We start from the raw sequence: 72,089 nt of genomic DNA, 5'->3' as shown, positions 1-72,089 counted from the left end.
GTGAAAAGTGACATTAACAAATAGGAATGCAAACCATGTCACACTTGTTAACTGCAATCAAGCATTTCAGAGCAATTAAATTAAACAATGCTTCCAGTTTCCAGTGTAACTTAGAAGAGGTTATCTGCTTTATGACAGTGAGGAACCAAAGACAAAGGAAAACAAGAAAAAAAAAGAAGATTAATTTCAGGTTTTGCAAGACTCAAAATGTAACAGAAAATAAATAGCATTGTTAAAAATAATTTATGAATTTTGCAGCTAAAATCCCACTACAAAAATTCTAAGGGTGAGAATAAATACAAAAATTCAGAACTGTTGCTTATAAAACAAATCTGAAAGCCAATGTTTTCAAATAGGAATGTTATTTCTGCATTAAATATAATATTTGCAATTAAATATAGATTTCTGGCATGTGATCTCTATTCAACATTTACATCTCCTTATCTATCTATCTATCTATCTATCTATCTGCTAAAAGACTCACCAGGAAAGGACTCACCAGAAAAGCTGCAAGCCTTCTGATTTTGCAGTCACAAACCCGTTCTAGTAGCTAATGCAACATGACACATCTTTAGCTTACCTCTTAAATTCTGGAAGTGAAAAGGAACATAGAAACTGAACTCAGCACCAATGTGGATGCCTCGCACACATCTGACATGTTCTGCAGTGATAAACTTTTCAAGGATTATTGGTGCTACGCACAAAAGGAATAGTAATTATTGCTAATACAGATTATAGGATTTTCATTTGAAAATATTTATTTTTAAATATCTGGTTTGCAGCAGATAAGGGTTGAGAAGGAATAGCAATTGTCACAGCTAAAATTAAGGAACTTGCAAAAATTTAGTGCTGGTAGCTACCTGTCGAAACTAGGTAGCTGAGTGCTGCATAGGCCAAGTGATTTAAACTCTCATGTAGGAATATTTCAGCTGAAAGATGTATTATTTAAACATACCTTTTAATTTCGATAAACCTGAGAATAAAAAATAATTTGGAATTTTGAATGGTTTCTGAAATCTGATCAAACTGTTGCTGACCTTGCTAACAGAGATGCAAAGATTAGCTCATGTGGCTGATATGCAAATTCACAAAATCAATGTCAGCATTTCTGTACAGAATCACAGACTTAATCACAACTGCCAAGTGTCATGGAAGTCCACATTTTGGCTCCAAACTTTAGGAGAGAACAAGTTATATAGAATACAATAAACAAAATGTTATTAAGGCCAAGAAGAGAATTTCTTCTTGGTACACGGGTGGTTGGGTCTGTCTTAATTTTAACAAAATTTCTCACCTGCACAGAAAAAGTTATCCAGTTTTCAGCATGGTAGCAGTGTGGAGCTCATAGCTGAGCAGCCCAAAACACACTCATTTGCAGTAAGGTACTGTTTTGTAATACTATAGTCCTGTATTGCTCTACACTGTGAAGAACAAAATGGATCTTTTCTTTCATCCACAATATACCTGTGAATCTGCATTAGCAGAAGCGTGGCTATTTTGCCAAAGCCAGCAAACTTGACATGAGACTGTGTCCCACTGGAGTCCTCTATTCTAAGAGTTATTTTCTCCTGCAGTCAGTAATGAGTCAAACATATATTCAAAGCACGTTTATTTATTCTGTCTCAGAACTAAAACACCACAAAACAATGCACGCTAACCAATGAATTGGTTGTTAGACAGATGAAGGTTGCCGCTGCCAGTGCCAGCTGTTTGGAGTTCCTGTAATTCACCAAATTTAAATATCCATGTACAGTTTGTATATTCATGCTTACAAATATAATTTTTTAAAAATAATATGTCATCAACTCCAGTCTCCAGAAAATCAAGGGTTTGGAAGTGCATGGGATACATCAAGAAATGAAAGTCATGGTTTAAGGCATAATAACAGGCTCTTCTTAAGCGTAATGGAAAACACCACTGCCTCCTTCAAGATGTATCTGACTGCTAGTAAACTGAAATTAACCCAGACCATACGTATATATGCATATATATATATATATATATATATATATATATATAAAATCCAACCTCTATATAGACAATGGGGTGATTCCACTCATGGGAAATACAGTTCAGAGCCATTTGTGCTAGCTTTGCTTGGAGTCAGCATGTATTAGTGCCAGTGTCTCCCAGTAAAAAACCAGCTGGACCACTGAAGTTATTGCTGTCTTGGAGGTACCAAGCATAGCATCGCCTCCAAGCTTCTGCTCTTTGGCCAGAGAACTGCCTCTGCACCCACATCATTTTCCTTTACTTAGGAAAATTGACCATGGATAGATGAAAGTTGACTGTAATATTTGACCCTGGATACTGTAGGTGACAGTAAACGTGGATACTTTGAATTTGGGAAATATCTATATTTGCTTCACAGCTTAGGTACATTTTGAGTTTTGAACGGATGATTATTCTATTTTGTGACTCACTGTACTGTGGCTTAACACAGCAAAAGCCAGTGTAGGATGTTATCATCAAACTTTGCATAACACATTAAGGGTGTGCAATAATATAGCAATGTTCTAGTGGAAAAAGAATGAGATTGCTCACAGTGCAACATTCTGCTCTCCAAGTAGTTTCTATTCTGGATGAATTTACTCACCGAGCAGTAGGTATCTGCTACCACTTTAGCAAAGTGTTTTAACAAGTGAAAAAGAAAAGCCAATATGGGCTAGGCCTTTTTATCCTTTGCCTGGTCTGATACAATATGCCTGAAATGCTATTGTCTCTTCAGAGTAGTACCTGCAGCACAAGCTCCTTCCATTTTTGCAAAGAATAAGAAAGGAATAATTTTCTGGCTCTTTTGACTATGCTTCTCAACTTGCTTCACCTAACTATCTTCTTGCATGTGAGCAAATTTCTCCTGGCACCAGTAAATGCAGCTAGACCTTTCAAAAGTCTACACTGCCATGAAGACGGATTCCATATTATGCACAAAAGAAGGGGGAAGAACTGTATCATCACAAAACTGTGCAGAAGAGGCATTCTTTTTTATTTTTTTTTTTTTTCACGTTAGAGGATGTCAAACAAGAAAAACAGCAGCAGCAGCTTCTCAAAAATCTAAATGAACTATGAGTTACTTGTTTATGATGACACAGCCCTTACCATGAGAGAGATTTCAGCAGGGTAAAAGCTGAAGACATCCAAGCAACTGATATTTCCAAGGTTTTGGGTGTATTGAAAACCATAGCTAGTCCCCTGCCCCTGCTTTCGCTACAAAGGTATAGAGGATACTTAATGGAGTTCTTATTCTGATGAAAAACAAACAATAAATAAATACTAAATAATACTTACAAAGCAACCACAGTTGGATAGAAAATAATCTAATTCCTTTCCTTAGTAGAAATGAAGTCAGCTTTCATTGTCTTAAGGATCACAGGAAAATATGTTTATGGATGGTATATCTCACCTGAGGAAGAAGCCATAATGATGTTAAAGTTCTCTTAGCTCCTCTGTAAGATTTAATTGCTGCATGAACCCGTCTGTTTCCTCTTCACTAAAGGATTCAAACAACATTTTGTATCATGGAACTCAACGCAAAATAGGATTTCTGTAACTGCCTTAGTTAAACAACAATTAACTCTTTACCTGAGCAAAAAAACCTCTTCTGTTTTCTGGGAAAAAGTGTACATGGAAGACAAAAAAAGGTCTTTTTGAGGAGTTCTATTAGGCTTGCAAAATATTTTTGTCACACTATACAACTGATGATTCCTGTATGGAAGCTACATTTTATTAAACATACCCATCAGACAATGTTTTTCAGTTATATTTCCTTCCATTTTGCTATCCTGCCTTCCCATACAGAGATCAGATATTTTCAATATTTCTTACTTCAGGGAAATTTTTCTTAATCCTCACACTGTGTTCTGTCCAGTTCTGAGATCTAACCTAACCTAATTATATCTTTAATTTGCCTGCTTCACGGAAACAGATTGCTAGGTTTGAATGCAATAAGAAAAAAGCCAAAATCAACAGCATTCTTATTCTTTCACCTTTAAAATCAAACCACATTAATCACTAGATCAATCAAACAAACAGAAAGGCAGACATTATTGATTTACAAGAGTGTCTATTAGAATGAGAGTCCAGGGCATAATATGAAATCAAGAAAACTATGACTCATGCTAAACAGAGGCAATTCTTAAAGAATCCTGATGTATGTGGTCAAATGAATAGATTATTTAAGGCATAAAGAACGGCAGAATTTTTTTGTGACAGACTGTACTGTAGATTTAAGGAGAAGATTTGGAAAGCAAATATAGAAGACTTATTTGCTTCCAGTTTGTCTTTGCAGTTTCTGAATATTTCCACACAAGAACTCTTTCCAAGAATATTTTATGAATCATACTTATAAGGAATAGAGGCACTTGGTATATATATATTGAAACAATGAATAAAATTTAAATGAAAAAAAAAATCCCACAACCATAAAAGAACCCCATAGATGTATTAAAGGAGTCCAGCAAACATGGAATCTTAATGATTGTAAACAACTGATATCTTCCACACAGCATGGAAGCAAGGACTTGTAGCTTGGGAGGAATAAACAGAAATTGTCTGAGCAGCCAAAGATCAGGTTAAGAAATCTAAAGCCCTAGCAGAACTCAATCTGAGTGGGGACATTAGGGGCAAAAAAAAAGGCTTTTAGAGGTACATCAGGGATAAAAGGAAGATGAGAGAAAACGTGGGCCCCCTCCAGAAGAAAACAGGAGACCTGATTACTTAGGATATGGAGAAGGATAAGGTTCTCCACAAATTTTTCACCCCAGTGTTCACTGGCAAGAACTCCAGCCAGTGACTCTGCTCAAGTCACAGAAGGCAAAGGCAGGGGCTGAGAGAATGAAGAGCTATCCACTGTAGGAGGAGGTCAGGCTCAAGACCATATAAGGAACCTGAAGGTCCACAAGCCCCTGAGACCTAATGAAATTAATCCAAAAGTTCTGAGGGAACTGGCAGATGTTGTTGTCAAGCCATTACTCATCATATTTGAGAAGTCATGGCAGACAGGTGAAGTTCCTACTGACTGTAAACACATTTCAGAAAGGAAAACATAAAGAGGAACACATTGAAGACAAACATAATTCAAAAGGTTTCTAAGCGTGAGTTGCAATAAACTGAAAAAAAAAGAGAACTGCTTTAGAAATCACCAGACAATATCATAATGAATTCAGCTTCATTCTCCAAGATTAAGTATTAAATAGTAATTGAATAAACCATTATAACTTCAATAGTTCAGTAATATTTTTATGCACTACTCATATTATTAGCAGTATTTTAGTGCATTATTAAATCATGTTCCCATTTTGTTGTGCTTATTCTCAGAAATACTGATGTCCGTGGCTGACCAAATGAAGAGGCAGAAATCCCATGTTTAGTATACATCATTCCTTAAGGTGTGTTACAGTAAGGCAACTCTTCACTCTACTTTGTATCCTGCATGGTTTTGCACAGAGCCTTAATTGATACAGGTCCAGTGAGGGAAATAACTGAAGGATCAACGTACTAAGGCTTTAGTACTGACTTGTAGAAGTTATTAGATCAGACTTCAGCAAAAGCAATTTAATATTATTTCTTTTCTCTTGTAAGGGAAAAAAAAAAAACAACAGTCCCACAGACACATGTGCTGAACAATTACAGACCAAGACAAATATGCTTGTTCAAGTTAATTAGTACACTTATGTTTGATGTAAGTATAAATGCAAGTATAATATACTACCCTCACCCAAACTCTTCAACAGGTTGTCAGTTTGCCTTCTCAATGCTAACACTGCTGTTTCTTGCCTTGGAGAATTCCTCTCCCCTGCCTTGGAGAATGCTACTGAAAATTCCAGGAAGTTTTGAGAATAAGGTGGTTTGTTTTTTTTTGTTGTTGTTGTTTTTTTTTTTACCGAACAAACTCTAAGGCATGTCTTTTATGTCTTTTAAATGTTAATTTTTATTAAGGCTTTTTTAAGTGTCCACAAATGTTATGTCCACTATGGGTTGGCTCATCTGAAAAATGAATTAATTTCCTGATACAAATTGGAAACCGCCAGTTTTTCAAGTTCTGCCTAGCCTTCTTGGCAACAGCTTTCTGCCACTGACAAATATGAAATTTGTTTAATGCAACCCATACATTCTTAGAAACTTTTTTTTTTCTCATTTTAATACTTTCTTTTATTCCCCAAGCAAATACTGTCCACTATTCATAGAAAATCAGACCTAGTAAGAATGCTTTTTTTCATGTTTGGGATGTGAAATAAACAACTGCTTCTGTAGCACTGGAGGAATGTCTAAAAGAAAGTTGTTAGTTCCTGCCACCATATGCCTAAAACCAGCTTTCAGAATATCTAGGTTTTCTGTATTAAGTATTCCATTTTCTGGCTGAAGTGTGAAACCAAAACGTTCCTTCCTTTGCACAGTTTTGGGTTTAGTGTCAAGGTTAAGCTACATACATTCTTCTGTGATTCAATATCTAATCCAAGTACCTTTCCTTGCAGGACTGCCCTTCCTCAAGTTGATCAGTAAAAGCTTTGTTTTGCTTTTTGGCCCATGTATACAGAACTGATGACATGGTAATTTCCTTTCACAAACTGCTTTGAGAACTGAGACTTTTATAAAAGGGTATATGTAAAGGAGAGGGCGTTACAGGCAGCTGGTTACTTAGACCAGTAGCTAGAGTCAAATAATTAAGTGGGCATTAGAATCTCATTACCATTCCTAATTAAACAGAGAAAAATTGGAAAACATAAGATGCACAAGGCAAAATGGACTGTAATAATATTTCTAAAAGTTTTTTTTGGGAATTAATTTTAAAATAAATGATGAACATTTCTTTCCTGATCATTAAAATGAAGTATGTTTTATTAAAGACCAACAAATATGGTGTTTGTTTCATCCAGCACAAATGCTGACTATGTGAAAAGGTAAATATTTTACTAAAAAAAAAAAAAAAAAAGAACATTGTAACTATAATCTGTAATGCCTAAAAATAAGAATTACAAAATATTTATATTTATATAAACAAGTTTGTTTGTAGAAGTGCAGAGTACTAGAAAAGGAAAGCTTTTTAAGGCCTCATGAATGAATATTCAGAAATAATTAGGTCAGTATGAGAATATATCTATTTTGATTATGATCACAAAACTCCAGAACCATATATAAGATGTTATTAATAAAAGTAATAGAATCACAGAGTGATCTGGGTTAGAAGGGACCTTAAACCTTGTCCAGTTCCAACCACCTGCCATGGGCAGGGACACCTTTTAGCAGATCAGGTTGCTCCAAGCCCTTTCCAACACTGCCAGGGATGGGGTAGCCACAGCTTCTCTGGGCAGCCTGAGCCAGTGTCTCACCACCCTCACAAGGGAAGAACTTTTGCCTAAGAGCTCATCTCAATCTCCCCTTGTTCTGAGTTCAGCAGTAGCAGTCATTTTTCTCCTTCTTAGTAGCTCGTGCAATGCTGTGGTTTTGACTTTCAGCCTGGGAACAGCGCTGATAACACCGATGTTTTTAGTTGCTGCTCAGTAATGTTTAGTCTGACCAAGGACTTTCTGAGTCTCATGCTCTGCCAGGGAGGAGGGGAAGCCGGCAGGAAGCAGAGACAGGACATCTGACCCAGACTAACCAAAGAGGTATTCCATACCACAGCACGTCATGCCCAGGATGTAGCACTGGGGGCAGTTACCCGGAATGGCTAGATCACTGCTTGGGTTGGGCTGGGTACTGATCGGCAGGTGGTGAGCGGTTGTATTCTCTCCTCTTGTTATTTCCCTTATCTTTCTTATTATTGGTGGTAGCAGTAGTGGTTTTGTGTTATACCTTAGTTACTGGGCTGTTCTTATATCAACCCATGGGAGTTACATTCTTTCGATTCTCCCTCCCATCCCTTCAGCAGCAGTCGAAGGAAGAAGAGGGGGGAGTGAGCAAGTGGCTGCATTGTTCTGAGTTACTGGCTGGGCTTAAACCATGACAGGCCCCATCATAGAAGGTCACCAAATTTATCAGGTACGATTTGTCCTTAGTGAAGCCATTTTGGCTGTCACCAATCAACCCCTTATTGTCCTTGTGCTTCAGCATAGTTTCCAGAAGGATCTACTCCATGACCTTGCCAGGCATTGAGATGAGACTGAGTCGTCTGTAGTTCCCTAGGTCTTCCTTTTTTCCCTTTTCAAAAAAATGGGGGTTATATTTCCCCTTTTCCAGTCAGCAGGAACTTCACTGTTCTGCCACCACTTGTCAAATGTGATGGATAATGGCTTGGCTGTTTCATCCACGAGAGTCTTGTATGATGTCGTGGTTTAAAGCTTCAAAAAGTCTATATATTTCTTGCAATTATGTCTTGCAAAACATTCTTGAGAAGAGAGTAAAAATTTATACAGGTATGTATTCTGCTGCTATCTTACCGATGTTCTTGCTTGTTTGGCTATCCATTATTTCTTATGCAGCTGTGGTGAAGGCAAAAATATCTGATGGAGATTAAAGCTGCCTAATTTTTATTTGGAAAAAAGGAGTGAAAGACATTGCTTTCAGATTCATAAAACTCTCATCCATTCATTCATTTTTAGATACTCTGAAAGATTTCATTGTTTAAACTATATGCTTTTCTTCAATCTTTTATAATTTCAGCAACTGTTCTTGATTGCATCAACTTCTGTTGGGTTGATACTGTATACCTGATATCATATGGATCCATCTACAACATAAAACAGTTTGCATTTTTGATGAAAAAACAGCAAAGATTTTCTTTTTAGTATATTTAGTCACCCTCAGAATCCATAACTGCTCCTTCTGAAGTTAAAACACCCAGGCTTGCAGATCCATGTCTCAATCTGAACAGATTGCTTAATTTTCAAGTGAGATTTGAGTGGTGTGGGGGAACAATGCTTAAATCCAATTATGTGGAAGCCTTAGTCTTTCTGTAGTCTCAATGACTCTTGTATTCTCCTGTGAGCTTATTATGAAAAATTTTCAAAATATGAGTGATTGCCTTTAATGATTTCCAGTAACTGAATAATAAGAAAATCACATCAGTATTGTGTTGGCATTCTACTTTATTATAGTATCTCATAGATATAACCAGGCTGTATATATTCATCTGACACCATTTTTTTTTTCAATATTTCAGTTAATTCCATCTGAAATTAAATTATTCAAATGAGTAAAGCGAGACCCTTTTAAGGGATTCTCATTCTCTGTCTCGTGTGAAAATATATAGGATTACTTCAGCAGAGGTTTAAATTACAGCAAACTTTGGATCTTATCAAGATTGTGTTGCAGTAATTAGCTTGCCAATGACAGGCAAAATGAATTCTACCCCTGGGGACAAGTGAGATAGGCTATAAAAATTGGTGAATGAATAAAATCAAAGAATCAACAATTCTTGAAAAGATTTATGGATAACAATGGACAAACAACTGTCACTACTATTCCATAGTGAGGCTGGCTAAAGCATTGTCCAGCTTTATAAACAGTGCACGTTTTACCTCTGTATATCACCATGATGAAGCATACACTGGAAAACTGATATATGCTGAAAAATTGCAAAGGGTATAGAAAAGAGTTACATTAATGATCTGTGGGTTGGGAAAAGCCTTATAGCAAAAACCTCTAAGGGCTTAATATATTAAGCTTACCAAACATATTAAGCAAACAGAAGATTGAGAGATGATAATAACTTGTAGTGTCTTCAAAGATGGAAAATTTCAGATGCTTAACGATATTCTTAACAAGAGCTACTGGCTGGATATCAGAACAAGACACATCCATATCAGCAAAAAATGTAACTGCTTTCCACAGACTAGAATCATTAAACTATGGAAGACTCTAGCAAAAAAAGCAAGTAGATTTTTGTTTCTAGACTTTAGTTCTCCAGCTACGGTGGGCCTATTCTGAAAACACTTTTAGTCTTCCAATATGTTTAATAATGCTACAGTCCCCTTTCTCACAACCTTTAATTCTGGATATTTTTTGCCCGACTTTTCTCTTTCCCTCTACATTTTTTTCACACTTCAGTTTTATATGAATTACTAGCCCCTTTCTTCTTATTACCATTCATTCCTTTTATATTCTTAATTGTTCACTTCAGAATACATATTTGGTCAAACTCATCCTCTTTTTGACTGCAACATTGAGAACCTTATCATATTTTCCTTTCTGCCCCTCTCCCCTCTCCATTTACACATTGACAAATTATTCCTTTCCCTGATTGACTGATCAAGGAAGACCATTCAGACTTCCTTCTTACACAGCTCCCTTGGAAACTCTAAATGTTTCACCCAATTTCCACATATTGCCATATATTCACATTTTCACGTAGTCAGCAATAAAGTCTTATCAGATGACCTCAGTTTCATCAGCTGGCAGTAGGAAATGTGACCTAGGGCAGGAAGGGTCCCTATGCAATGCTGTATATTTTCTCATGTTTTCACATTCCTATTTTATTTGCTATGCTTCTTTCCTCACTGGCAGAAATTAATCTCTGGTTTTCCTGTGAGTAACTTGCCCTAGTAGCTGGAGAAAGCAGATTAAACTTTGGCCAGATGAGAGATCAGCAGGATCTCTCAGTGTAAAAAAGTGTAAGGACCAGTTCTCCTTGCAACAGACTAAAGCAGTAGGTCACTGAATTTGTGCCAGACGGTTTGATATACCTAAGAAGTATGGCTGATACAGAAACATAGTTAAAATCATGTTTTAATATTGATCTTGGCAAATGGATGTGTTTCCACCAGCAAGGAACAACAGGTTTCTTCCTCATGGCTCTGAGCCATTGCAAATGATTTCTTATGGTCTGAGATTTTTCTCTGCACTGAACTATGGTTTATATCACAAGCATATCAGCGACCAGATGGGAAGTGGGACTTACCACAGAAGAGATAGCTGAGACATACCCAGGGAAACTGTGGATCCGTCTATTTTCCAGCACTTCTTCAGGTTTTTGTGAGCATCCTCATGTTTTTGACTACTATTTAGAGGAAATAGCTGGGGTTTTTTCTTTTTTGGTTTGTTTTTTTGTTTGTTTGTTTGTTTGTTTGTTTGTTTGTTTTTTTTGATTCATGTCTGTAGTGGGGCTCTTTGAGTGCTGTAGACAATTCCCGAAGGAGAAGGGGAAAGGCATGATACATATTCAAATCTATATACTTTCATGTTTCATACCCCGAGTTTTGGTAAAGCATGAGCATGAGGGTTACTATAGCTGGCAGATATTATACCCCTGCTATGTTTCTTTTGCAGTGCAGATACTGACCATGGTTGTGGTCATTATGTGCTATCTCCAGTGCTTTCAAAATAACCTCTAGCTCGTTCATACCTACTCAACAGCTCTTTTCCGTGATCTCTTTTGGCCAGTCTTTCACAAGGATTTGGAAGCTGTAGAAAACGTAAAGTCACGTTTTAGAATTCTAAATCTCTTGTTTTGGTGAAAATTACAGCAAATAATACTGCCTGAATTTCTGCATGAAACTTCTCCAGCTCCCACATAGTAGGAAACATCATTATTTACTACCACTGAACTTAATTACTTTAGCAGATCTTCAGTTATCCTGTTTTCTGGTCTTTCCCTGGGACACTGTACAATAATGCAGTACTTCACACAACTAATGGGTCTAGTTCATCAGAATGCATGTAATGGAAAACTAAATAAGATATATTCCTCAAACTCTTCTTTTTCAAACCACAGTTACTTTCACAGTCCAGCAAATTTAAACAGAGATGAAAGTTGAGTTTGCCTCAAAACCTCTTGGAACTGCTGCACTGCTGAATTAGAAACCAGAGAACTGCATTTACATTTACAGAAAATGCCAGATAACATTAGGAAAAAACAAGGAAATGGTGTTTTGGCTGGGTATTATTAAGTAAAGTGAAGACAAGTGTACAAAAAGTGAAGGTTGTTCTTTCTAAGCAATATAATGAAAATATTTTTTTCTATAGGGTACAACCAAACCACTTCTCTTCACCCCTGTGCACACAACACTTTTCAAATGATTCAGTCAGTATCACTAGTTAAATGGTTACACTGATACATTTGCTGTAGAATTTCAAAATTTGGGTCCTTCTATTATGTTCCATAATTAAAGAATTATCAAAACATATCCAGAAAACATATGCTGATGAGGCATTAGAACTTGAAAGTGATTGTACAAGGAGCTATGAAACATTAGGATAAAATATTCTGTATCTATTTCAGCTGCAAAAATATTTGGCTATATTGTATCTGTTATGTCCAGTATCCTTCTGGTGGTTTTGATTTGCCCTCTCAATGCAAGAGAACTAAGCAGCATTTAAAGAGGGTCAGCAATGTTAGCATTTATCAAAACCACAGGTTAATAATCTCAAAAATTTCATGCACAACATAACTTTTATTACATTATTTAATAGACTGATGTATATTTAAAATCTCATGGTGGATGTTACTGAAAATGTCAGGCTAAATGATATATTACTGCCTTCTGGCCTTAGATGTTATAAATGATGTATTGAGATGTGCTTAATACTTATGAAGAATCACCAATTATTTCAATAATTTTAATACTTTACAGAGACTTCTAGCAGTGAAAATTAAATGCTGAAAACACAGTGATCAAAAAAAAAAAATTAAATTAACATCTCTCTGGGTTTGAAAGGTTTGACACATTTTCCTTCTAAAAAAGAGGAAACTTCTGTAATGATAGAATCACAGAATGGTTTAAGTACGAAAGGACCTTAAGATCATCTACTTCTAATCCCTCTGCATGGGCAGGGACACCTCCCACTAGATGAGGTTGCTCAGGGCCCTGTCCAAACTGAATGGATATAGTATAAGGCATGCCTATGCCACACTCAGAATAAAATCTTTCACAGTGGAAAACAGTGTTTCCTGAGAAATGTGATGGAAAGAGACAACATCTGGAGAGATTATATTAAGCATTAGCTAGCAATAGTAAAAATTTCAGCTACAGTATTGAGAGGAAAAGAAACATTGCAATGGCAATGGAAATGCAGTTTTCCATACATCTTTACCAAAAAAAAAACCCCAAAAAAACCCCACATTTTCTCTGCATGCCTTTGTAACAAGATCTTTTGGTATTTTTAGCTTTGCTCAATTCTTGCTGTAAAAAATATCTCTCTGAAACATTAGTCATTTTTTTTCATCTTTTCAGATGCTGTTTACCAACATACGGAATGTCATCTGGTGGCACAACAGTGAATATGCACTTCAGAACAAATTCCTGCTCTGACAAATGCTGAACTAATCACATTGTCATATCTCAATAGCTTTTCTTTTAAATACTGCCTTCACATCCTAGAAATGGTTTCCAGGATATGTTGCTCTATCACCTGCCAAGGGATCAAAGTAAGGCTAGCCAGCTTACAGTTTCCTGAGTCTTCCTTGCCATTTTTGAAGACAGAAATGATATTTGCTTTATTTTTGTCCTTGAGCATTTCTCCCAGTCACCATTCAAAAGTTATTGGGAGTGGCCTTGCTATATCATTGGCTGATGCTTACGGGTGCAACCCATTCAGGGCATCTGATTTGTTTAAATTTTCCCTGACCTGATCTTTTTCACCAAGAGTAGGTCTGCCTTGCTCCAGCCGTTATCTACTTTCTTTCTCTGAGACCTGAGAGCCTGAAGACTGGTCTTTCTAATAAAGACACGGGTAAAGAAGGAATTGAGTACTTCAGTCTTTTCCATGTCCTGGGTTACCACATCTCCTGTTTCATTCAGAAGTGTGCCCACATTTTCCCTTTTGCCATCTGTGTACTTACAGAAGCCCTTCTTGTTACCTTCATTTCACTCATCAGATTAAATTCAAATTTTGGCACATGTAATGGAGCCTCTGTGTACTCAGACAACGTTTCTGCATTTCTCCCAGGTTACACACCCTCTGTATGCTATGCTGCGCTGTCTCTTCAGCATGTATTGGTGGTTGAATTTCCCCATTAGAACTAGGGCCTGTGAACATGACACTACTTTTGCTGTTTGTGGAAGATCCAACCCCCTAGTTGACTGCCCTGCCGACAAGCAGGCTGGGGTGCACAAGAAGCCTGGTTGGCTCATCACAACTCTTCAGCTCATCATATTTCATAATCTTACATAATTTATCCAGAAGCAGACAATTTGATAAACATGAACTGAAGTAAGCAGGTTTAATAAAGATTTCACCCAGATTTAGATTGGTTTTTGTTTGTTTGCTTCTTTGAACACTGTCATTTATGCATTTCCTAGTGAATTCTGAGTTAACTATGGTATAATTATCATCTACTTTAGAGCTAATGACTTCATTAATGCAGTGAATAATCTGGTCTTTTAGAAAAAAAAACAAAACCAAACCAAAACAAGAAAACAAACAAACAAACGAACAAAACAAAAGCAAACAAACAAAACCCCAAAAGCTAAACTAACACTAAAAAAAAAAAAAAACAAAACCAAAAAAACCCAAACAAACCAACAACTGGCAAACTTGCATTTTAAGTCTGAATATGAAAACATTTTTTGGATTTTTTTGGGGAGAGCTATTGCAAGCTCTCCAAGTCACAACCAACACACAGGGTATGCAATTTAAGTTCAAGTCAAAAGAAAAGATGATAACATGAATACCCATAGGCTGAAATTTTTACTGAATTGCTGTTTTGAGATTACGGTTCTGAGTTTTTCTCTTACCTCCATTCTAATTCTCAGATGTTTTATGTTCTACATAAGTTAAAATAGTAGTGCAGTGAATAACTTGAGAAAAAGGAGAAAATTAATACTTTTATGTTCAAGTATTTAATACCACAGGAAATAGTAATTGTGAAATAATACTGAAACTTGGAGAAGAATTTGACCAAATGTAATTTCTAAGTTAAAAGATACTGAGGAATTTCTATTAAAAATAAAAAATAAAAAAATCCCCAAAACATAGTGAGTAAATACACTGCAGACAATTAGAAATCACAAAGAAAGAAATTAAGAAATATTAATGGGAACAGCACACTAGCTCACTAGATTAATTTTTTTAAAGATTAAAAATATTTTTATAATAGCAAAATTAACGTATTTGTTTAGTCCACAATATGAAACCTCAAGGGAACAAAGAGAATAATAATAATAAAAATAATAATAATAAAAATAATAAATAATAATAATAATAAAAAAGGAGTCTATCTACAGTAAAATAAGAAAAGGACTTATTTCATAGATCCAGGTGTTTAATAGTTCTTGATTTATGAGGTGTATGAATATCAGATATTTTTGTTAGGCATAAATTTCTTGTCATAGTAAGATACTGGCTGTTTGCCTTTTGTTCAGAAAAATTAAAATCTTGAAATAGCCATATAAGAACACTATAAAAAAGAATCACAGATAATTAGCAAAGAGGATGAGTGTCAGTTTAAATAAAAGGAGCACATAGAATAAGATAAAACAATATCAGTCTCATCTCAAATATTTGTGATAGTAAGAATAAACATGCTGGTAGAAACTTTATGTGGTAACTTTATAGTTTCACATATAAGTTAAATATGTTAACTTATAAGGCACATAATAGGGGCATCCTAACTTGCATTAATGGCAAGTGCAATACCAATACAATGATATTTGCTTAACTAAAATATTGTTTCCTATTAACTCCTTATATTCTAGAAAATAGGTGTTCTTAAACCAGTTCTTCCTGCATAGGAAATCCTTCTTTAAAATCTCTGCTGAAGGCACTAAAGGATGAAAAACATTTTTTACGTGTCCATATGAGGAAGTTTATATTCTTTTTTTAGTGAGCTGAACTCAAGAAAATACCGTAATACATTCTTAAATGGCATTCATTCAAAAGTGCCATCAAATCTGAGCAGACTTTTCTACTAAGACAAAGACAGAGCTATGCTGGATTCTTAAACCTGGCTTTTCATGACAGTGTAAATATTCACAGACTGAGAAAAAAACTCTTGACAGTGAAATGAACAAAATGAATGATCAGTGGAAAAGATCATCAGGAAGGAAGTTATCAAATGGTTTTTGTTTTGTTTATAATTAGATATGCATAGCTCTGATTAGTAAAATACATCTATAGAAATGTAGATTTACAGAAACCTAACTGGTAACTGCCACTAGCCAAAACTCAGGGCTTATATTGAGACTTTTCTCTCTAAAACTTTCAAAACTATGTAAACAATAATAAACTTGGAAGTGCTCATCTCCTCACTTAAAATAAGGTTAATCATACTTGCAGACATAAGCCCACCACAGAGATTACCTGCTTAGGAAAAAAACTCACAATGCAACGCAAGATTGTTTAAAAATGAACCTGATAAAAAATAAAAAGCTAAAGGAATATTTAGGAAAAGCTACAGAAGTTTAAAATTTCTTGTTATAACTGGGTTCAGAGGTCAGTCAGCACAGTCAGATATCAGATATGTGACTCAGCACAAATTGTCTGATGTTAGCTATTTATCAAAAGGAAAACATTTTGCTCTGATATGAGCAATCTGTGATAGATAGCTAGCAGCTAGCATCACTCATAGTCTAAGAAGAAAGAAATTTGCGGACTCTGATTTCATAAGATATCTGAATAGTTGTGTCATGCGTGAATGAGAAATAAAGATTTCTTTCAGAAAAAAACAGATTAATGTAAAGAAAATGTAAAATAGAATTAAATTGTAGGCCTTCTATTATTATTCAGGTGGATTAAAAGCTGTTAGGCTCTGGCTGATGACTTCACGCTGCCTGGTTCTGATGTTGAAAAAACAGATGTCAGGCACTGAGAACTATTTTGGTTACCTAAATCAAGGCTGCCATCAGGTTTAAAATTCAGCTGTTGGATCTTGGTCTTTTGTACACTCCCAGCACAAGCCGTTAAAAGTCATAGTTAAGCACCAAGGTTCCACCTAAATCCGTGCTTATCTAAAGACATCTAATAATCTCAGATAACAGATTTCAGGTCAAACCATGGATGAAAGAAGCTATAGCAAAAGCAGATTTATAAAAACAAGAAAAGCTGCCACCTCAAGTGTAATAATTTGATTTCTACATTCAGTTGGACATGAAGTAAGCTCAATCCATCCATTTCCAGTTGCAGAGAAGTCCCCTAACACACACTCTCTAACTTTTTGTTTGAAACTGAACCATATTGCAGAAAAGCATGTATAATCCTAGAGCTAAAGGAGAATGAGCTAGAATGAGAGTAAGCCCCTATTCAGTCATTTGCTCACTCTCAATCAGCATGATATGTAAGGGAACCAGAAAGACAAAAGCAAGAGAACTCACGGGTCAAGATACAGCTTAATAAATAAAAAAAAAAACAACCAACCTCCACATGGTGCAGAAGCCGTCACTCACCATCAGCAGACTGATGCCCAGCCAGTCCCCAAGTAACAGTTATTTTGCAAAAACTCCCTGTCCTAGTTTTATCGCTGAGCAAGGTCGTACATGGTAAGGAATATTTCTATGGACAGCTTGGGAAGATGACACAACTGCCTCAGCTGTGTCCCCTTCCAGGCTCTTGTTTACACCCAGCCTACTCACTGGAAAGGCCATAGTGAGAAACAGAGAAGTCCTTGATACTGTTCAAGCACTGTTCAGGAATATCTGGAACATCAATGTGTTAGCAACACTGTTTTGGTTACAAATCCAAACCACACAGCACCCTATGGGCTGCTATGAAGAAAAATATGTCCATCGCAGTACACCTGCTCTCATTGAATAACTTTCTACAAACATCACCCAGGCTCTTCACCCACCCTTCCAGTGCTATTCATCAATTTCTGTAATACACAGGCTGAGAACACAGGTGGTAAAATCCCCAGTTCTGCAAAAGTATTCCTATGGACAGGCTTTTGACTTAGGAACAGCTCTATAAACTTGGGGAAAAAAAGACTAGTTCTTAATATTAGGGCATTGATGCATTAAAAAAAAAAAAAGAAGGTGCTCTGAAATATGAGTGTTTATTGAAAAGTTCAGTGTGACAGGTGTAAAGTTAATGAGCTTCATACTGTTCATCCCATGCAGTGCTGAAACTCATTCTGATAGCACACTTTATTCCTTAATGTGATAAGCAGTATAACTGGCAAGGCAAAAAGCCCAATTTAAAGGTCTTATTTTCACTTATGAAAGTGAACAATAACAGGAGTATTCTACATTGTGCTAATAGTGCTGTCTTACAGGCATGAAGAGTATTTCAGTGGAGACGCAACGGGTGTTCATTTCAGAGTACATTTTCACAAATATTGAAGATGCAAAGTGAAAAGCTGAGCTTGTTTTTTCTAAGCTAGTAATTCACCTTCCCAAAAACCAACTATTGATTTCCTTGCTGCATGTCATCATTATTTAAAGGAAACATTTTCAAAAAATATCTTTGATCATCTTTGCACATGAAGGGAAATATTCATATACAATACAAACATTTCTGGTTTGCCCTACTTAATAAACAGTGATAGACATCTTCTAATGGATATGCCAAAGTCTTGATTCAGTGGGAAAAACTGCTTTGTTAACAGACATGTAGATAAAAGAAAAGTTGCATTATTTTCTAACAGCTTGCTATTTGCCCACTCATAGAGCTCCTCACAGTATGCTTTAAGCCTTCTACTTTTTACTATCACATAAAGACTCTTTATTGATAAAGTATTTTCCAGTAATACATAAGGACTACATAGTGAAGTTGAAATGTGGAATATAAATTATTTTGTTAGTCTTCTACCGAAAATAGTAATCATCTCATTGATTTTACTGTGAAAAACAATGCAAAGTGTAAGGGAACAGATTTGGTTCTAGTCTAAGAACTTACAGCTTTCAAAAGGTGTTAATTCTTCTGGTACTTGCCAGACTCCAGTGCTAAAAGAAGATTTGATATCTCTGATTTCTAGAAAAACAATGCAGTTAACAGAACACTTATTTTCACAGTGCCAGAATGAAGATGGGAATAGAACTGATTGGTTGGGAATTCAGTTTACTGGAATAAAACTCACTTATTCTTCAGTATCTGCTAATATCATAATTGCTGTATGTGACAACTTGCCATCTCTCTGAACACATCCCCAACACCACACACACACCCCCCCCCAAGAAAAAAAAACAAAGAAACAAAAAACCAGCAAAACCACGGTACAAAGTGCTTAACTTAGCTCACTTCTTCTGGGAAGTTGCTGCAGTAGCCATGATCGAATGGTCAGATAAGAACTAGCATTCACATAGAAGACTGCAAGCCTATCTTATAGCCATTATGGATGCACCTCAGAGCCACAGGTAATTTCTCTCTGGACATTCTTTTTGCCTTTTAAACAGAATTTGGAATTGGCACAATAATAATCTGATGTTATATTCCTCTTTATGAAATACTGTGTCATTCTTACAAAGGCCAGATCCATCTACCCGTAAAAAACCCCCTAGAACCCACCACAACATCAAAATCCACTATTAGCTTAATTACACAGGAGCTTCACGCTAGTAAAAATAGTTAGAAAAGTAAAGATCTTCCTGGTGGAAGATTGGGTAAAACTGAAATAAATGAGAATATTTTACATTTTCTTCAGGATCAGAATTTACTTAATATTTGTTTAGTACTAAAGTTTTGAATATGTACTAGATGCTTATCTGAATTATTCAGTTATGAAACCTACTGCTAGGCATTGTGCATCATAATGCATTCTTCCAGGTTCCTTCATAGTAGAAGCTAATCAAAAACCCCAAAGTCTCATTTATCTCACTGGATGGCAGGGTATGTGAGTTCCTAAAGAAGTAGGCAGATCATGTAATTTCTTTATTTTCTTTATTCAGTTAACAATAACTTAGAGGAAAATGTATTAAAAAGCACATTCTTCTCTGTTACTCTCATTTCAAATATGTGATTTGCAGCAAAACACATCCCATGAGACATAGTTGCTAAATTAGCCACAGAACTACAAAGTAAAACCACTTTGACCTGTGTTAACAGTCAGTAATATCTTGGGATTGGATGTGCAAGAATACTGTAGTTTTCTTTAATGAGAATGATGTTAGGATTTTTGTTGACAGTTCTTACCATAAACTCTGGATTTTTTTTAAAACAAACACCACAAGAAACAACAGCACTCTGCAGCAGAGTCACATCGATGAAGAGGCAAACCGCCATACAAAATAGGTTGGTCAAAATTTTCTTATTCTAAATACTACTACTTCTTGTTCTAAATGACTAATCTAATGAACCTAAACACATATATGGATACGCTCGTGAGAGTGGGAAGAATTTTTCCCTTTCACTTTCCTCTGACTTTCATAAGCATTTTAGGCTTACAGGCTTTTTTAAAATTTTCCTACTCATTTAAACAGGCTCCTAAATATAAGTACTTGAAGTAATTCTACTGAACCTGCGCGTGAGTTTAGGATCATACAGACACATAAACACATGCCTTCATATGAGCTGGGAGAAGTCCTGCTAAGCATGAGCTGAGTAAATATTTTACATTCTTCATCAAATATTTTCTGTAGATCTTTTAAATTTTTTTTTTTTTTTTATGTAGCCAGACAATAAAAACTACCATAAAATTGTGAAGAATAAATATCCAGTCTTGACTCATAAGAAGGTATAAGCCCTCATTAGCATTTATAACTATAATGGTATAATATAGACAAAAAAGATTACCTAATGGCATTTTATACCTGGAAGAATTAGAATACAAATGCCTTCTACATTTAATGAATAAGCTGAAGTTACTCCTCTTGGTTAGCTACACTTACACAGTGATTTATCAATATAATATTCCACAATGAAGAGTTCAACAGATCAGTTTCAGCTTGACAAAGGGTTACTATTTTTCCTCAATTTTTAATTTATTTGCTCTTAATTTCATTTATGAATACAGAAGAATTGGTTTTCTTATGCATCTCTCAGGTCTCTTTACTTCTTTCTAGAATCAAAATCTTCTGTGTGATACAGTATAATTATATCAGGACATTCTCTCATACACATATATTGTTCTTTTTATTACCTATTTTTGGCTTTATTATTAGGCCTTTGGCCTATTACCTGTTTAGATTTTTTAGATCCTGGATAAGATTTCAACTGATTTAATTTAATCATCCCTAAACTGGCTGTCTAATCTTAAACTAGTCTTTAAAAGCACCTCAGCAGTGAAGATGGATGAGTCACCCTCTAGAAATGCCAAACACTGTTATCTGAATAAACAAAATAAACTCCTTTCTGAAGGTTATATTTGATTCCTTCACCAACTTTGGAAAGAACCCAAATGGGTCTTGGACCAGACAGGTATTAAATGGCTAAAATAAGATCTCTCTCCTCTTTGATCTGTGACTAGAAAACAGTGAAATATTATTAGTAATATTTTGCTATTAGTATGTATCAAAGATTTATATAAGGACATTTATCTTTGTAATACTCAATCCTCCTCTTAATATCACAATATCATCATAATCTCTCTCAAAAAGCTGTAATTAAGGCATCCACTTTCTTTTCCAGAGTTTTTCTGAACTAATTTTCACCCCCTCTTAGCCCAAAGCCTCAGCTTAAGCAAAAAGAGGACAAGAATTAGCAACAGTGTAGTCAACAAGTCAACAACAAAGACTAATGCTGTCAACTGCATTATAGAACAGAACCTGGATGGGACCTATCGTGTGCCCACCTGAAAGTTAACTCAAAAGGCTAGAATTCTGAGCGCACCTAAGGAGGACTGTAGATATGTATTTGGAAGTAAAACTGAATAAAACAGACACATTAGTAAATTTTCAGAATGGCATTTACCTCTTGTAAGACTACATTATGTAGTGATGAGAATGATTACGGACATGTCAGGTAGTTCAACCAGTTCCACATTCTGCAGCATTGTGATCCTTGCTCTTCAATGGGAAAGACCAAAGAATTGCAAACACTTTCCTTGTATACTTTGTTTTACATTGTACAGACTTCACCTACTCAAAATGCTATATTCCTTTTTTCCACATAATTGTTGTGGTTTAACTCCAGCCAACAACACAACTGGTCATTCGCTTGCCCCATCTCCCCAGTAGGATGGGGAAGAGAACTGGAAAAAAGGTAAAACCTGAAGACTGAGGTATTAACAGTTTGCTAGTTGAAATAAAATAATTGAAACAAAGCATTATACTACTATAACTATTACTACTAGTAATGAAAAAGGAGGTAACAAAAAAGAGGATTAAAACCCAAGGGGAAAAAAACAACCAACCAAACAAACAAATTAGACACAAATACTCACCACCTGCTGGCCAGTATCTAGCCTGACCTGGGCAATGATCTGGCCCTTCCAGGTAACTCCCCCTTGTTTATACACTGGGCATGACGTGCAGTGATATGGAATACCCCTTTGGCTAGTTTGGGTCAGGTGTCTGCTCCCTACCGGCTTCTTTTGCCCCTCCTCACTGGCAGAGCAAGAGACTGAAAAGTCCTTGATCAAGGTAAGCATTATTTTGCAACAACTAAAACATCAGTGTGTTATCAGCATTGTTCTCAGACTAAGCAAAAACACAGCACTGCACCAGCTACTAGGAAAACAATTAACTCTGTCCTGGCTGAAATCAGGACAACAACCATCTTCCAGGGTGATTCAGTCTGGATGGATAATTGCTTCTTCTCAAGCAATTCTTACTACTCAAGTAAACTCTAGGTCAGTCAACAGCCTCTCTTGCTTTTAGTTGAACAATCTAAGAGTTGGCACCCTAAATTACAAAAGTGAGCCTTTAGCAATAGAATAGCAATACCAAATTGTCTACTTTTAAAGAATAAGATTTTCTCAGTTACATGAAATGTAATATTCCTGAAAGCCAAGCACTACTGATTCTAGTTCTCTCTGCATCTCAATTTACTGTAAATTCTTAGGAATAACAAACATTTCAGAAACAGCTGTTGTCAGATACACCAACCAAACATCTCCCTACTTGTTAGTATCTGGTTTTTTGCAGACTGTGAAGTATAAATTTGAACCAGACTCAATACTGCCTTATGCTTTCAGAAACTTTTATTTCCAGGGAGCTTTTGATTTGCATAAGACTGCTATAGAAAGTTTTGTTGCAGGTCTCCCGTGTTTCTCAGAATTAACTTGGAGCCGGAATTCAGAGGAAGGAGGCCTCGAATTCAACATCTGAGTGATCACAAAGCTTCAGGCAGAACATCCAGTTCCAATCAAATGTGAAAGCATGCTTTATTATTTAATTTCTAATGGGTTTTTTAAAGTCAGCTATCAAGGACCAGGGGTTTGTGAGTTGTTTAGGTTTGACGTATATAATAGAAAATGTTTTCTAAAGGCTCTATCCAACAAAAACACACATAAATGAGAGCTCTTAGAGCTTTGAGCAATTCTTTACTTAAATACCTTTTCTATAGAATCTTCAGCCCTGCTTTATTTTTCCTACGCTTCCTTCCAAAGTGCAGCCCTTTCTGTTTAGGGCCCACAGCATTCTTTAGAGAAAGGATCTACAGTATTACACTTATTTGTCCAACTCCTCTGTTTCTTCTGACATTTCAAATGAGCTAAATATCCCTGGGTTTTCTCCTCAGATTTTGTGTGTGTGTGCACCTGATTAGTTTCAAAACTGAATTCAGTTTTGCCTTTCTCCAATCTCTGCTTTTTTCATAGTGTTTTTTTCATCAGAATTAACCACACACAAACCTCATTTCTTTTTGAGAATATAAACATGATAGAAGTTTGTTACACACGTTGAATCTTCAGCTTTGATGATTCCTCACTTACCTGGTTCACAAGATTAAACTCTTACATGACAATTTTTAAGTACCAAACTTGTATTACAGGACAAAGCAGCCATTTAAGTGGTTTTTATTATTCGTATTAGTTTAGTAAGAAATTAGATTTGTTTCCGAGTCAGAAATCTGCCTGCTTGAGCATTTTCCTATTTCTAAGCAAGTGCTAGGAACCTAGCTAAAACCAAAGATAAAATCACAGCTGGTGGAATTAGCAAATGACTTAGACTATTGTCCAATATTCACTGCAGAAACAACTGCAAGCAGGATTCAGTTGCAAAGAGAGCAGGAAAGAAGTACTGTGCAATCACCACTTGTTTGGTCTAAAGTCGGCCATGTTCTATAGTTCTATGATTCTATGTTAGATTAAACAGCCAATCAGTTGTTATAGAGTATTTGTTCCAAAGTGGCTAAAGTATAGCAACATGGGTCATAGAGAAACCAGGAATTATGAGACAAATATAAACTGTAAATGACAACACATTTTACAGAAGGAAGCAGAACTCAGGAGAGATATTCACCCAGAGAACTAATAAAAAATGGAATAAATATTTTTAAAGATGAGAACAATACTAGGTCTAGTATTATGCACCTCATTACTTGCTTATTGGAAAAGTTGTGTGGATGTCTATTTATTAACAACAGCAGCAACACCATGCTATACTTCTAGTATCTCCTATTCAATTAAAAGTGCTTTTCTAAAAAGTGCTATTGTAGTAAAACAATATACACAACAGTGGTAGCTTATCCTTTAGCCATAGAACATTGTTAGTCAGTAACATTACTATAAACAACAGATGTTCAAGTTGAAAGTCACTTGGAATCCTGAAAGCCTCAGCTAAATAATGGACATTTTAGGTGGAGTATTTAAACTTGGAGTGAAGATTCAATTTATGATTTCCAATATTTATTCTTCACTTTGGATAAATCTGTCTCTAATCAAAAATGCAAGTGATAATAAAGAGTTCAATTTCAAATTTTACCAGTTGCTTGACTTTAAAAATGTCCCTATGATCATACATATTCAAAAATTTCTGCATGACCAATCCTAGAGCTTAGGACTTCTAAAAAGTTTTAAGGAAGAATTTCAGCCTATTGTAAAAATGGCAGAGTTGATTAGAAACCTTACAATTATTACTGTCTTAAAAAACACTTTATTCAGCTTCACAGAATAATAATAATAATTGTAGTTGTTTATGTAAGGATATGTAGAAGGAAATTGTCTGCACCTTCCAAGGTTAGGTGGTCAAGGGCTTTTCAATGCAAAAAGAGGTATTAAGAAGCGGAGGAAGCCATAAACAAGAACACAGAAAGACACAAACCTGGTCAACAAATTATAAGGGGGGCAGTGATGAGAACAAACCTGGTCCACTGAACTTATTGGCAAGAATATAAGCAGTGTGGCACTGTTTAAGTTAGATTATTTGAGTAAGGACCTTGCCAAATTGGAATGATAAGGAAATGGAGGAAGAGAAAGGCTCAGAAATATAAAACCTGATCAATAAGTGTTAACAAAAATAACCAGAAGCAAACCTGGCCTGTTGCAGAAGTTAAATAATGGAGTGTCAAGAAACTGCAGGCAAACAGGACCTTGTGACTGATAAGCAGGCAGACCTGAGGGTCTGAGATGTTGGAAGGGGGTCAGTGGGACTGTGAAAGTTGATGAGACAATGTGCAGGTGAGAAAGAAAAGAGGAACAGACAGAAAAGGGGCTAATCGCATGTAAACTGTGGCTGGTAAGAACGCTTACCTGGCTGAGCCCTGCACCTGATTGACAGAGTCTGTCCTGACTCCCTGTTCTTAACCTCCTGTCTGCATAATCTCACTCTATCTCATGTGTGTGAGTGCTGCAAGGGCTCAGTGCCAGCTGCTGAGGATCGTTGTGAGAGGAGTGAAGGCTGGAGTCAGACTGGACTGTGAGTGCCACTGGCCTGTGTTGTTGGCTGCTGGAGCGAGTCAGGGGTCTCAGTGCTAACAACTGGAGCAAGTGGGGAGCCTTTAACCTTCAGCCACCAGGAAGGAAATGGAGTATGTTCTTAAAACCGGCTGCTGGGGGTCATCAGCATAAGTGTGAGGTGAGTGAGGGGGCTCAGGGTCAGTGACTGGAGCAGGACCGCAGGTCACAGTCTATGTGCCTGGTGCCAGCCTATGTGCTTGGTGCCAGCTCCTGGCGGTGAGTGTCTGTTTCTTCTCCAGGTCTGGAGCACATGGGGTGAGTGTGTGAAATCACCAGCAAACTCCAGTCTGGACCAGCCAGTGAGCAGAAGACCCTGGCTAGGGGCAGGGTGCCAGGCAGAAAAGGGTGTGTGCTGGTACTCAGGGGATGTGTGAACATCTGTGTGTGTATGACCCTGGAGATTGTCTGCCCTGTGTGCGCTGCCTGTGCCATGCCCAGAAGAGAAGGGTCTGGGATGTCTGCCATGGGGCTGTCCAAGACCTCTCTGGGGTGCTGAGAATGCAGAGCATCCTCTGCGCCAGCACCTGTGAGCGGCCAGGCAGAAGCAAGTTCTGGGCTAGAGCAATTGGTGGAGAAGGCCACTCTCAACTAACATCCCTTAACAGTTCATGTAACGTTTATTAGTGCTAGTCACCTCCCAGCTATCCTTTCTTTCCACACCTCTTCATTCAGTAGCAACTTTCTCTTTCAAAGTTTAGCATTTCATTTTGTGAGATGATGTAGGTGGCAGCATCATATAGGCCAACACTTCAAATTATGATTACAGGTTTCCTGTGTTGGATCATCTCCAACCACTGTTTCAGTATGAAATAAAAACTGCATTCTGCATTATTTTTAGTTCTTACTTTCTTATTCTTGTAGCTACAAGAGTTCTATTATTCAGTAAATGAGTATTGTATGTATCAGAATGCAATATCCATGTGCAGTTGTTGGATTCTTAATAACTGGATGTGAAATGATAAACGCAATGCTCACTTTGCAGTCCATGATCAGACATGAGAAACTTGTAAATAAGATAAGCAATTGTTAAATTCCAGTGGACCATAATCAGGAGATTTGACCTCTTGGCTCTGCAGAAGATTCCTTACATCACTCAGGACAATCTTTTATTTCATCTGAAGAGAGCTGTTTTCTCTTCTTGCACCTTTTAATTGTTTACTTTATTGACTATGTTGCATGAGTTCTGTATTAAAAATTGTTTTTTCCAGTCTTCATGTAGCACAGACAGGCAGATAAAAAATTGCAACTTTTTTAAAGCATATTGTCCCCAGAGTGTTGCTGCAGGCTACCTACTCCCTTGAGGCAGCAATGAAGACGGGAGCTCAGATGTGGAAGAAATACTTTGAAACAGCCCTTGTATTGTGCTAAGATCATACCAACAAATACAACCATCCATAAATAAAGATGGTTTTGAATGCCTGTGAGCTATGATGGCTGAGCATCATAGTGCACAAGCACAATGATGCTCAGCACAAGCTGTCTGATATCCTTTGTTGTAGGATGTCAGAATTGGAGTCCTCAGCAGAACTTCAGCTTCTGCCATACATCAGTTCCTATCCACTGCACCGAGTACCCAGGTAAGGTTAAGATAAGAGGAAGAATTTGTCCACAGATCGGTGAAGCATTCTACTAAGGGCATGCACACATCAGTGAATTGAGGAGATTCCAGGTATTAAGTACAATAAATGAATAGATAATCTGGAGTATACAGCACAACAGAGGAACAAAAAGTCACAAGAACACTAAGGAAGGACCACAAATTTAAGTGAACTTAAATGGAACTCAAAGTTTTCTTTCCTCGATCCTGAGAGCAAAGAGGGAATTGTATGTTTATAAACATTCAGGGACAGTAATGGTGAGAAGTGGCCATCTCTTGTTAAATATTCATTAAAATTGACTCAGCATCAGCACATCCGCAGCGATGTGAATTTAGTATCCTGAGTTTAAGACTGTGTTCGACTTGAAAGCAGAGAATCACAGTAACCAAGTAAATCCAATAATGGAAAGAATGGGAATGAACAAGAATTTTGAAGACAGGATGACAAGTGAAGAGCCTTGTAAATATCATGGTTAACCCTGGGGTTTATGTGGTGGTGTGTGTCCAGTGAGTGCTTAAAGCAACAGGAATAGAAGGGTAATTAAGGGTGTTTTTCTTACCTAATGGAAAGAATTTACTCCTGGTATTTCAGAGTACTAAGTAGGGTATTAACCAAAACAGCTGCCATTAATACCTGTGGAGAACAAATGACTGCATGAACTTTGTAAATGCTCTCTTTAGAGGGATTCAGCATTTGAAAGATGTAGGAAAATGAAGGCAAATTACTATGTAGTTACCATTAATTCATGAAAAAGTCATGTAATTGATGTTATCACAAAATGCGGCACAACACACACAACTAAGTATTACTTGGAAAAATCCTGTACAAATGGAAAATAAGTTAGCAAAATATTCTGATTGCATTCCAATTAGAAGGACCAGACCTGTCTAGTCTTAAGATGAAAAGAGAGATACTAATTTTGTATTGCTTATAGTATGTACAGAACGAACTAATTATACTTGAAAAGTCTTTTTGCTTATGTTTTATGAAAAATGAAAAAAAAAAAAAATAAATACTTTTGTGAGAATACCATATATATCAAAGGTCTTTTTGAATACCTTAGTTGCATTTGGTTTTGTTAGTGTTGTGCAGCAATGTCACTAAAAACTCGGGCAACAATAAAGACTTATAACATTTTAACACTAAGAAAATCAGCTTGAAGAACAAACTGTTGAAGTAGAAAACGTCAACTTCTAATTTGTCATCAAAATATTCTGATTGTAAGTAAGTGCTACAATTTTTGCATCATGAATTTCACTGTTATAGAACTGTATCTATTAGCAACGCCAGATAAGTTACAGATGAGGATGTTTAAGCTGCTCTCCTTAGCAAAACACAGAGCTATCTTGCCTTCAACAATTTTAGAGTGACGTGTAAAGAATAAATAAATAAAGCATAGTTATTTCTCCTCTACTGCTGCTAATCTACATAAATCAATGAATACAGAACATGTTGCAGCATTTTAAAAATAGTCATTAAAATATATGCAAGAAAATGCTGTAAATCATGGTTCCTCTATGAATGCAGGGTTCTATCATTGCAAACTGAGCAGTAAAACGGTACTATCAATAAAAGCGATGTGTTTACCCAAAGTACACTTTTAAAATTTAACACAGATAAAATGTATTTCTTGGAAACCCATATGAAATGCACTAAGTTTAACATTTGCCTACTAGATAGCAGCAAAGAAAATAGATGTCTCTATATGTTTGGCTTTTATACACAGAAAGTTGAATTGATCAACACACTATTTCTGAGTCAGACTTTCTTATGTTAAGCTTAAAGTAACATCATTTGCTTCATCTTATTCTGTTATACATTTACTTCAAATCATATTGATGCTATTTAATAGCATAGAAAACCCAAGCAATAACTGATTATCAAGCGAAACCAGAGAAAATTAAAAAGGAAAGTTAAAATCATTCATCTATTCAATTGTGAGTAGATTATACACAGACAAATAATAGATAAGATGCAAATGAAAATCTCTTTATTTTTATATGTATTGCTGGTTAGCTTTTTGTTTATTGTTTCAATGCTTTATATGCATTGGTGCTTTTACACAAAAATACATCAGGGATATTGGGTTTGTGCAATGTAACTTCTAAAAGAGACATGCTGAGCACAGAGCAGCCCACTGGTTCTATTGGACATTTTTTTTACATGTATGCCTACTGGCAAAAGCAACTAGCATAATGCTAATAAGCTAACATAATGCATAAGATTGGCAAATGGAAAAGAACTAAAATATACTCTTTCCTTTAAAGTCAATTTGCAAAAAGAAAAAAATGAACCAAAACAAACAACCTGTCAACATTTAAGCCCAGCTGTAAATCAGAACCATGCAGTCTCTGTCTCACTTCCCCCCTTCTCCTCACCCCCTCTCCCAGAGGGACAGGGAGGAGAATCGAAAGAATGTAACTCCCACGAGCTGACGTAAGAGCAGCTCGGTAACTAAGGTATAACACAAACCACTGCTGCTACCACCAATAATAATAATGATAAGGGAAATAACAAGGGAAGAGAATAAAACCGCTCACCACCCGGCGACCGATACCCAGCCCAACTGAGCAGTAATGTAGCCCTTCCAGGTAACTGCCCCCAGTGCTACATCCTGGGCATGACGTGCTGTGGTATGGAATACCTCTTTGGCTAGTTTGGGTCAGGTGTCTTGTTTCTGCTTCCTCCCGGCTTCCCCTCCTCCTTGGCAGAGCATGAGACTCAGAAAGTCCTTGGTCAGACTAAACATTACTTAGCAACAACTGAAAGCATCAGTGTTATCAGTGTTGTTCCCAGGCTGAAAGTCAAAAACACAGCATTGCACGAGCTACTAAGAAGGAGAAAAATGACTGCTACTGCTGAACCCAGAACACAGCCAAACACCACCCTCCACAAAAAAAAACAACCAAACAAAAAAAACCCAAGAAAAAGCTAAACCCGAAATACAACAACAACCTCACATTCTTTTAAATTTTTAAAATTATTAAGATTCTTGAATGACTTGTCCCATGCATTAGATATGAAAGCTATTCTGGATAGCCGAGTACTAACGCTCTAGAGATTATTCTGGGTTGTTGGAAGGAGAATGGGCATCAAAAACAGTGGCACTTGGAAAGACAAAATGTTTTCTCCATTTTGAAGTAACTGTCTGATCTTTGGGGGAATCAGCAGTTGTTTCAATTTGATATTCTAATTCTAGAAACATTGAACACCTTTCAAAATATTTTTTCCCATATCAAAAGCAGACTTGCAGAAGCACCCAGACATTTTCAAAGCCAAAACATTGTGAAAGAGGTTTAATATTGCCAGAGGATATCTACAGGATGATGAATTTTTTTTTTTTTTTTTTTTTTTTTCTGTTTTGGGTCTATGTAGCAACCAAACTTTACATCTTTTCCTTAGCCTATAGGAAGGAAAGATGACTGTATGACTTACACTACTTTGACACAAAATAGAAATATATTCCAGAGCTTAGTACAAGGGCCTTTTGTATTTTATTTTGGCTAAAGAAATGTTTTGTTGTTAATTTGTTTTGTTGTTGCTATTGTTGTTGTTGGTTTTTTTTTTCCCAGATAACTATAACTTTTGAATAGTGCTCATTTGTTCATTATAGGGCATAAGAAGATGTTAGTGGTTAGATAAAAATAAGTCAGAGATACATGGTGTTGTATAGTATTAGTTAAACAGGAAGGCATACACAATACAATCCAAGAAAAACAGCCTCTCCAGAACTTGGGGAGAGCAGTTTACTCGCTTCTCCTTTTCTTCAAGTTGATGGATTATTCTCATGCCTTAGAATTCCTGTGTCATGAAAGTAAAATATTATCAAGCATCTGCTATCCAAAGCTTCCTAAAAAAACAGGGGAATGATTTGTGTGACTTTCATTCCCACCATAATTCCTAAGAACAGAACATCTATCAGTTTTAAAGCACACAAAATCTCAGAGAAATGCACATACTAATGATCCTTATTTAAAAATCTTGTTTCTAAAACTCCTTCAATGACTAGCTGTAAGCTTTCAATATATATAAGGTTTGGAATAAGTACTCTAGTTAAATAATATCGGACTGCTCTACCCCACCAGACCAGTCCTCCTATTGTTTATAGCCTTATCTTCTTCACCTCTGCCATTAAATTGTACTTTTTTGGCAGCATTGAGAATATATTTCTAAGTATTTATAAAGTACCAAAATACTTATCAAGGTACTGATCTTAAATTAATGCCCACAAAAAATCAGCCACTGACTAGTAGATCAGGCACAAAGTTGCCATATAATATTACTGAAACAGAGTACACAGGGAATTGAGCCTGGCATTTGTGTCTCACATAACAGTGTTTCATTGTAGGCAGAATTTTAATTCTCCATGGCTATGGAATATGAAGGTCATTGATAAATAGAAATAAGTACTTTGCTTAGAGATACACATACAGGTTTATTCTCCAGACACAAGAAAAATTAGATGCTTCCATCAGTTGACTGCTCGAGTTGATAATGTACCGATCATACTTTCATTACTTTCTGCTACTTCCAGTAAAAGACTGTTCTAACAGTATGTCTGGTTCAGGATGTGAGATCATATTTAGAATCAAAACACAGTAGAAGCAAACTTTGGGCATCTCAGATGTTGCAGAGGTAACTAGTATAAAAATTTTTGCCTACCTTCTCCACTATACACTCAGAATAAATAGCTTTGGGGAGATGGAAGAAAGAAGAAGGAACTGACACTGAAGAAGCTAAACTGTCATCTAAAGAGGACTAAGGGTCAAGAAATCTCTATTAAAAAGATGATTGAGAGTTAAGCATATACCCCTGTGTCTTGCAAAGTCTGTTTTTAGGGTAGACTACACGCAACATCCTTTTTCACTGCAGGAAATTTGAAGTACGTATTTACTTTTTCAGTTACTTAATTACTCAACAGATGCTACTTACACTGCCAAATGTGTATGTGCACATAAACAAATACACTTTCTCCAGTACACATCAAATAAGTGTATTTGTAACTACATTATAGTTTGAGCAAAAAGTGTTCTTATCAGTGTTCTTACGAATCTGGCTGTGTCTGTCTGCTTATAATGGTCTGAACAGAAGCTTGCAGAGTGTGTACAGCAGGGTAGCTTACACTGACTGATACATCAGTACAAAAAACTAAGCTGAAAGTTCTGAAAACATAGAATTCTTAGCCACATACAGCCAGATTATTTTGTCAGTTTCAGTAATACTGTAGATAAAAAATTCCCACCAGGAATCTGCAGCAATGAATAAGCTATATTAACTTTACAGTCACGCCTTTATGACAAATCAGAACATTTCTGCTGAATGTTTTGGTTTGCTTTTTTTTTTATTCATCCTGTGCATATAAGAAATCCTTTATGAACAGAGTGTATAGCTGCAGTAATGGATAAAAATGTACTACAACTGTTTCATTCTTCTATCTTAATAAAGTCAGTTTTCATCAATCAAGATAAAAGTTGTGGCCATGAACCATAAATATGGCCTTTGTATAGACAGTTAATACAAGCTTAATGAGTTTAGGCTGGGTTAAGATCAGTCGACTTTGGAGGGAAAAAAGAGAGATTAAAAGTATAAAAAGGATATGCCACTAAATTTATTTCCATTAGGAAGGATTTTTTATCTGTTTTTACTTCATCATCTCACATTAATTTAATAGTACTATTACCTGATCCTATTACTCCATTGTATTTAAATTATTATACCCACATGATTACTTCAGATTCCCTTTAAGAAGATTAAAACTGAATATTACTCATTTTAACTAGCAAAAATACTAGACATACGTGATGTAGCTTCTGACTAAAGTTAAAAAAGGAAAAACTATGCACAAACAAAAAATCTTCTGACTCACCAAAGAGTTTTGACAGTCAAACATCTTGGCAGTGTGCGCTCGCAGCCCAGAAAGCCAACCGTATCCTGGGCTGCATCAAAAGGAGCGTGACCAGCAGGTCGAAGGAGGTGATCCTGCCCCTCTACTCTGCTCTCGTGAGACCCCACTTGGAGTATTGTGTGCAGTTCTGGTGTCATCATAAAAAGGACATGGAACTGTTGGAACAAGTCCAGAGGAGGGCCACGAGGATGATCAGGGAACTAGAGCACCTTCCGTATGGAGACAGGCTGAGAAAGTTGGGGCTGTTCAGCCTGGAGAAGAGAAGGCTGCATGGAGACCTCATAGCAGCCTTCCAGTATCTGAAGGGGACCTACAAGGATGCTGGGGAGGGGCTATTCATCAGGGACTGTAGTGACAGGACAAGGGGCAACGGGTTAAAACTTAAACAGGGGAAGTTTAGATTGGATATAAGGAAGAAATTCTTTACTGTGAGGGTGGTGAGGCACTGGAATGGGTTGCGCAGGGAAGTTGTGAATGCTCCATCCTTGGCGGTGTTCAAGGCCAGGTTGGATGAGGCCTTGGGTGACATGGTTTAGTGTGGGGTGTCCCTGCCCATGGCAGGGGGGTTGGAACTAGATGATCTCAAGGTCCTTTCCAACCCTAACTATTCTATAATTCTATGATTCTATGATTCTATGATCTTAGCCTAAAGGGTCTGTACTCAAAGGTGAATAAGCCAATGCAATAATCCCTGAAAAGAAGAGGTGAAAGTTTACTGAGTCATTCTAACACTTTTCTTTTATACTGCTCTGTCAAATTTGGTGTCTATACAATGCTAGAGGAACTGAAAATTGGAAGGCTAGTAAGTAGTTCGTCCTACAATTTTTTCTCATGTTATACAGCATATCACAATAAACTAAACAAGCTGTGTAGAAAGAGCCAGAGAGTTGTCTAAGCAAGAAAGAGCAAACTAGTTAAAGAACACAATGGAAGTGTAAGTGAACAGCAATTCAAAGATATAAAACTGCATTTCAAAGAGATTTTCTGCTGCCTTTTGTGTCTGGACAAGCCTAGCACTGCTTCAGTCTCATTTTCACTCTACACAGAACCAATATAGAATGATAGTAACACACAGAATAACAAAAGTAAAAGGAAAAAAAGGATTTTAGGTTCTTCTCATTCATTTCTGTTCATTTGTTATATAATAAAGCAGGTTATACCTAGAAACCAAGCAGCCAATTTTACAAAGTAACTAAGACAATAAATTAACACTGAAATGGTCCACTTAGCACCAATGGCTGCTAGATGCCAAACTGAGAAAATCTCCGGAGCTTCTCAGAGATAGGTTTTTATTGATTTTAATGATAGTAGCTGATAGGGGTTTTTTGTTTGTTTCCATTGTTTCTTTGTTTCCAATTTTATTATCAAATACTTATCCTACATTTTATCAGTCATACCCTGATCTCCCCCAGTCATATCCTGATCTCCCCCAGTCACATCCTGATCTTTAAAGATATGCTTATAGCAATGCATGTATATCTAAATAGATTAAAGCCAGCAGCACTGATCATCCGCATTACATTCCACACTCCCTCACACTGTTTTTGTCTCTGCTAGTATTCACTACTGCAATACCCAGGCATGGTTTAGGGAACATGAAGACTGTCTATAATGGGAGTATGAACCTGCCTGCACCACTGCTACCACCACCTCCAGTGCTACAGGAAGCTTCTGAATATTTAGATGCTGCAATGCACTCTCCTGTTACATCCAAATTAGAATACCTCCAGAAACGGGAGTACCTCTTATTTTCACCATGTGTAAATCCCATTGAATTGGGCTGAGTCAGAACAAATTTTAGATATTCTGAACCTGGATATCATTCACACACATGTAGGCGTTCAGACACAATATAGGGTCCAGAGAAGGCCACAAGCTAAGTTCTAGGTGGAATAGATGAATCTTCAACATTAGAAGAGCATCAACATAGGCCCAGCCGAAGAGATCTGGCTAAAAGTGTGCACTCCTGTTTCTCATGAGTGGTGAATCAAGAAACTGTAAGTTAGTTTTTGAGAACCTCACATTCATGATATGCTTTAGAGTTTTGGAAAGCTCTAAAATGCCACTCTGGCTACTGGAGAAATTTCATTCCTGAGTCCTGAGAGGTTTCTCCTTTATTGGAGGCAGATAAGTGTCCCACAGTGCCAGCAGCAGATGGTGAGGGTGATCCAGGAAGCCCAGGTGATTAGGAATGAAGGCCCAGACCTACCCTGATAAATGTTCAAAGAAAGTGCCTACATGTTTATGAGTACATAAACATGCACAGCAGGGAGGAAAAAGTTGCAATAATTAAGCAATGTAGACACATCTTGAAGATCATGGTAGCCCTGATGGCAAAACTAATTGTTTATTATTGAAAATAGTATCTGCCTAGAAGCTCTTCTACTACGAACAAGACACTTGTAAATCAGAAGTGCTGGTGTAGAGCATTCTTAGAAGAAAAAGGATCAAAAGGACTGTGTTCCTACACTGATTACCTCAAGATACTGATCTGAAAGTATTGAAGATGAGATGAGATGAGATGAAAACTGGAGACTCAAACCTCTCAGGAAAATGCTAGGTTGAAAACAGTGTGCATAATTAGGAACATCAGGTAGCAACCTTAGCAGTCTCAATAGTAGAAATGTCCATCAGACATAAAGCAGAGATAAATTACGGAGTATCTAATTTAGAATAGTCTACTTGCATTTGTCTTTTTTTCAAACAGTAGATAAACGTCCTCTCAGAAATGCCAAAGAAGGTTGTCATTTGGTGGTTTTATTATAGAGGAATACAATTCTCACACTCATAAAATTCACCATGAAATGGTTAAAACATTAGAACAAAACTAAAAAGGACCTGTTATATTATGTCATGTGTTATATCATTAAACATATTTTTCTGAACTCAAATCCGATGTCCAGAGTCAGTAATAACTCCCCTTTTCACATTTATACATTGGCTAGTGCTTTGATTATAAATGTGACAGAAGCAAAATCCTAGATAACTGATTGACCAGTCAGTTTAAAATATTACATGCTAGAAATGGGGCTTTTCAACAAAACACATTTTTGTCCATAGAAAGCTCTTAGGATGTTGTCCTGGGTTCAGCAGCAGCAGTCAGTTTTTCTCCTTCTTAGTAGCTGGTGCAGCACTGTGGTTTTGACTTTCGGCCTGGGAATAATACTGATAAAGTCGATGTTTTCAGTTGCTGGTCAGAATGTTTACCCTGACCAAGGACTTTGTGAGTCTCATGCTCTGGCAGGGATGAGGGGAAGCTGGGAGGAAGCAGGGACAGGACACCTGACCCAAACTAGCCAAAGAGGTATTCCGTACCGCAGCACGTCATGCCCAGGAGGTAGAACTGAGAGTTCCCAGAAGGGCTGTATCGCTGTGGGGTGGGGGCGAGGTACCGGTCGGTGAGCGGTTGTATTCTCTTCCCTTGTTATTTCCTTTATCATTATTATTGGTGGTAGCAGTAGTGGTTTGTGTTATGCCTTAGTTATTAAACTGTTCTTATCTCAACCCGTGGGAGCTGCATACTTTTGATTCTCCTCCCTGTCCCTCCAGGAGCGGGGGGAAGAAAGGTTGGGGCAGAAGTAGACTGCATGGTTCTGATTTGCGGCCTGGGCTTAAACCACGACAGATGTGCATCACATCGGGCTGATGTTACTGAATATAGAAAAGCAGTCTTCAGTGAAAGATTATTCTGGAAATCTTTCAACAAACCCTCATATAATGGTTCTATCAGCTGACCATCTTATTCATACAATTCTGGGACAGATCCAGCTGCTGTCATGAACTTTTTAAACAGTCAAGTTCAAGTTCCTTCTCTGTCTGATTCACATAACAAAGCAGATGCCTGAACACTAATCTAGCTCATTTGCATAGCAGCTGTCCTTCAGCAGTGCAATAAACAATAGAATATTTTTGTAATTTAGGCTTATGCTTCAAATAGGAAAAACTAATGCTAGTCCAAAGTAATTTACAATGTTAATTAGACAAGGATTCTAAATAATTACATTTATTTTCTTAGCTTATAGAAACTTCTAACAAAAAATTATGCAGAGCTTAATGAAGAAGGAGCCTACATTTCAGCTGCTGTATTGTATTCTTTAGCCTAAATTTTGTATTAACCTCTGGGATGTAAAATATTAATGAGGTGCTTGACTCCAAATCACAGGTGTTTTGAAAACTCTCTAAAAATGCAAATTAATTTCATAAATGAATGTGGTATTTTCTCACATAACTCATTATATTCTGATACCATCCAATGCAGATTTCAATTTTATAGTAACTTAATCGTTGAAACATCACAAAAGGATATGCACTGTTCTCATTTGGTAATTAGAGTCTAAATGGCAAAGGAACAGTGATGACAACAGAAGCTATATAAGCAAATATCTAGAGATCATGTTATATTTTGATGCAATAATTATAATGTAGATGATATTTTCTAGCGTGTTCAATGGTTGTGAGTAATAAGAAATACAAAAACATTTTTATCCCTTTTAGGAGAGTACCACAAAAAGGCTGTTGGAAGGCTTACCTTGCGTATAATGTATGTAACCATGTTACTTCATATCAAGAAACAGCAAAACCTGCAGAAGTTAATTACTGAAACTTTATTATTCATGTTCCTTATGGGTTTTTTTTCCAATTAAACTAATAAACTGATTTGTTATCAGAAAAAGGTCCTTATATTTTCTTCGGTTCTATATACAATATAAATTCCAGTGCTCTCCTTTCTCATCAGCTAATAGTATAATGAGGAATTTTAATTCTAAGTTTTAAAGTAAATATTGTAATATTGAGAAAGGTAATGAGATTGAAAGGAAAAGTTTTTAAAGTTCCTTGTAAATTTGAGGGAGATAAAATGACTGAGGAATGTAAGTGGTTATGAAAACCATACCTGATATCAAAATGTTCTCTCAGCTTTTGTGTATTATTTGGACTTTTAATTTGTATTAAAGGTCTTTAGTTTTCCATTTTCTTCGCATAGGAAACTTTACAGAGAAAATAAATGCTCCATTTCTACATATACCCAGTTATAGGGTAACTAGAAAATCAAGTACAGTGGCTAAAACTACCTGAATATAAAATATCAAAGTGGTGTATAAAGATTTTTCATCTTCTGTCTTACAAGCAAAATAACACTGTAAAAAGATGATGATAAGTTCTACGAATCGTAATTATTAGGATATTGAACATTCAGATCTTCTTTTTTTTTTTTTTCTTAAAAATGGGTCCAGCACTGCATATAATCTTTCCTTTTTTCATTTTCTTATGTTTGTTTTTTCTTTCTTTTTTTTATATATATCTCAGCCTACAGTCTAGCCATAATGGCAGTCTCCAATTTACTGTAAGCAGTGATTTCACACATGTAAAACATGCAGAGGGTTAGCTAAATTTCTGTTGCAGATTTTAGATCTTCTGAATCTTACTTTAAGTTGCTGGAACAATCTACATCACCAGGTAAGATAGCATTAGAAGTCTGAGCTACCAAGAACAAAAGGGGTTTTTATTTCATAGCCTGATAAGTCTGTATCTAGAATCAACTCAAGCAAACCATTTAATCTGCAGGTTTACTCATCTGTAAAACAAAGATTTAGGAGTTTGGAAAGTGATTTGAGCTCTCAGATAAAAGGCCATTCATTAAAACATTTAGTTGTTTCCTAGCCTGTTTTTTCACACATTTGTTCTTTGGCAAGCATGTCTGAATTCTTAAAAAGACCCCCTCCAAACAGTGGGAATTCTGAAGATCCATCTTCCTGATTCTTTCACTGCTACCACTGTCAGGGTCTGACTGGAGAAAAACCCAGTGTCAGACCTATTTTGTTCATGGTCCCCAGGGTGAAATTGAGATGCAAGCGAGGTCAAGTACTGTAATCAATCAGTCTGTTTATTATGAAGAGATAATCATTAAAAAAGATAATTATTATGAAAAGATAGCAATAGTACAGATTGGAAATAAGGATAGAAATTAAACAAGAATTTGGAGTGTAGAGAGATAGTCACCACTATGGATCCAGCAACGTTCCGAGAGTCCATGGTCATCTTCCATGGTGGATAGCCCCCCTCATCTGTAGTCGTCATCGGAGGTAGGTATTCACCACAGTGATTACCTTTTTCACCTTTTATTATGTGCTGGGGGGAGAACCTCTGTTCTTAATGTCAGGTACTGCACATTCTTGGTGGTTCATGTGCATTAAGTTTCAATGGTCTGTCAACCAGCTCTTCAACTGCAAATGTCTGTAGCAATCATTGAAATAATGAGCAGCAATTTTTCACACCATTCTTTGAGATAATGGACAGTTGAGTCCCATTTCAGCTCCTCACACCCAGCTTCGAGATTCTCAGGGCAGTTAGAAGAGCATGCAGCAAGCTCACTGCCCTGGACTTCAAGAGAGCAGACTTTGGCCTCTTCAAGAACCAGCTCAGTAAGGTTCCATGGGATAAAGCCCTAGAGAGTAGGAGGGCCCAAGACTGCTGGTTGATTTTCAAGGATCACTTGCTACAAGCTCAGGAGTGTTGCATCCCAACTAGAAGGAAGTGCAGCAGGAGGGCCAGGAGACCTCCTTGGATAGATAGGAGCTGCTGAGGAAAATTCGAAGGAAAAAAAGGGCTTATAAAAGGTGGAAGCAAGGACAGGTGGACTGGGAAGAATACAGGGATGTTGCCCCAGATGCTAGGGACCAGGTTAGGAAAGCTAAGGCCCAGTTAGAATTAAACTTGGCTAGGGATGTGAAAGATAACAGGAAGGGATTCAATAGGTACGCTGCAAATAAAAGACAGACTAGGGACAATATGGTCCTTCTCCGAAAGCTATCAGGAATGGCTACCTGGATCTGGAGAAGCCTGAGGTTCTTAATGACTTCTTTGCCTCAGTCTTCAATGGCAAAGGCTCTGACCACACCACCCAAGTCTTGGAAGGCAGACACAGCGACTGTGAGAATAAAGACCCTAGGCCCACTGTAGGAGAGGATCTGGTTCAAGATCATCTTAAAAACCTAAACATACACAAGTCCATGGGACCTGATGAAATCCATCTGCGGGTCCTGAAGGAGCTGTTAAATGAACTTGCTGAGCCACTGGCCATCATATTTGAAAAATCATGGCAGTCAGGTGAAGCTCCCAACAATTTCAAGAAGGGGAATTACAGACCAGTCAGTTTCACCTCTGTGCCTGGCAAAATCTTGGAGCAGATTCTCCTGGAAGGCATGCTAAGGCACATATAATACAAGAAGGTGGTTGGTGACAGCCAGCATGGCTTCACTAAGGGGAAATCCTGCCTGACCAATTTGGTGGCCTTCTATGATGGGGCTACGAAACTGATGGACGGGCAGAGCAGCTGACGTTACCTGCCTGGACGTGTGCAAAGTGTTCAACACTGTCCCGCATGACGTCCTTGTCTCTGATTTGGAGTGACATCAATTTGATGGATGGACCACTCGGTGGATAAAGAACTGGCTGGATGGCCGCATGCAAAGAGTTGTGGTCAATGGCTCAATGTCCGACTGGAGACCGGTAATGAGTGGTGTTCCTCAGGGATCGGTGTTGGGATCGGTCTTGTTCAACATCTTTGTTGGTGACATGGACAGTGGGATTGAGCGTACTCTCAGCAAGTTTGCCGATGACACCAAGCTGTGTGGTTCGGTTGATACGCTGGAGGGAAGGGATGCCATCCAGAGGGACCTTGATATGCTTGTGAGGTGGGCTGATGCCAACCTTATGAAATTTAACCATGCCAAGTGCAAGGTCCTGCACCTGAGTCGGAGCCATCCCAGGCACAGCTACAGGTTGGGCAGAGAAGAGATTCAGAGCAGCGCTGCAGAGAAGGACTTGGGGGTGTTGGTCGATGAAAAAATGAACATGAGCCAGCAGCGTGCGCTCGCAGCCCAGAAAGCCAACTGTATCCTGGGCTGCATCAAAAGAAGCGTGACCAACAGGTCGAAGGAGGTGATCCTGCCCCTCTAATCTGCTCTCATGAGACCCCACTTGGAGTATTGTGTGCAGTTCTGGTGTCCTCAACATAAAAAGGACATGGAACTGTTGGAACAAGTCCAGAGGAGGGCCACGAGGATGATCAGGGGACTGGAGCACCTCCTGTATGAAGACAGGCTGAGAAAGTTGGGGCTGTTCAGCCTGGAGAAGAGAAGGCTGCGTGGAGACCTCATAGCAGCCTTCCAGTATCTGAAGGGGACCTACAAGGATGCTGGGGAGGGGCTATTCATCAGGGACTGTAGTGACAGGACAAGGGGTAATGGGTTCAAACTTAAACAGGGGAAGTTTAGATTGGATATAAGGAAGAAATTCTTTACTGAGAGGGTGGTGAGGTACTGGAATGGGTTGCTCAGGGAAGTTGTGAATCTCTGATGGTGTTCAAGGCCAGGTTGGATGAGGCCTTGGGTGACATGGTTTAGTGTGAGGTGTCCCTGCCCATGGCAGGGGGGTTGGAACTAGATGATCTTAAGGTCTTTTCCAACCCTAACTATTCTATGATTCTATGACAGTGCATCTCAGCTTCTCACACCAATCTTTGAGACAATGAACAGTGGAGTCTGATTTCAGATCAGTTTCTCACAGCCACTTATGAGAGGAAGTTGAGCTTTTTTTTCTGGGAATGGGTTAGCAAATTCCTTTGGTACTGGTGATCTACTTAAACATCAGCAGTATTTTTTTCATTTATATGCTATGAGTGTGAGCTCCCAGGCCACTAGGACTATGAAAGATTTATTAGAAGACCAATATGGAGAAAAAAACAGGAAGTAAATATAAGCTATACTTACAAATGTATGACAGTAATATGAGATAAATATCTATATATGTAAGAAAAATTTGATGAGAAATCAAGCTAGATTTCAGAAAAAAATGCACTTTCAATATTCATTACTCTTTGAACTGCCATCCTCCTTATTTATAGCAGAATAAAATATGTATTATTTTCTATCAACCATTAGAATTGAAAGTATAGTAAGGGTTTTACTTTACTTTTCTAAATATATAGATGACACAAGAACACATAATTATTGCTATCGATATTAAGAAGGAAATTCTTTTTATCTGAGGGGAGCAAAGACGTGACACTTGACAGAGGCATATATAAGCTTAGTGCACAAGTACTATTAAGCCTATTCAATTAACATATAATATATTCATAAATAGTAAATAAACCCTCAGTGAACCACTTCTTTATCAGTTTTTTGCTTTGACACTTTGCATATACATAGGAACATGCAGAACTCCAAGTATCTCAAATAAAATAAGTGAACCACAGTTTTTCCACTTCTGACCATCAGTCTTGTACCATAGTTGTCTTCAGCTGCAGCAAGTGAAACTTCATACCTAAACTGTGTTAAGTAATTACTGTAAAAATACAGTTTTTCTTTCCCCTTACAGTGATTTTTAGTCAGGTGTTATGAAAAAGTCAGTATTACAATGACATTTTTAATACTCCCAGCAAAGAACATAATAACACATAAACATACTACTTAATTTAATTTTTAAAATTAAGGAAAATGCATACCATAGGTAAAGTAACATTCATCTGAACAAAGATAAATAAAATAAAAATAGAACAGAAATGAACTAGAGAGTTGCAAAGCCATTAAATATGAAAAATAAAAACCAACAAATCCTACAACGTGCAATCAAGATTCTAGAGTAGTACATGAGTTCTAAAGTACCACAGAGGACCTCACTTTTGACACCTGGAAAAATGTCTCTGCCCCTTTATTTTTGTTATAAGCTTGAATATTTAGTCTCTTCAAGGCAAGGAGAGAAAAAATAAGAGACAAAAGTATTTCTGTACTTAGAAAGCAAGAGAAAGTGGTAAGAGTTATGATTGTATACCAAAAGCAGTTACTAGACATGAAACTGAACATCCTCCTCACAGTATCTTAACTGTGGAACTTATGTAACTATAAAAATATGATCAAAATTTCAAAAAAAAGTGAAAATATAAATATTCTTTGTAACTATCCTGAGAATATCGGTTCCTACACTAGTATAAATGGATTTATTAGAAACACTTATGAAAACTGGAGAGAAACCCAGCAACACCAGCATCTTCTGCTGTAGTGCTTGGAAGTGGTAACCTAAGGTTTTTTGGTAGTGAGCATATGCATATGCCTGTCAGCATATGGCAAACGATTCCTGAATTTATTAGATTGTGTTTGAAAGTCTATTTATGCTAAATTATTAACAGTAAGTTATTTATCCCCCTGTGGTGAAGAATCTGCATGGCATGGCACTTTACATTACTGATCCACGTGGAAATCACCTGTTGTCAAAATCAACAAAGAACCGCTCTAGAAGTGATTTGTTACAGAAACTCATGGGATGACTCTAGCATTTAGTGCTGATACTTTAATGCATTTATTACATTAACAAGCTTATAATCAGTATAGACAGATCTAAATAACGACTACTGAAGTACTACTTCTGAAGTAAAGTTCTTTCCAGCAGAAGCTCACATTGCTTACTCTATCCTATAACATCCGATTTTGAAAGCCATCCAATATAAGGAAAACAGGGAGGAGTAAAGTTGAGTGATATTCCTTTCCTGTGAGCAGAGAGCCAAGTATTTCACAGTAGCTTTTCTCCATAATAAAGAAGGAACTACAAAATGAGCAGGGTAATAATTAGGGTATATAAGTCTAAGAGGCTTTTTTAATAGATAACTTTCTTATTTTTTTTATTAGCTCATACAAAGCTGTTGATGATATTGTCAAAAATGAGGCCTACCTTATAGGAGTAATATAATTAAATCCTGTCAGCTACCTCTTTGTATATGTGGTATTAACAAGTCTCTTGTATAAAGACTGTGTTTCTGAAGTTTTTAACTGGTGCTTTTTACTGTTCACATTTACTGATCTGAGAAATGACAGACAGTAAATGAAGGCTCACAGTTTCAACTCACAAAATGCCGATTCAGCTTCTGTCAGCAGGGATTAAATGACAAAGCCACTAATGGATTGTGCATAGAGTAAAATAATTGATACCAAAATGCTGGTAAAAAGATAAAGTGTTATCGCAGAGCCTTATCATTCTTGAAAGGCTTGTTATAGCAGAGGAAGTCAATAATAAGCCATCCAGCAATTCTGACCTTTCAAGCTGGGCACGTATTACTGATTGATTCATTTTGGTTCAAAACAAATAATTAAGCTACTCTAGCTGAGTCTGGACTAGATAAAAAAGTAAAAATTCTGTTTCACTGAGTACCTGAAGATAAACTATCAGAGTGGTATTTTATACAGCATTTATTACAAGAGGAAGCTATAAGTTAGTGAATCAAAAATTGCAGCTAAAATTCCAAGCTCACAGAAATAAACTCAACAGAAATACAAGCCTCCAAAAAAACATATTAGAGACCTCACATCTAATATCTTCTGCCACATGAAGACTTCCATGAAGGTTTGTATTGCCTTGTTTGATTTTAACTATCATGGTACCTATCGACCCCTCTAGTGAGCATATAAATATATCTCTCTGCTACATGCCTTATACTATAAAATTAATTGGTTGTTAATATGTAACAGCATTAACATTCAGTTTGCTTCATTGTGCTCATAATGTGAGTTCAAACTAAAAACTAAGCCTCTGAGAACCTCTGTGTTTAGGCAGTAGAGAGAGAGCTCCTATTTATATAGACCCTTTACTAAAACTAACAGATTAGAACAATAATTCTATTACACGTCATTTTGATACATGGTACTTCTTCAGCTGAAGGCATTCAAATTAAAACTCCAAATAAGATTCCTTTTATCTACTCCGTTCTGTCTCCATAGATAGAAGATACAAACATTAAAATGTAAGGAATTAAATGCTGTCCCTTTTAATTGTGAACTGCACTTTTCTTATGTTTTTCTTATTATTCCAAGCTTTATCAACTTGTGCTTATCAGTGGTGCTGCTTCATTTTACGCATTTGTTCAGACATTTTTTAGGACTCAGGAGGGAATTTTTTATGATTGTATAATTGTGAAGATAGCTGGAAAGGGAGGCTGAATCAAGCACCATGAGGGAAAAAACTGAACTCAAGAGACACTCTGGACTGTAAAACGTAACAAAGGAGGAATGTGCTGTAAATTGAATTAAGTCCAGTGTCAAGCTAGTCAATATGAAATTGTTGGTTCTGCTGCCTTTTTTTAGACTTATTTCAATAGTCTTTTCATCAAGTACCATATCCTCAATTATAAATGATTCTGTTAAGACTGATGTACTAATGATTTTTATGGTTGGTTGTTTGTTTGTTTGTTTGTTTTTTGTTTTGCTGGTTAAGTTTGGGCTGGGCTTTGTTGAGGTTTTTGTTGGATTTTTGTTTGTTTGTTTGTTTGTTTGTTTTTTTACATAATTGATTTTTCTGTTCCTGCTTTTAAAAATAAAAAAATTCTATGAATAGTCTTAGCTGGGCTTCGAAGTTGGAGGTAGAAATCACAGTCTAAGTTTGGGATAATCAGGCTTTAAGAAATTAGCCAACCATGGAAACAACACATGCTAGAAAACTTCGCATGCCTTACAATAGGGTGGGACATTGTAAGCAGAAACAAGAGAAGAAATAAACAAGTTTATCATTGTTAGAAATATTCTGAAAATTAAATGCAGCTCGGAGGACTCATAGAAACATAGAGAAGGAAAATACTACCTAAGATCATGACATTATGAATGGACTGCTGTGAAAAAACAGGGGACTCGACAAACAAGCTAGTAGGCAAAACAGGAGGAAATGAAAGCTGAACTATGACCGCTCTATTGGTGAACTTTACGGCTAACAATCAAGTACCATAGCATTCCTAGGGAAAATGAAGTCAGACACTGTGATATTCCATATGCAGGGGGGAGGTTTTCAGCCCAATATATCATGTCACTTATAGGAAGTATTCTGATGTTATGGGCAGATCATTAAAAAAAACCTTAAATTAAATTTATGCTTTAGCATTCTTGTGGGAATTGACAAGGGCACAGAACCTTTCTAAGGTTTTGTTTTTTTTTTTTTTTTTTTTTTTAACTGCACCACAGTGGTATGTAAATAGATGCAGATTTTCTTACAATAAAAAGTACTCCTGGTTTCTCAGCCATGAACAGTTGCTTTATTCAAAAGTGCATAAGAACTAAATAAGCAATGAATTATTGTATGTCACTGTTATGGCAAAGTCCATTAAATAATTAATGTTTTTATTTAATTTTATTTAATTTTGTTTGGCTACTGGAGGTTTTTCAACAAGTAAAGATATAATACCAGGTTACTTGCTCATATAAAATTGCCCACAGCTTTTCATATATCAGGCATGTGAATCTTTTCTTCTGCACTGCCAAATGAGTTACAGTTGGAAAAAACTACTCTAAGAAATTAGTGAAAAATAAAGCTGTATAAATGTTAGTCAATCAGTGTTGCTGTATGGAAGATAAAATGTGTTTTGGCAGTTATTAACAAATGCTGATATTTTACTGGCCATCAGTGCATCTTCAACAAATGTGCTCATGAGTAATAAAAGGCTAACTTCAGTCCTTCTACGTGGTGCAGTAGATGTAACACAGATATGTACATGTATAATATTCCCTGTCGTGGTTTAAGGCCAGGCTATAAATTAGGACCACGCAGTCTCCCCCCCTTTTCTTCCCCTCGCTCCTGAAGGGACGGGGAGGAGAACTGAAAGAATGCAACTCCCATGGGTTGAGATGAGAACAGTTTAATAACTAAGGTATGACACAAACCACTACTGCTACCACCAATAATAATAACGATAAAGGAAATAACAAGGGAAGAGAATACAACAATTCACCACCTGCCAACCGATAACTCACCCCCACCCAGCAGTGAACTAGCCCTTCCGGGTAACTCTCAGTTACATCCTGGGCATGACGTGCTGTGGTATGGATTCTCTTTGGCTGGTTTGGTGCTCTGTCTCTGCTTCCTCCCGGCTTCCTCTCCTCCCCGGCAGAGCATGAGACTCACAAAGTCCTTGGTCAGATCAAGCATCAGTGTTATCAGCTCTGTTCCCAGGCTGAAAGTCAAAAACACAGTGCTGCACCAGCTACTAAGAAGGAGAAAAAATGATGCTACTGCTAAACCCAGGACATACCCCTATTTAAGAAAGTCTACACATGATATAATTTTGCAAATGTGCTTCGATACACACACAGTGTAAACAGATACAATGTTTTTCTATATTATCCTTCTACAAAAATTGCAGAGCTATAAAATTTCACCCTACAGGCTTGTCTTTTCCAAAATTAACTTTTTTCCACTTAAATTTACTCTAAGCTTTTGAAGTCCTGAAGCATTGGTGTCTTATGAAGACTCAAAAGAGCTCTATCAATATCCTGGGTTCAGCTGTAACAGATATTTTTCTCCTTCTTAGCGGCTGCTGCAATGCTGTGTTTTCGACTTTAGTCTGAGAACAATGCTGATAACACACCAATGTTTTAGTTGTTGCAAAGTAATGCTTCCTGTGATCAAGGACTTTTCTGTCTGTCACGCTCTACCAGTGAGAAGGGAGCAGAGACAGGACTCCTGACTCAAACTAGCCAAAGTGGTATTCCATACCACAGCACATCATGCCCAGTATATAAACTGGGGGGAGTCACCCAAGCCACCCTGCTTGGGTTGGGCTGGGTATGTCAATGAGTGCTGAGCAATTATATTGTGCAGCACTTGCATTTATTATTTTCTTTTCCTTTTCCCTTTTTAGTTTTATATTCTCTTCCCTTGTTATTTCCCTTATCATTATTATTATTGGTGGTAGCAATAGTGGTTTGTGTTATACCTTAGTTACTGGACTGCTCTTATCTCAGCCTGTGGGAGTTACATTCTTTCGATTCTCCTCCCCATCCTGCCAGGAGTGGGGGGGGAGAAAAGGAGAGTGGGTGAGCAGCTGTATAGTTCAGAGTTGCCGGCTGTGCTTAAACTACAACAATCAATTGAGCAAATTTTATTTTTTTTTTTAAATTTTATAAAAGATAGTGTTTTTCTTCCCTAGAATTGCACTACAATGAGGGCTAGCAGATAAGAGGACAAGTGAGAGACTTCATACTTCATCATGTTTTATAATTCTCAAATGGAACCTGCTAGATATAGTTATTCTTGTGTGTATGCATGTACATATAGATGCACACCCCTCTTCCTCAAACACAACAATATGCATGTTCGCACATATCAGTGTTTTAAATTCTTTCTAATATATTCACAGGAAGTTGTCCAAATACTCCCTCAAACGTTCAGTTAAACAAAATTCTGATGTTTAATGACAAGTTTACAGTACATGAAGGAGGCAAATCCTCTCTTTACTAGGGAACACACCAACACTGTCTTCTTGTCACAGAAGGTCTAAGAGGTTTTTTTTTACAAAATTCTAGTCACTTTCATACTCAAGACTTTACTGTATAGATTTTTATTTTCTTATATGAAATTCTCTCATTTATAACTGTTCAGCAATTCTTCAAAACATTAAATTTTCTCCCTTCAACTTATATGAAATACATGCGTTACGCGACATGGCAAGAAAAGCAGCAAGCCCAAAGATGTGTGAGAAGTTTGTAGTCAACTAAGCAGAAGAACAAAAGCTAAAAACAAAATAATTGTGGTCCTTCAGAATCTCATGCCTGGACTATAACATTATTATTCCCCTAATAATAAAGTGATATGTAGAGGTTCAGAGAGAACAGAAAAATGCAAGCCTCCTTTGGCTTTCTCTATAACTGCTACGGTTCCAGAAGCCTATGTTATATTTCAGGTCTGATTTACTGAATGGGTAACCCTGCTTTTGTCTCTGACTATTGTGGAACGGTGTGTTGACTGCACTTTTTCCCCAGTTGATGTTGCTTTAAAAAGATAGTATCAAGATAGTTGAATTCCAGTGAGGCAGAGGGTTTCTGAAAGACTGTCTTTTACAGGGAACCAGCAAAGAATGAACGACCCAATGAAATCCCAAAGACAAAAGGAGATTGCTAGCTTAATTTGTAATTAACCTGCAACACTGGTTGCCACAAGTCGTTGTGGACACTGAACTGACATGTGAATTCAAGGGGAGATTGAAAAGTCCATAAAATAGAAATTTTTCATGGAATTTTGCCTACAAAAAGCAGCTCTGCCTAGAAAATCCCTACAGCAACAGGTTGGAAAATTATTTTTAGTAAGGGCATCACTATATGCCTGTAGCATTACTGTACTCTTCCCTATTTAGTGAGTATTGGAGGCAGCACAAGGCTACTCCTGTGCTCCAACACTGAGCTGAAGAAGACGACTCTTTGAAGAACAGATCTGATGATAAGAAAGAAATGCAAGGAAGAGCTGAGCTGCTCTCCACAGAGCTTTGAAGAGAAGTCTGTGGTGACAGCACCACAGCAGGAAAAATTTGGAATAGCAGAATTTGTCTGAGGAAAATACCCAAATCATTAAGAGTTTGGAAAGAATGGAAAATGCTGCATAAAAGATTTTAAGTTAATTTTAACTCAGCAGATGGAAGAGCTATCCAGGTGTCCGACAAACCTGGGAGGTTAGAACAGATGCTGCAACTTTTGCACCCAAAAGTAACTGAAAAAGGTAACTGAACTATGAAGAACTTCACGATATGCCAAGGGAGATGAAAATTGTCCCAGGGATTCAGTGATTTGTTTTAGGATGATACTCCCTTTTAAACAGAACCACACAATGCAGTAGCTCCACAGACACCTCAAAACACAGATCAGTTGCATAAAATGAGGTACTTCTTCAGAAAACCATCTGATGAAAATTCCAGTCATATGAATACATTGCTAGACCTACCTAAGTACTGTATCCAGTCCTGAAATAGCTTTTCAGCTGAAACACAAAGACGTAAAGTTCTCTTTTTAGAGAGCATGAGCAAAATAGCAACATGCCAATGCCTACTGAAATAATTTGAGAGTGTTAACTGGGTCAGTACTGAGTTAAAAAATTCTGTGTAACTTGAAATTAAACCCCCCTGATATTGATATAAACTTTCAAATGCTTTTAATAGATCTCTGTGAACCAGTGGACAAGCCTTTGTTATGCAAAGAAACAGTAATTTAACTAGAAAATTAAAATTTCTTATTATATAATCCAAAAACATTTAAAATTAAGAAAATGGTACTTACAAGATTCAGAAAACCATGACGAGCATTTCGATTTATGGCATAAACTAACCATAAATGAGTTTTGCAAAGAAGTACACAGCTACATGAATGGTAAATAGATCCCTAGTGTCTACAATGACATTTTTCAAAAGGGCTGATCTTCATAAGTCAGAATAGGAAAAATACAGTGGTGAGACATGCTTTCCAAGGTCTCATATTTCCACTGTTAATTACTTTTCTTCTTTGTGTTATATTAATGTCATCACTGTTATTTATCATCTGTGAAGTCCTGACAGTAAAGCACTTTAGAAGAAAAGCCTTAAAACTCCCAGGAGAGAAGATAATAGAAGAAAATCTTTACTCTTAGAAAAGTAGAATTATAATCCCATTTTCTTCCAAAGCATTACAAGATTCAAGTTTGAGTTCAAGTACAATAAATCTAACCTTGCTGTTGTCTTTTGTTTAAAAACGAATGATTTGTCAGTACTGAATAATAACAATATATATCCAAACCTCCAAGAGGTGACATCTCAGCTGTATTCTGCTACATACAATCACGCAGCTCTTAATTCTGTTTTGGCTGTTTATCAACTTCATGTCACTAAGCTGGTTAAGAATCCCTAAATTTGCTATGCCGTGAATGGTACTCTCCAGGGATGTAGACGCTGTATATTGTCACAATGACAAGCAATATACCATACCTAAAACAAGGCCAATTACTCTAAGAAAGGTACTTCCAACCTAGAAGTCATGTCATGTTCTTTCATCCTGTCAACGAGCATCTGCAGGAGACTAATGCCTACAGCTTCAGGTGCAAACACTAGAAAAGTTTTGTGGATGAAATTTGATTTTGAAATGTGACAAGTTTTTGGCAGCCCACCTGGGAAGCTGCTGAGGCCCCCCTGCTGGTCAGCTGTCAAGGCAGGTGGAAATCCAGGGCCTTCAGCTTCTAGCATCCTAAGTTCCCAGACTCCTTGGGTCTTTTCATAATTTCTCTGGTCAGCAGATAAAGAAAATTGTTTCCAGAATTTCTAAGCACATAGAATCATAGAATAGTTAGGGTTGGAAAGGACCTTAAGGTCATCTAATTCCAACCCCCCTGCCATGGGCAGGGACACCTCACACTAAACCATGTCACCCAAGGCTCTGTCCAACCTGGCCTTGAACACTGCCAAGGATGGAGCATTCACAACTTCCCTGCGCAACCCATTCCAGTGCCTCACCACCCTTACAGTAAAGAATTTCTTCCTTATATCCAATCTAAACTTCCCCTGTTTAAGTTTTAACCCGTTACCCCTTGTCCTATCACTACAGTCCCTGATGAATAGCCCCTCCCCAGCACCCTTGTAGGCCCCCTTCAGATACTGGAAGGCTGCTATGAGGTCTGCAGGCAGCCTTGTCTTCTCCAGGCTGAACAACCCCAACTTTCTCAGCCTGTCTTCATACAGGAGGTCATCTTTTTTACTAGTAAGAATCTAAGTACTTCTAAGACTAAACCCTCCAAGCTCCAGTGCTAACAAACTAGTCATGGTTCCTGGTTCACAGTGTTATGTTAGATAGCCCACTAACAGTCTGAGCAATCTCAGGGCAGGGACTAGCCGTGCTATCTTTCTATTTTTGAGATTGATAAACTAGGTAACACTCCCAGAACTGGACTGTCCCATAGATCCATCCCTTGTGAAAGAGAACTTAAAATGTCACAGCATAATTCCTTAAATTGGTAGTCAGTGGTGCTCTCTGGGGATCAATACTGGATCTGGTCTTATTCAACTCATTTATCAATGACCTCGATGGAGTGTCCACTCAGCACGTTTGCTGATTCACCTGAAGGCTGTGCTGCCATTCAGCATGACCTTGATAGGCTGGAGAAGTAGGCAGGGAGAAACCTGATGTGGTTCGGCAAGGGCCAGTGTAGGGTCCTGTACTTGGGGAGTAAGAACCCCAAGCGCCAGTACAGGTTCGGCCTGATCTACTGAAATGCTGTTCAGCTAAGAAGGACCTTGGAGTATTGGTGGATGACATGATGACCATGAGCTGGCAGTCCACCCTTGTGGCCAAGAGGGACAAGAATGTCCTGGGGTGCCTCAGGAGTGTGGCCAGCAGGTCAAAGGAGGTGATCCTCACTCTGCTCGACCGTGATGAGGCCACATCTGGAGAACTGTGTCCAGTTCTGGGCTCCTCAGTAGAAGAAAGGCAAGGAGCTACTGGAGAGGTCCAGCGGAGGCCACAAGGATGATCAGGGGTCTGGAACATCTCTGTTATGGGAAGAGATTGGGGGAGCTGGGCCTGTTTAGCCTAGCGAAGAGAAACGAAGAGGGGATCTCATGATTGCATATAAATATCTCAAAGGTGAGTGTCAGGAGGGTGGTGCCAGACTCTTTTCAGTAGCACCTAGTGACAGAATGAGGAGCAGTAACCATAAACTAAAACACAACAAGTTTCACCTCAACATGAGGAAGAACTTCTTTATGTTGAGGGTGGCAGAGAACTGGAGCAGGCTGCCTGGGGAGGTTGTGGAGTCTCCCTCTCCGGATAAGTTCCTGTGTGACCTGTTCCAGATGGCTCTGCCCTGGCACGGTTGTACTGGATGATCTCCAGAGGTCCCTTCAAACCCTAAGGATCCTGTGATACTGTGAATGCTTTCAGAAAAAAAATCCAGCTGAGTATCCTTTTCACAAAACAAAGTCTGCAGTTTCACATATCCCTTTAGAGAATCTCTTGCACCGGAGACCTTCTACATTGCCTCTGTGTGATCATGTTTTCTAATGATATTGAAGTTTGAAAATGGCTGTCTTTTAGAAAGTATTCTCCCTTTCCTTTGATGGTTGTTTACTCTCCAGATGTGGTAAAAGGAAATCCTGAAGTCACCTAAAGTGTATTAAGTTTTCAGCCTTAGTTTTCTCTCTGAAAACCAACAAAAATATAGTGGTTTTGGTTTCAATTTCTCAGAGATAGATGACAACAGACACATAAGATTAAAGTCTTCTCTAGCTGATAGGAAATTTTATCTTCAGTGACATTTTTCTGTGATAAATACTGTAATGTTTCTTTTCAGTTCACTGTTATCTTGGAGCTATTAACCATAGTCTGGACAGGTACCAGTTTATAGCAACATCTGCGAGTGATCAGGGGGAGAGCACTCTTATCAGCTATGTTGTTGGACAAAGAGGTGTCCAGAGCTTTTCCTGAAATTTCTTTCTGATATTATAAAGTAACCAGATGCAGATTATTATTGAAGTAAATTCTGCCTTACAACTATTCACACCTGGCACACACAGAAAACTATGTACTGTGAGTTTATACATAAGTACACCCACATTTTCTTTCTCTAGTTCATTGTGTATTTTTTCTCTTGCCTGCTGTAGAAACAGTGATTTAACTGTCAAGAGAATGCTTGTTGCTAAATTGTTTCAATCTTTTATTAGTTCTGTTTCTTTGCTCCACCTAACTTGCTTCATTTTTTTCAAATAAACCATTTTAATTGCAGACCACCTACCAATCAGTTAAAGAAATAAAGAATGATTTAAATTTAAATCAGTGTGGAATCATCCATTTCCGTACCACAGTACTTAAGATGGTATATATGCACACAGACATGCTACATAAAGAATATCTTAAGAACTGAGCAGCAAAGCTGCTTAAATGAAAGCTCTGCAAATCAGATAAATTTAGACACTCAGATACTCAGTATCTATGGATTGTCTTTTAATAAGCCTGTTCAGGTATATTAAATTCCTGAGGCATGCAAATTTCCTGATTGAATGATTATGTTACATGGATACATCCAACACTCAGCTGTATTACTTCAAGTCAAACCTGACTTACGTATAAAACCACATTTTTCTCAGTTGTGAAGATATGTGTCCTAAACTGAATTCCCAGAGTGTTCTGCTCCATGTTGTCAAGGCCAAACAAGGGAAAATTATCAAACAATATCAACAAAACCCAACAAAATAGTTCATAAGAAAATGCCCCATTTTTCTCCCATTTTACAATGTCCCAACTTTCACTTTATTTGTGATTTCAGGTTAATTTAGCTGATAGTTTGATCTGATTTTTTTTCTTTTTTTTTCCTGAGAGTAATATCATGAAGATCATGACAATTTTCCTTTTCAGAAAGTTTACATGAGATGTTTGGATTCACTTACATGATGAAGAGAAATAAGTCTTAAATCTCACAGTACGCAAAGATTGTTCCTGGAACTGGGCTACTGGCTACTCTGAAAAACATGATCTAATCTATGACAACACCATTTATACATAAAATACTTACATTTAAATTGGCCAAAAAAAAAAAAACTACTCTACTATTAAGACTCATGTGAAGGAAATGGTATGCCTAAATTCTATTTCCATTAAATATTTTATTATTAAAAATAGCACAATATTAGTAAGAACCATCTACTGAAATGCCCATAGGTAGTAGAGAAGAAATTTTTTGCTGAAGATTCAAATCAGTCTCATCAGGGTACATTTTTTATGCGTAGGGTGGTTGTTGTTATCATTGAGGTATGGTAGCAAGAAGAATTTCACCCCTTATCTCCCTACTTTCACTACATCCAATTTAAAATAAACACTTCGAGTTTTATAATCAAATGACAAAATGGAAATGAATGCATTTAAAGTCCGTCCAAACCATCTAAAAATTACTTTGTGGCTTATCAATAAAATGGCAACTATGTATGTTTGCCATAAGGCCCTGCCTTATCCTTTTAAAACTATCTAAATCAGCATTTAATTAACAAAGGAAGCTTTCATAAACATTTGAAGAGTGAAAGTCACACTGTCTTTCATTTAACTATCTAAATAATAATAAAAAAAAGATATACATTCTTAGACCAGTGTTATAGTTGTAGGGTAAAATAATCAAAATGAAAAATTAAGGACTTCCACTAATTGTAACTAAAATTATTTAAAATTTTCTATTAAGATTAAATTGCAAGTCTAAGATTATTATTCCTGGAGTACTTCAGCTAAAAGGATTTTTGTTAAGCAATAAATCAAGTTTGAAATGAAAGCAGGAAGCATTAAGGAAATAAAACATTAAATAGATTAAAGGAAAAATAACCCTTTGCACTGCAACTTTAAATTAGTTTAAGATCAAGTTTGCAGAAATTATTTCAATTTAATTTGCTTCAGAGTGTATATTTTCTGGAAGAATTGAAAGAAACATCCCTTGTTTGATCAAAGTATTAAGAAGGAGCCACTGCTCAAGCAGCCATGATCCAAGATGGGAACCCACACATTTCAGAGAAAAGTGTGCTTCTGCAGAATTGAAGGATTAAGAATTAATTCCTAATTCCACTGGGAACTCTTTGTAAGTAGAATTTCAGGAAAGCTTTTGGTGAATTAAGAGGAAAAAAAAAAATAAAAAGAAAGAAAAGAAAAGACCCCTGAGTACCTTTTCCTTTCAGCTCATAAGGCCACAAATGCCACTTCAAAACTTCCTTTCTGATGTACCACCTGTTCTGAACTGTTCTTATTGCACGCAGTCCAATGCATTCCTCTGCTTTTGGCAAGAATGAATCACTTTATACAGATTTCTTGCTTTGTTTACTAGGTACAGGCCTGGGTGGAAAGAGTGGTTGCTTGAAATGATTTTGTTATACTTCCTCGGCTGGTCCTTTGTGCCCTTGCTTGTTTTTCTTGTCTTTTTTGGTTGATTTGTGGCCATGTTACACAAGTTATAAATATACCACACATCACATTTTGATAACGTAATGCATTCAGTCTTTTCTCTATATGTTTCTTGACATGAGTGAACTTACAGTAAAATATCTGACTAAAATAAAGAACCTGGGGAAATAGAAATAGCAGCCATGTTCTTCTTTCAGACTCCCTATAGCACACTGTATTCATTTATAAATGGAAAGACTTTTACTCCCAAATAGCACTGTGCCCCTCAAAATCCTTTGTGAGTAAATAGAAGGGCCATGCAATACTACAAGTAAACTTATCCTGTAATTGCTTACATCAAGTTGCATCATCCATCTCCATGAAGAGTTTGGGAGTGTTTTCTGGGGCATTCAGGGCATTCCAGCTAAAAACCTCTGTTGCAAACAGTAGCAACATATCTCAAAAATGTTGTATAGTTCAAAGCAAGGAGGGAAGATTAGTATTTTGAAATAAAATTTATTTCATATGTATACTGGCATATAAACATATTTATAAGCAGTTAAATGTGTATTTCTACAGAGCTGGGGCAGAAATACCTGAGGGAAGGCAGACAACAAAGGACACAAGCTTTGGAGGATATTTCACATCTCTTTGGACTGTGCTTACACAGACTGTCTGCTATTAAGATGTGCTCTGGAAGAAACAAGGGGAGCCAAGTGGCCTGGCCAGCAGGGCTTGGATTATTGGGCGTACCTGTGGACTTTGTTCTGGAGCCTCTGAAAAGAGACACAGGGTGTTATCAAATGAACTTTCTTGCCGTATGTGCCTGAAGATATGTGCAACAGCCACATAAACCTGATGGGGCCCTGGAAAAAAACAGCCAAGGCATCAGTGTCTGGCATGAAACACTGATGTTGAACACAGTACAAGAGATAAGGGATGGAGTGATCAGTGACACTGCAGCAACCCCAAATGTATATACTGAGCCTGCAGCTCTGCCAGGGCAAGCTGCAGGTCAAGCATGATCCATTATGAGATCTCGAGGAAATGGCTGTGATTACCCTGAGAAGTTCCAATGCCAGGGATGGAACATGACCACATGTCCCTCTCTGCTTATATCCAGGGATTAAGGGAAGACTTTGTGTCCTGTAGTTCTTCCAATCCTTCTTTCTGTCTTTCCTGAAAACAGGAGTGACATTTGTTTTCTTCCAATCCACAGGAAAGCTGCCATGACCTTCCAAACAAAATTGACAGTGGTCTTACAATGACATAGTTACTTCCTCAACACTCATGGGTGCATCCTATCAGGTCCCATGTCTTGTATACAATTGGTTTCAATTGGATGCACACAAAACTCACTGAGGAGAAAAATCACCTTTCAGATTTCATTCTTGGATGCACCTGCATAGACTTCTTTTGCTTCTCTTTCAAATAAGTGAGCTGGTCCCAGAACAAAAGAAACAACAAAATGTTTCTGAATTTAAAATTGAGTTGAGATTTATACATAAACTCTGGTGTTTGTACATACAATATATATCTTCTTTAAAGTTTTAGACATTGCTTCATGTACCAAATGAATTTTATGACAGTTTAAAAGTGCTTCAGGTAATTGATGTGCAGCTAATAAATATTTTTTAAATGGTCTGACAAAGATTCCAGAAAAAAGGCTTTCTAATGCTCTCAAAATCAAAGTGCTGTTCCCAGCTCTTTGTAGTTTTCACATAATTCAATCTCAAAAAAAAAAAAAAAAGTCTGTCAAATAAAGAAAAAAAATTGCAGAAAATATAGAGGAAAAAATCCTGTTTCTAAATATGTCATGTCAAATAGAGTTTTCCATGGGGTGCTTGCTGGAAAAAAGGGGAAAAAAAATAGAAATTCTCAAGTCATACTGAAACAAAAGAAAGGTGTTTCATGCAACAATGGTAACAAGAAAGGAATTTTTTCCCTGCAGCTAATTCAAATGGCTTAAAGAAAGAATGAAGCAAAAGTTGATCATCTATAATATCTCTGTAAATAAGCAGATCCTCTCACAAAAACATACTATAAACCTCTAGAAGGAAGATTTGACAGCTCCTGTCTATGGCACAGTAGAGAACTACTCAAGATTTATATCCAAAATCCATAAAGGAACTGTTGCTACAGCTTTCATCACCAGTGTCTTTGTGGTAATTCTGGGAAAGTTGGACTGCTTTGGAGTCTGTATTCTTGCAGTCCACAGATTTGGTGAATGCAGTTTGTATAGTGTTCTGGAAATCAGTTATATTGCTACCCAGCACCAGGTATCTCTTGCTAAAGGGCTTGGGAAAGCAGTATCTAAAAAAACCTCAAAAAAATCCAACAAACCAAAAAGAGATGAACAGATTTGCTTTAATCTAGATTACAGAATCTGTTTCCAAATGTACTCTTTAAGTTGATTTTCAAAGGCGTTAATTGGGTTTTTTTATTGTGTGTTTTTCAGAGCTAAGGTAACAGAAAAAGATTTCTGAGAAGAAAAGAAGATATGGACTGAAGCTACAGAAGATGATGAGACAAAGAAGCAAACTATGATGTGAAACTGATTACCCATACATATGGGGAAAATCATGATAAAAATAGGTTGCAATATGCAGATTGAAAACAAGGGAAGTTGTAATTATGTCCCAGGCATAATAAACTTTTGCTGATTACTCTGGGAAAGAATCAGATATTCAGATTTCTCTCTTCAACTTCAATTTTTCAGGACAGCAAAAATGTTAAGGGAGTAAAGAGTTCTCAGCTGATTCCTCTGAATGTCCTGGGGGCAAAAGGAGCTAGGAAATTATGATTGTAGTTTTCTCTTGGATTAACTTTTTCAGGAAAGCCACTGAATGGGAACCACTGCATTTGTTAAATTGCTAACATTTCAGGCACTTAGAGATAGCTTTCCTTTATAATAAGCAATTCACAGCATCTCAAACATAGCCTTGACTTGCTTTCTTTCCAAAGAGCTGGTTTCTCTCTCACCTGCCTAATTCCATACTTCAAACACACATGAAAACTGCATTTGAATATAAATTTAGCATCTTTGACTTCCACAGCCTCATTAAAAAGCTAGCTACCTTAAGTTAGTAGCCAAACACTTTTGAGTGTGGCTGTGGAAAGAGCTTGCAAGGTGACATTCTAGATTTGGAGTCAAGATTGCATCTGTCATCAAGGTCCGGAAGTATGTCAAGAGTATGTCTCCTTTCCTTTCCTCCATAATTTATGTAGGGATGTGTATGTATACATCTATGGATATTTTGAGAACTTTCATACAAGACAGCTCTATAGCCATCTATTTTTGCAAATGTAAAATGATGCAATTTTTTCTGAATATCATTCTTAGCATAAATGGCCTGAAGGCCATAGTTTAATCCAGTATCCCTTGCAGATTAAACTCCCATAATTATTAGTGAGACAAAAAGATGCTTTTGAAACTCATTATTTTATATCTTATCTATATACTTCCTTCCAGTGCCCCAATTCCACTCTGTTAATGGAGTAGGATGAGAATTCATGAAATTCAAGGCTACAATGAAATCCAGTACTTCCTTTTTCCTTTGCCCCAGAGTCTGTCACCAAAAATGTGCCATGTCTGATAGAATAGTATATATGTACACCTACTTATTAGAGAAAGATTCTACCTGGTGAAGTCCTACAGGCAATATTGAAGATGACATATTTAAATCATAATGAAAAATGTAGGGTTTAAACTGCCTTGAAATGATAACGCCACCTTTAAAACCTGATCTAAACCATATGAATGAAGTCTAAATTTAGTTGCTTTTTCATACTGAAACATTTTGAAAATGTCACTGCCCAGAAAGACCTGGCAGTGGTCAAGGCCAGGTTGGATGCTCAGGGGTCTTTGAGTAACATTATCTAGTGGAAGGTGTCCCTGCCCATGGCAGCAGTGTTGGAACTAGATGAGCTTTAAGGTCCCTGCCAACCCAAACTATTCTATGATTCTGACTTCATTAAGAAAGAAGGCATTAGATAGGTCAAGAAGCTAGATCTTCTTTCCATGTTCTGCATCTGACTCAACACACTGAAGATGTATCTGGTGTTGTCAACCTAGTGAAAAGTTTAGAAAACTAGAAAATAACGTATCACGTCCCATGTGCTCATTGTAATATCAGCTAGTGGAGAGTAAGGGAGGGATGAGGCACAACTCGTTTTATTTTTGAGAATGTGAGTTAGATCTTCAGTGAAATGATACAAACAATTTAATAAAAATTACTTTCACATTTAATTTCAAAGAAAAGAATGGGAAAAATATTTAACCTGAAATGCACCTCGAAATGTTTCTTAGTTCTTCTATATTATTAATTAAGAGCTCAAAATATAATCAGCAACAGGTAAGAAACTGGCTGCATTTTTTCAGTAATATTTCATGTTATCCTGAGAAGCATAGATAGTCACTGAAAGCAGAATCACACATCCCTGTATTCTTTTCCAAGGTACTACTTTGTAAAGGCCACATTTAGTTTCTGTCTTGTCACACCTCATTTAATCCAGCAAACATGAGCAGAGATACATGTCATGCACTTTAAAACTTAATTTATGAAAAATCGCAGCTACTGCCTTCATATAATGAAGTCAGTCCTGACAGGAATAGGATTGAGTTCTGTACAAAAACTTGCTCATTTCTCATTTCTGCACTGGAATATTGAATTTCTATTATATCTTGTCTGCATGTGTGCAAGCACTACTTTCTTAAAAATGTGAATAATATGAAGTACCACTGATGTTAGCACTCCTTAAACTACGTAATAAGTCAAACTTGTACAAACTTTCCTATTCATGAAATCCCCCAGCTCTGCAGCTCAGTCTAAATAATGACAGCTTTTGACTTCTCACTGGAAATAGGTCACTGTTACACAACCAAATCACTTTAATATAGATTCTACAGAAGTGTGATTATTTTAGGAAAGTAAAGTCTTCAGTTACGAGCTTCTTTGGACATGTGGTGTGTTTCAACATTTATACCATGATCAAAGCCATGTGGAGCTACCGAAAAATAGCTATTAATAGCAACACTAAGAATTATAGTATGCCATTGAAAAGCAACACTCCCTAGATATGATAAGGATCAGTGCAGAAGGGAGTATATCAAACTAAACTGTTTTTCTGTGTAAATACAGAGGATGAGAAGGTTCTGGAAACTCAATAAATGCTGAAATATCTTAGAGAATAATTAACAATAGAAATATTAGTCTGCATAGAGGCAATAGAATAATTTAATGCAATTCATATTTAATACCATATCAAGGATTAATGAGACTAACTTAAAATAATTATGCCACTCAGGTCTCCTTACTAGAGAGGAACATACAGTTCAATGCAACAAAAATGAGAGAAATATAAAACTATTCAAAGTAATTGTGTTAGACTTTCCACATTTCAAAAAGAAAGAGATTTTCTATTTAAAGACAAACCTTTTAAAATGAACAGAAAGGACAGGTGCTATACAAGTGTTTTTTAAAGGAAAAATATGACTGCACTAGGCAGGAAAGTAGACAATGGGATAGTTACCCTGGAAACGTGGTTTGACTTTTTATGAGAGAAAGTGGAACAGATGTACTGGAACACAGAAGGCAACAACTGGCCCAGTTAGAAACAGTTCTTTACTGTGGATTTAAATTTCTGTAATTTGACATTTGACAAGTATTATGAAGCTACAGCTAAACTTTAAGAAAAAGCAATAGCAGGACAGATGTCATAGTACTTTGTACTTATATATGCTTTTGGGTTACGTTTTTCTGCAGAATAGCTGTTCTGAAGATTATGCTTCTGCGTTCCTTTTTATTGCAAGTTACTTTCCTTCAGTGTTATTGCAGTCATATGGTGATGTGCTCTTTTGAAAAGTACATTCTGCATACATGACTATATGCTGTGAATGTACTATAGTTAGTCTCTTTGTTCACACAGATTTCTCTATATGCTTCTTTGCAAATTAGAATAACTGATTTCTGAACCTTTTAGTTAAAATCTTCCATTACTAGATTTTCTTTCCACCATTGTTCCAACTATGATCAAAATAAAGCTTTCATTTTGCTATAGCCAAATGCAGAGTCTCTGATATTAAAATTTCACAAAGCATTTATGGATAGATTCTTGAAGTTAACATAGCAAGTTAATCAAATTACTTCATGTGTTCAAAATGAATGCTTAGAAAACACAAGATGAAATTAATCTAAAAATGTTCTTTTCTATAAAGAAAGAGTTATTTTTATTTATTCCTTATAGAAGTTACTGGAGATTAAAACAAAATTTTACTTCTGTGAAAGTACGTATGTTCCTTTTGTCCATTAAAATAATAAGTTATATCTGATGTGTATTCTTATCCTGCTTCATAAGTTTTCAGAAAACACTGGGACTTCAGTAAGGCCTGCAGCACTGCCTCCTGTAAGATTCTCATAAACAAGTTGCTGATGCATGGGTTGGATGAGCAGCCCATGCAGAGAGTGAGCCATACAGAGCCCATGAGACAGTGAGGTGGACTGAAAACTGGCTGAATGGCTGGGTGCTGATGGGGGTGATCAGCGGCCCAAAGGAAAGCTTATGAAGTTCAATGAGGAAAGTGCAAAGTCTTGGGAGAAACAATCCCATACATCAATACATGCTAGGGGCTTACCCAGCTGGAAAGCAGCTTTTATAGAAAAGGTTCTGAGTCCTGGAGGACACAAAGCTGAATGTAAGCCTACGATATGCCCTTGCTGCTAAGAAGGTGACTAGTATATTGGGCTGCATTAGGCAAAGTTATTTCCAGCAGCACAATAGAGGTGATCCTTCCCCTTTAGTTCATACTGGTGAGGTCATACCTACAGTACTATGTCCAGTCTGGTCTTCCCAGTACGAGAGAGACATGGATGTACTGGATAGGGTCCAGTGAAGAGCTACTAAGATGATGGAAGGACTGGACCATCTCTCATATAAAGAAAGGCTGAGAAAACTGGGACTTTCAGCTCTCAATTCAGCCTGGAGAAGAGAAGGCTCAAGGAGATCTTGAGATTATATATATATATATAAAAATATATATATATATACATATATTTACCTTAATGTCTTTACCTGAAGGGAGAATGTAAAGAAGATGGAGCCACAGGAAGTTCCAGCTGAACATCAGGAAACGCTTTTGCACAGTAAGATTGACCACACACTAGTGCAGGTTGCCCAGCGAGATTGTGGAGTTTCCATCCTTAGAGATATTCACAGTCTTGGGCAACATGTGTCCCTATGCAAACATGAGAGTTGGACCAGGTAGCCTCCCTTCCAAACTCAAGCGCTTTGTGATCTTGTCATTCTGTGATTCTGTGAAATTCTGTGTGATTCTGTGAATGTTTACATAACTTTGGATCATTCCATGTGACATGGGTCTTCCAGTCCTCTTTATAGTCCACTGTCCTGAATACAGGGGAAAAGCTATTAGTGATTGCAATGTTTCATCATCCTTTATAAAATACATTTTAAGTAGCATGGACAATGTAGCAGTTTCCAAAAGACTATATTAGCTGGTGAAACCTGAGAACTAGAGAAATATAAGACTGGCTTCAATTTAGCAGAAAATTCTGGAAGGACCAACCACTAAGTAAGTACCCAACAATTAAGGATACTTAGTGTGACAGTCTGATTAAATCTAGTCACAACATGGACTCAGAAAACCAAATGGTCCTGGAGGGTGAAAACACACGTGAACAGATGGGTGAGGGTTTCAAGTGGGCTGCCACAAAGCTGAGGGATGGATTTCATTTATTTTGGATCCAGAAAAAAATAACATTGAGCAAGACAATAAGAATGCACCTGACAGAATACCGAAAAGAAAACTGAATGAATTCTAAGGATTAGAACAGGCCAGAAACTGTTGCAAAAGCAACAGATTATACCAATGAAATTTTATCTGAGTGGCCATACAAGTGCACCATGTCAAATATATGTGCACATGTGTGTATATATACTTGTGTAGACATAAATAAAATTTTGTGTGGTAGGTGTTACATTCATTACTGCATGTTATTCCTACCATTAGTTTATTTGAAGTGAGTTTTCAGAACTCACCACTTACTCTGGGTGCATTAATTCACAGAGAAAGCAAGGGATATATTATTTTCGTTCCCTCCATGGCACTTTGTATTCCGTAGATCTTTTAACATTACCTTTAAAGTTTCATATACGGCAAAGAAACACCCTGCTCCTGTGTCACCAGTGACCTCCGTGTTTTCTAGATTCTGGATAGAATTCTAAATTTTGCCAGCGGACAAGCAAAGTCATTTCTCTGAATTTATTCAGGCCTTCTGAGTACCTCATAATTGTTTTGGGAACCTGTTGCAAATCAATTCTATAGCAGAAGTCATAGATAGTCTGTATCAGTTATGGAGTATAACTACTCTGGCACCAGCAAATGTTTCCTGCAGTTCAAGATGACGCTACCTGGGCCATTATTACCATAAACAAGCAGTAACTACTCTTATCTAAAGCATTGTGACACAAATAGGGCCTTTTTTTCCTTATGAACATAAATACAGAACAGGATCATCCATCACGGGCCAAGGAACAAGCATCATGAATCCTCAGTAACAAGGAGGTAAGAAATCTACATGAAATACACAAGTACTCTTGTAACGGAAGTGTCAGTATGGACTACTGTGTTATTTTGCATTCTTCCAGTAAAATCACTATTCAGGGATTTAGCTGTATCTCTTATGTATGTGTGTGAATATATTTTCTATTTTTGAAAAAAATACGAGATTCCCTAGATTTGCTTCCAGCATTATTACATTTTTTTCCCTCAAGCATATATTATAGTTGGTAAACCCTTTGGCAAAATTCCCTCTAAACCTCAAAAAGAAATGTGCTGCACTTTTAGAAATGTATATGATTTTCTTCCTACACTAAGTACTCTGATTTTCAGTTATGCTTTTACTGTATTTCAACAACACAGTCCAGTTCTGTCATATAGTTATCCAGTTTCTCTTATATCTTTTAATGCAAAATGATAGCTTTTTCTTTTCCTTTTCTCTCTCATCTCATAAATAACCTCGTATGCTGGCCACAGGAGGTAAAGCCATTAGCCTAAATAAGTCCTCACTGATTAATCTGTTAAAACTTCCTCAGCAAGTTATATGAACAAGCAAAACTTCTAAATCAACAAATAAATGCATTAGATTATTAAACAAGATACATATATTCAAATGTTATTTGGAGCATTGCAATTGCTGAACTGGAAGAATGTAGAGAATGTGAAGAAAATCATTCACCTCACTGGACAAAGAGGAAAAATAATTATGTTATGCCTATGCATTATGATAACGTTGCAGTGTGGTCTTAAAATTCAGATCTGGTTGTTCAGTTTATTATTGCTATGAGTCTGCATTTTAGCATTCAAGAGAACCTTTCCAGTTTGCCTCGTTGCCGAACTGCTTTACTAAGAAATGAAACTCCCTTTTGCTTTCTTGGGTGATTCAACATGTATCTCTCAGTATATGGAGTTTCCATCTACAAAACCATTAATTTTGTGCCAACACACATACATTAACTGAGATATCTTATCCAAATATCTGTTCAGAAGAAATGTTTTATCTCATTATTTACTTTTCGCTGGCTGTAGGAGGCAATAGCCACCCTAAGAGCAGTAATTTTTCTTCTAAACATATAAGACAATTCAGCACAAAGATAGAATGCAGCTTTTCTCTTCTGGTCTATAAAATTCTATACCTCCACCTCTGTTTATATTTGCCTAGTGCAGTGCTAAAGTCATTACTGATGCACCCACTATAAGAAAATGTATGGCTTCTCAGTGAAGCTAACAAGACAATTCAAAAAAGTTCATGATCCTCACCCTGACTTGCTGGCTTGCCCATCCTCATCCCTGGGAAGATGACACATCACTGGGCTAGACCTGCCTTAAGATGACCCTCTGGCCTGCTCTTCTCCATGGCTGCACCATGGCGTCTTCCCACTAGTCCCACTGCCCTTGCATCAAGGAAGCATCTATACTGCTTTGCAAACCAAAACAAATAAAATCATCAGCACAACAAATATGCTGCTTATATGCTAATATTTAATCTATTTATGAGCCTTTCTACATGTGTTCCTTGGCACTTGACCAACTAAATTCTTCCAAGTATTAATTAATTCATCTTCTTCATAGAGATGTCATATCATATCATATGACATACAGATATTTACAAATAGGGATAGAGAAACAAAATTTGACTATACCCACAAATAAAGTTGAGGGCCTATATTTCAGTTCTATGTACTCAAAAACAAGGTACTGCAACTGTTTTCTCTTTGAACACCACATTTTCCCACACATTTGTATTTTCACCCACTAATATTCACTTAAATGTTTCCATCTGGCCACCATATCAGCCTACTTTCTGATGGTGCTGGGGACTGATGGTGCCTAAACCGTATCAGAAATCAAAATGTGTCATTTTCCCAAATTCCTGCAAAGCAATCTAATAATCTCAGATCACCTGAAATACATCTGGAAGATCTGGACACATCACTTCTGCACAGCCCAAAGTCAGGCAGGGTGACAATGATGCCATACCTGTCCTCCATCCAGGATGGAAGAACAACCATGCTATAAATTCCAGCTATCCCTAAAGGTAACTGACTGAAAATGTATTAGTTCACAAGATAATGTCCTGATTATTCAGTTAAATATTTTTGAGTTGGTCTTTCTAAGATATCTCTTTGTCTGGCTAATTCATATTCATGAATAACAACCAGTCTTTGGGCTCTGAACAATATTAAATATTGGGGATAAGAAATTCCCCTTGTGGAATTCACACAAAGTGGCTCGTCTGCACATATGCAGAAAAAGGTACAGGTTTTTAAAAAGAAAGTAAGATCTTCTGAATAACAGCAGAAAGTTATTTCTCTGGACTTCATTTATAGCTACTGGTAGAAGCAATCATATTTATGAAACTATTCATGGGTGATTTCACTCATGGTAGTCTTCATCTTTCATTTGTTTAAATGCCCTTTCTCATTTGCTGTGAAGGAAATGAAACTAGTTTCCTTTCTTTGATTTTGTGTCATTTGAAAGCAAGTAATTCTTCAGTCTTCCAGATCACCTTCCAAGAACAATTCCATGGTAGCAGATGAAATCTGTGATATCAAGGTTATTCGTTTGTGCTTGGTTTATTTAGACATGCTTCTGCTAATGGATTATTTTATTTAATGAATTTTATAAGTAAATTGGATTTGTTCCAGACACTGTATATATAATACATATGGAAGAGTTTCTCTAAAGAGGTCTTCTATGTATTTTACGTCACTGAGCCACTTTCTCCATATTGATGGTTTCTGATTTTACAGATAGCCACAAAAGGACTTCTGAACTGCCAGAGCACCAAGATTTTTATTTTTTTTTAATAAACAATATGAGCAATTCCTCCTTCACTCACACCATGCAAGCTTTGTTCTGTCTTCACATTGTGATTTGATGCTGACCCTACCTTGTTTTAGCTCCTTTGAAACACAGACCAAGAAAAATGTAGCATAGGATAATGGCTTGATAGAAGTCAATCATTTACAAGTTGAAATACAGAAGCTACAGAACATGATGGTCTCATTTATTGCTGAAAAAATAATGTAAAATGTGTTATTAGCTAGTGCTGTTTTATGACTAGTATTAAAGACAAAGATTATATTGTTAAAATAAAATTAAAGTAGTATTTAAGCTGATATAAATCTGATGAAAGTGATTTGTACAGCCACTGTGTACACACAGTACAGATTACTGTGTTAACCTACATATACCCTTCTCAAAAATGAACATCTACGTTTAAAAAAGGCATACTGAATATCCCCTCAGAGGACAGGTTTCTATATCCAATTGCAACTCATGTTGTCTCAGTCCATGTTGGAGACAAACTGTTCTGATTTTAATAAGAAAAAGTTAATTATACTTGATTTCTGCATACATAGTCTGCTGCTTTACTACATTAGTAACAGTACTATTGACTGGAGACTTACCTAGCAAAGTTAATAGGTATTAATTGGTCCCTACTTAGCCTCCATGAAGTTTGATTGTCAACAGAGTGAAGACTGTTTGCACCAGTGATATAAGGTACAGTACAGAGGCTGCTGGAGATACAGTGATGCCTGTGCTTATCAGGGTGCTTGGCAGTTTTGGTAATTGGCAGTAAAAAATATTATAGCTCTTTAAACAGATTCTAGAAGTCTGTATAAATGCTTACTGTAGTTAAGACAGAATGAACCAGATTTATTTTATCTGTACCTCTCTAAAAAATATTTAATTTTATACTTATCTATTTACCTCTAGATAAGCAGTCTGATTAATTTGGTATGCCAACATAAAAATATTTCAAATTTACTTAACCTAGTCCTGACAGAAAACACAACTTTCAAAACTGGTCATCTTTCAAATTAACTGTAACATATTGACACTTTTTGTAGACAGATGAAATGTACCTGGCACAACAAAACTGAATGTGGGAATGTGAAAGTAGTTTGTCAAAACAGTTTACAGTTCAAATATTTTCCTGCTCAAATTTTTGTGGCAAACTGATTTTTACTTCTTCTCTAATTTAGTATTTTATGTCAGTTTTGATTATCTTTATTTCTATCCTTAGACTAGTAACAAAAAAAAAAAAAAGACTTTGTTAGAAATCTGATCTTGCTTTTACATTAGACAAAGAGATTTTATTTCTTGCAATCCTTCTGCCCTCAAATCACAGGTATTTCAGGTTTATCTTGAGAATTGCTCATTATTATTGCATAATTTACCAAAATTTTTTTTACCTTTTTTTTGGATATAATAAATGCATATTGATCTATTCTCATGTGTAAATATGCATGAAAACTTCATTTATCAAATTTATCTTTCCTCTTCTAATGAATATTTTATAGAGCTTAGCAATATTCCTATTGCTTTCCAGGAATGCCAGAATGAAAATTGTAATTGAGATGCCATTTCCTCTATATGCCTTCTGTTGTTAAATCAAAATACTGAAGTGTCTAGCAGTCTTCACACAGTATCAAACAGCTAAAATCAAGAAATACAGACATACAAGGGGTTTATAGCAATATTACTTTCTCTGGATGGATTAACTCTAATTATACTCAAAGGAATTTTTGGCTAGCTTGCCACGGCACAATAACTTCCACGTTTATATGGCTTCATATTATTAGAAATTGGATTATAAGAGTGAATTTTCTCCATGTCATAAAGAAATAGCATTAACAAAATAAAGCAACTCATTTGTACTTTACATGGAGCACTTGAGCTTCTCATACTAATGCACTGAATTCCCAATATGCTGCCACATTGGTCGATTGATCAACTATGTGATCTTTTTGGTTTTACACAAATATAAAAACGTTACCTTACAGGATTTTCAGTCGCATATCAACAGAATTAGCTTGGGAAAAATTTCAATGCATGCTGCAGAACATAGTACATTGCAACACTGAATCTTGTATGAAAAGGATTGATTATAGTATGTTTTCAGGTAAGGCCACAATGTGCTGTCTGTGGAAAGGATAAACATTCCTGCTAACCCTAAAAAATTAGCTTATTTCTGTAATTGTTCCAATTGCACAATGGAAAACATCTATCAAAGAAATACAGAGCCATAACTTAATTCTGTGCACTTGATGTTTCTTCCCCTCGCTTCTTGCTGGGATGCCAATGAAAGAATCAATATTTAATGAATTACACCGCAGTAGCCAAATCCATGAAAATACTGTGGCACCAGTTTGTATATAAAAGGCAAGCAAGGCATGGTAAATAAAACATCTCTCTAAAGGCAGCAACTTAAGAAAGGTAAGCTATATAAAGATAAATAAGCCAAATAAATATAAAAATATAAATATAAAAAGCCTATTGTTTTTTCTAGCCTAATTAAAAAATACTCTTTTCAGCTACAGTCCAGACACATTTGGAGAGAAAATGTTAATATTTGATAATTAAATTATTTAGCTAATCTAGCTTCTTGTATGATAACTTCAGACTTCAAAGCTTGTGCATGAGACAAACTACCTAATAATTTAATAAACAGCTGAAGGCTATAATAATGCAGAATGTACATTAGCAGCTTTAAATTTATGAGAAATACTGAAAATGTTCTTGTTTCTACAATCCCTTCAGCACATCTATAAATCTAGCCTTCAAGTTAAAGTTCACTGTGGACACTTCTTATGAGTTTAAATACACAAACCTATGTTCACTTACAGTTGCATATCTTGACTTTTATTATGGTTCTCAGCTCAGCAAAATATAGAGTCTTGGAAGATCACAATGTACACAATACCTGACTACTTAATTTTCCATTTATTCTTTGGAAATATCAGTTGCAAAAATGCAGTAATTCTGACTGTTCTGTAATATTGAAACACTATATTTGTGACTGAAAGACTTCTTTGACAACAATTCAGCTTCCTATTTTTACCTTCTCTGACTTCATCTGCAGATGAAAGCTAATTCATGTTTCTTGGACAGCTTCATCTTTCTTCTTTTTTTCCTTAAATCATGAGATTCAATCTCACCTTCCAAACTTCCAGATTACAGAAGTAGTTTGTTGTCCACAAATGGAAATAATGAACATACCAAAACACCGATTGAGAATAAATCTATTGTTTTGATTTCAATTTAGATAAACTGTTAACAACAAAGCACAGATACTGAATTTATTAATTTCAAGACTGGCTGAAATATAATGGATCCAAAAAATTATTTGTATTTAGATCAAACTCTACTTTTTTCTAACAATATTTTTCCATCAAAATATTTTAGTTAACTCTGCATTATTCTTGTGAAAATAGGTATATTTTATGAATATTATAGTTCCATTGTTCCGTCACAGGTTCTAAAAACTTCATTCATAATACTTTAGTATTATGGGTAACTTAAATAATGGCTTAAAATTAGATACTATTGCTGTTTTCTATATAAATTTACTTTTGAATTCCAGTACACATGTAGTTTTATGAATTATTTTCATATAAGTGAATTGAAAAGGATAACACTTTGGAGAAATCAAATATTATATGGTACAGTATTTAAGAGAAATTCCTTTTGTTTCAGTCTATCCTCAAATTCTTGAAACAATCTGCTTCTCAGTCCAAATATTTATGTTGAGCACTTTGGTCAAATGGTAACTTGACTGAAATTCTGGTGATAGAAAATGAGCTGTCCATGATATGACCATTTTGAGCTGTCCTAAAAAAACAAAGTGAAAGGTGGACAAATTGAAATTGTCCTTTTCTGTTCCATAAATTAGAGTAATTACTATTTTCTAACTTAAAGATATAGACAGAACACTATTCTGCTTGTGGACTGAATCTAGAATTTCAATTAAAGGCCTTCAGAGGAAATTTAGCTGTTAAAATGAAAGCTGAAATTGCATTTAAGTCTGTTAGTTAAAAAGAGATTAGGAAAAAAAACCCCCAACTATCAGAAAAAACTTCTTTCAGTCTTGTGAAATTGCCAGCTTTCATTGTTGAGGTCATGCCCAAAAAAAAAAGTGGGTTTGATTGTCCAGACTGACAGAAAGACTTTTCATAGTACACGCTTTGAGCAGAATAACTCATAGAGTCCAGTTCCATCAAGTACAAACCTAGATTTCTATAAGGCTTTTTTATGCTTCTCTAAATACACCCTGAAGCTTTTTTCCATCTTTCATATAATTGAATGAGAAAGAGTAACAAAAGCATTTTCATAACCAGCTGCTTTACATTCTTCAATAGCAACAAAAAATTTGCAACAGAGAATTGCCTCATTTGGTCTTTGCAACAGTACTACTTATCAGCTTTAACTTTCAAAAAGTGACTTCCACTTAACAACTGTTCTACCTTAACAGCACAAAAACAATGGTCCTGCACCACTATAGAGCAATGTAGCAGTGTCGTGGTTTAAGCTAGTCGGCAGGTCAGCCACGCAGTTTCTACTCCCTCCCCACCCCACCTCCCAGAGGGATGGGGAGGAGAATCGAAAGAATGTAACTCCCACGAGTTGAGATAAGAACAGTCCAGTATAAGGTATAACACAAATCACTACTGCTACCACCAATAATAATAATGATAAGGGAAATAAAAAGGGAAGAGAATACGATGCCACCCACCGAAATGAGCCCGACTGAGCAGAGAGTGCCCTTCCAGGTAAGTCCCAGTTACATCCCAGGCATTGCGTGCTGTGGTATAGAATACCTCTTTGGCTAGTCTGGGCCAGGTGTCCTGTCCCTGCTTCCTCCCGGCTTCCCCTCCTCCCTGGCAGAGCATAAGACTCCCAGAGTCCTTGGTCAGGCTAAACATTTGAGCAGTAACTAAAAACATCAGTGTTATCAGCGCTGTTCCCAGGC

This window comes from Psittacula echo (assembly GCF_963264785.1).
Source record: "Psittacula echo genome assembly, chromosome: Z".
NCBI classification, from domain to species: Eukaryota; Metazoa; Chordata; class Aves; order Psittaciformes; family Psittacidae; genus Psittacula; species Psittacula echo.
This window is presented reverse-complemented; position numbering follows the sequence as displayed.